Source organism: Nyctibius grandis, chromosome 2 (assembly GCF_013368605.1).
Source record: "Nyctibius grandis isolate bNycGra1 chromosome 2, bNycGra1.pri, whole genome shotgun sequence".
In the NCBI taxonomy this organism is placed as follows: domain Eukaryota; kingdom Metazoa; phylum Chordata; class Aves; order Nyctibiiformes; family Nyctibiidae; genus Nyctibius; species Nyctibius grandis.
In genome coordinates this window covers 96,494,457-96,558,451 of record NC_090659.1, presented here as the reverse complement: position 1 = coordinate 96,558,451, position 63,995 = coordinate 96,494,457, and the positions used below count along the sequence as shown (strand labels likewise).

Here is a 63,995-nt window from a genome sequence, read left to right as displayed (position 1 = left end):
TCTTAAACTGTATCTGTTCCAGGAGGCCCTGTCACCGAGTTCATTACACCTAAGGAGCAGGAGTGCTCTGGTGGCACTGCTAACCTCACAAGAGGCATTGTCTTGGCAGGAGTTGGGTCATACTTAGCAGATTATGTCCGTACCAGGAGGACTAAAATTTTCATCAAAGCAAACAGTGGAATTTGTGACAGCCAGCTGGCTTACCGCGTCGTACTCAAGGGCTTGTTCAAGCAGATGCTCAGCTCCACCCCGAGCACAGCCCTGAGTGGTTGCCCTGTGGCCACTTCCTTGCCCAGTGCAGTGAAACGACATGGCAGAGCCGTTGGGGTCATCAAGCCATTGGGTTATTCTGCTCCCCAGCTTTGTGGTGGAAGGGAGGGTGATAAAGCACAGTGGCGAGGTGGAAGTCCAGCACAGGCACTGTCAGCTGCTAATACTGAAATGCAGAGCACAGAGGGAGCGAGGGCAGGCAGGTCTCGTTGGTGGAGATGGCTGGAGCAAGGCTTGCTTTCTACCCCGCTGTGAAGCAAATGCCACTGCGTTCACCCTGTGCTCTTTGGGAATGCTTGCTGCAAAGCGCCCGGCGGACCCTGGGGATGAGGGCATGTCTCAGGACGTGCCAGGCACCACTGCAGGGTGTGGAGGGCACCGTGCCAGGGCCTGCAGGGTCCCCCACTGGGTGCCTTGCGAGTGCCACCCGCCTGGGCTGGCAGCTGCTTGCGCTGACACGTGTGTGCATGGAAACCACGAGATGGCACTAGCAACTTTTGCAGGATGGTGGCTTCCCAGTGAGGTACACGAGAAAAATAGTGTACTGCATTGCTGTGATCCCGTCACAAAATACAGGTACCCTGCAGTCATGGAGATGTGAACGGAGTATTTCTCTTACTGACTGGTCAGCTTTGGCTAAATCCATCTCCATTGCCATTTCATTACATACTAATTAATGGTCAGCAGTTTTTATTTACGATGGGCAGATTGGATTAATGGCCTCCACCTACCGAGCTATTTTGCATTTTATGCCTCATATATTCAGGAGAAAAGTGATTAAAAAGGACAAACAATTCTGAAGTGAACCACGCTTAATGCAAAAGGCTGAGTCAAAGCCCAGACAGGGTGTACCTGTTCAGTTGTGGAGCTCTCTAAGACTCACAGAATCACACAGAATCACAAATCGGTTAGGGCTGGAAAGGACCTCTGGAGATCATCTAGTCCAACCCCCTGCCAAAGGAGGTTCCCCTAGAGCACGTTGCACAGGGTCACGTCCAGGCAGGTTTTGAATATCTCCAGAGAAGGAGACTCCACAACCTCCCTGGGCAGCCTGTTCCAGTGCTCTGTCACCCTCAAAGTAAAGAAGTTTTTCCTCATATTCAGATGGAACTTCCCATGTTTCAGTTTGTGCCCATTGCCCCTTGTCCTGGTGCTGGGCACCACTGAGAAGAGTCTGGCCCCATCATCTTGACACCCACCCCTAAGGTATTTGTAAGTTTTGATAAGATCCCCCCTCAGTCTTCTCTTCTCCAGACTAAGCAGACCCAGCTCCCTCAGCCTCTCCTCATGAGAGATGCTCCATTCCTCTGATCATCTTTGTAGCCCTCTGCTGACTCTCTCCAGTAGTTCCTTACCTTTCTTGAACTGGGGGGGGCCCAGACTCCAGGTGCCCTTTCTGAAGCCAGACTGAAGCAACACTCTCTATCTGTAAATTGCTAAATAAAAGCAAGCTGCATACTGATCTCCAGCTCCACAGCCAGCCCAGCACTGTTTGACTCGTGTCCACACCCTTCAGAGCTGTCCCACTGGTCACAGGCACACCGCAGAGCAGCTAGCTTGGCTTCCCTCCTGGACTGCTGTGGGATCCTTATGACTCTAGGGCACGATTATCCCGTTTTGCAGGGGAGGTTGTTATCCAAAATAAAGTGAGGACTGTGTTGCAGCCGAGTTGAGAGGTGTTTTAACAGCATGACCCTGAGGAGCTGTGTTTCATATCTGGTGGGCTACCCAAGGTCATGTGGGAGCACAGGAGGATGCAAAGTCTGATGGGACGATGTTGGAGACAGAGGAGTCCAGGCTTGATGTAGCCTTTTCCATAGTGGTAACAGTCCTTAGGGTGAAAGGCACCAGGTAATGTCTTGGAGAAAGCTGCTTGAGGAGGTTCAAAACAGAGTCAACAAGCAAACAAATGATCCAGTGTCTGAACCTTCTCCCTGTCCCTCTTCCATTTACTATTGTGGACATTTCCCATCACAGGATTTACAAAGTCTTGCAAGGCTTTCCACATCAAGCAGTTGGATTCCTCCCCCACACGGACATGTGCAGGATGTTTCCTCCCAGTTATCTCGCATCCCATTTGTTCCTGGGCTCCGGGTGACAGGATCCTTCCCAGGTACTGAAGTAACATTGCCCAGCACTCTGCATTGACTTCTCCTGGAACAGGAAGTGCTCAGTGAAATTATCTGGGTGAAGGCTGCAAACAAACGTGACTATCTTCTCACATAGGGCATGAATTCAGTGCCATTCATTGCCATGAACTGCTGTGGAAATGCAAGGAATGAAAAAAGATTCAACAGGAAATCTGACAAATTGATGGAGGATGAATCCATTGGTAGCACAACGTAGCAGTTGGTCACACAGTGATATGAACACAGTTTTTGGCTCAGGAAGTCTGAATTCTGTGTAAATTTAGCAACTTACACTATGCTGAGTCCTGGAAGCTATGAAAGAATGCCACAGGGAGGATTGCTCTGTACTCAAATGACATCTAGGCTCAGATGAGAGAGAATTCATTATCCGAACAGAAATAATTTTAAGTTAGTTTGGGGAAGAGTCAACATGGTTTTATAAAGGGAAATCACACCTCATAAATCTATTAGAGGTTTCAGAAGGCATCAACAAAAAGGTGTACAGCTAAGAACGGTTTTCCAAAGTCCTTCATCAAAGCCTCTTAAAGAAACCATGCTGTGATGGTTTAAGAGGTAAGGTGATGTGAATAAAGGACTGATTAAAAGGCAGGAGACAGAAGGTAGAAATAAACAGACAGTTCTGACAGCGGAAGGAGGTTGGCAGTGGAGTCATGCAGGGATTTGTACGCAAACTTACATTGTTCAGCATGACTTAAACCTGGAAAAGAGGGGCTTCGTGAGATGGGATTTTGCTGAGGTTATTAAGCACCCAAGATAACAAAGATCATGGACAACTAGGGAAGGTGCATAAGAGTCTCACAATACAAGGCAACTGGGCAATAAAAAGAGAGATGAAATTCAATGTAGCTAATTCTAAAATTAATTACATAAAAAAAAAAAATCTAATTTTCCATACATGATAGTAGGCTCTGAACTGACTTTTACTGCTTGGGAATTGGACCTTGGAGCTATATAAAGATCTATGAAAAGGGTAGCTCAATACTTAGCCGCAGTCAAAGCAGCAAGTCACATTACCAGGAAAGGAACAGAGAATGAAATGGCAAACACCTTCAAGCCATTCTGTAAATCCTCAGTGCATCTACAGCTCCAAAACTATGTGTGATTATGGACCCCCTAGCTCAAAAAGCTCATAGCAGAATAGAAAAAAATACAGAAGGGTAACAAGGATGAACAAAAGCATGGAATGGTTTTCCTGTGAAGAATAATCAACTAGATCAGGACTTCTCAGCTTGGAAGTAGATAACAGAACAGAGGGATGTTTTATAGACATCTATAAAACCATGAGTGGTCTGAAAATGGTGAATAAGAAATGGTTTTTGACTCTGTCTCCTTAGAGCAAACCTAGGGGGTATCAAATGGAGTTAGCAGGTGACGGGTTTGGGAGATAACCCTTCCCGTACAGCATTTAGTAGTTCCTCACATAGTAGTTCCACATGTAGCAGTGGAACTTCCTGCCACAGGATGCTGCAGATGATAAATGGGCTCAGAAAGCAACTGGACAAATTCAAGAGAGGAAAATCATTTACAAAACTGCCATCTATGGCATTTCACTTTACTCAATTAGGTCATGAGTAAGAAAGGGTTTGCTTCAGCTCACTTAACCTCAGAAAATCATTAGCATGGCACTTGGTGGTTCCAGATGGTGTCTTTCCAGACACTAGGAAAATAATCAGAGAATGGTTGAGGTTGGAAGGGACCTCTGGAGGCCGTCTTGTCCAACTCTCCTGCTCAAGCAGGATCATCTAGAGCAGGTTGTGCAGGACCGCATAAAGTGGGAAAACACAGCCGACTAGAACAGTGGTATTAAGAGTCTCAACTATCTCATCCAGATCTGACAGCACAGAGAGTGTCTTCTTGGAGTGAAAACAGTAACAATACTTTTTATCTATTTACTTGGAAAGGATTTTTCATGGAGGGACCAATGCTATGGAACACATTTTTAAGCTGCCCCTGTGACTGTAGATATATTTAACTGCCAAAGTAGTGCACTTTGCAGTGATAAGGCCAGCAGCATATTGGGTGGTATAAGCAAGGGAGTTGCCATCAGGTTGATGGAAATAATTCTTCCTGCCTACTCATCACTCTTCAAACCACATCCAGTGCTGCATACAGTTTGGGGCTCCCCAGTACAAGAGAGATATTGACAAACTGGAGAGAGTTCAGAGGGGCTGGAGCCATTGAGATGGTCAGGGAGCTAGAGTATATGGTGTGTAAGGAGAGGCTGCAGGAGCAACAGCAGTCTTCCACCACCTAAAGGGGGATTATAGAGAAGACAGAGTTTCTCAGAGGCACACAGCAAAAAAACAAGAGGGGAAGATCACAAGTTTGAACATGGGAAATTCTGACTGCAGCTTAGGAAGTAATTCGTCACCATGCTAGTGGTTAAGCACTGGCACAGGTTGCCCAGAGACACTGTGAAATTGCCACCTTTGGATATATTCAAACCTGACCGGACAAGGTCCTGAACAACCTGATTTAGCTTCAAAGCTCTGAGGTCTGAGCAGCTTTGTGCCAGCTTTCAGCAGACACTTTGGATTAGACAACCTCTAGAGGTCTCTTTCAACTCCTGATGTTTCTACGATCCTATAACTGCCATATAAATCTATATAAAACCCACTTTGTTAAACCACAAAACCATAAAAACTAAACAAAGCCAAACCTACACAGCTTTGCATATACAATATAATGCTAACATGCAGACACATCCCATGAGGGGAATAAAAAAATGTATAATAGATAACACCACACACTGATGGAAACAATAGGGAAGCACTATTATGAAGATCAACGTAGATGAAACAAACCAAGATGGGATTTAAGCATGCAGGATTACCAAAATGTATCACAGCTCCTATTTTATCATTCAGCTTTACTGGAGCAAACGATTTACAACAACACAGTGAGAATCAAAAGATCTGGTCTGCAGAGGCAAAGCTGAGTCCAACATAAAAATATTTTTGCTATGTTTATTTTGTAATTATCCCACCGACATGCACTGCCAAGAGCTGGAAAGCTTGTGTCACTGCATTCATTTTGAAGCCTAGTTAAAATAGTCAGCGAGTCTGCAATACTTCATAAATGAACACACAGAAGGTTAAGCACAACTGACTTTCCATCTCTATTTTATTTCACAGAAGCAACGGATTTCAAGGGTTGAGAAGGAGGGAAAGTTCAGGGAAAACTTGCAGTTGCCAAGTGACATTGTTCATAATTTAACCAAAACAATACGATACATAAGTAAATGCCATGGAACTTGTGCATATCCAACTCTCTGAAGAGATCAGTCCCTTCTCAAATAATGGGAAGAAAATTAATGAAGCCTACCTTCAGAGAAACATTCTTTAAAATCTGGCTTTCTTTTTTATAGACAAAAAGTTTTCTGTACACTATCATCTCTGTTTTTCCTGACAGTAAGACACTCAGTTATTCCAAAATTTGGTTACAAGCACCATGAATGTAAACAATTAAAACTTTCATTTCTAGTGAAGTATCAGTAAACAGAACAGAACTACTTGGAGACAGAACCAGTGGAGACAGCATAAATTCAGAGTTCGTGGAAGCTCATTTGGCTTTCTTCCCATGAGGATTAACGTGGTAAAATCTGGAGCTGTTTGCGGAGCTACCGGTTAATGCCACACATGAGCCTCATGATTGACGCTTGAGCTATCTTGTGCTTGTGTGTAGACCTCCAGCACCAGTGCTTCCTCCTGCATCAGGAGACGGCCCCCACATGTGGTGAACTCCTTCTTGCAGAGGCACACCCCAGGCAGAAAGATGTTTCAAAGCCTCCTCTTCGTTAAAAGCCTCAGTCAGCTTTTGTCAGGAGTCTGGATGTTGGCGTGATTCCAGGATCAGACACATCAGCTCAAACCAGTTTTTGATTTAATGTTCAGATCAAACGTTATCTATGTTATTAAAATATTGTGAAAAGCCTTTTTTCTTCTCCTGTTCCAAACAGTGAATACTGAATTTTTTAACAGATTTGAACCAAATTTATCCTGTTTGTTGTCATATCTGGATGTGGCTAGTGCTGATAACATGGCTGTCCCATAAATATACAATGTGATTTCATAATTTATTTTTGGACTACTACAAATATGACAGAAAATAATGAATCCTAAGTTTAAACCTGTGGAGTCTGACTGTCCTAGGCATTGCTGCTTGTACGGTGAATTGCCAGCTGATGGAAAAATACTGCTGGTCTGACCTCACCGTGTTTTACAAGTATTTTGACAGGGTACAAACAATAACATGGAGAACAACTTTCAATAAATTGTGTCCGTTGTGTTCAAAGGGGGTTTGATCTAAAGGCCGTGAAAATCAGAGGAAAGACTGTGTGGTCTCCGAAGGAGTATAGAGCAGGTAAACACATGCACACCATGACAAATCCTTCATTGGTGCTATTTCAGGTCCCAGACATTTCTTAAGAGAACAGTTTACCCAAAACCGCAGAAAGCCTAAACAGTTTGGAGGGCAGGAGGAGGCTGATAATGTCCTGTGATCTTAGAACTTCAATAGCTTTTCCTATTTATACATTGTGTTTAGCACAAAAGACAAGGTCTACCTCTGGTACATGCTATGACAGCATCTCACAAAGAGGAGACTTGGACTTCAGCCTGATGCCTCTTTCCTTGTGTGGAGAAAATGACAGCAAAAGGAAAAAGCCTTGAGGAGTAGCATCCCGACTCTTGACTATCCTTCTGGCCTCTTCTGGATTGGGGGTGCAGGTTTAATGGTATCCCCCCCTCCTCCCCTATAAACCTGTACTCAATTTTCCTCAGGCTTTCTTCCAGAATTGTTTGTACAAACTGTGCATTTACTTAAATGGGCCAGGGGAGCTGTTTCACTTTTTGTAAATATTTTTTAGAGGATGTGTGTGCTTTTTTTTTTTGTTTTTTGTTTTTTCAAAGCAGCAATTTTTCTGAGTAAACTATCTGGTAATATAACAAACATTGTTCTCCACAAATGTGTTTTTATTCTATCCACCACAATGCCATCATGGTAGGTCTCCAGTGTCTGTACCTGCATATAGGTTACATACAGCATTACACATACACCTTTTAACATGGTCATTTTCTCACTGGCTAGACCAGAGCTGCAATCAGCACCACTTCTCTCTCAAAATCGTAACTTTTCAGAAAATTCATGATGCAATCTGTATATACCACTTAAATCCTGGTGAAGGAACTTAGCTGTCATATTAACAGCTTTTTACTTACATTTTTTTAAAATACCAAATGAATTAGAGCAAAACAGGTTATCGAGAATGCATATTTTAAAAACATCACTTGGAAAGCCAGTAAAATTTGACTTGTTCTCCCTTTGGATAAAGGTATTTGAGAAGAAATGTGTTTTACTCAGAAAGAAGTATGCTTGCACTGGAAATACGAAGAATAAGTTTCTGCATTAATTATCTTTAACAGAAAAATAACAACCCCTTAAAAATAGGCAGCTGCCATACATGAGGGACTAGTGGTGTAGCAATATATAAAAACACTGGGTTACCTTCCTTGTTTTGTATTCCAAAAAGGTAAGCAGTGTATTGCCTGAGTTAGAAGTAGCAACCATGGTTTACTTGGGTGACCGCTATCTACACAAGCAGTTCAGACAACAGCCCAGATGGCTCCCTTCCAGCTGGAAAGGATGGGCTTTTTGAGTGGATGGGTTGAAAACGTTCTGTAAGGTTTCCCTTTTGTCACTTTCCACATCCTGGACTGTCAAAGTAAGAGATACAGTGGAGCTTCCTCTTCCCCGGGGAAGGAGTGAAGCTTCTCCTCACCTCAGCACTGCCAGCTCTCAGAAGTTAGAAGGAATTGTGTGTGTTCTCAAAGGAAATATGTTGCCTAAATCTACTGGAGACATGTTACTTGGACCTGCTGTGCTTAGAGCTGCCTCTGGAACTTGTGAAAAGGAAAGAAGACCCCTTTCTCCTCCCATCTTTCCTGACTTAAGGGAATTTCTCATAAAAGTTAAAGCAGTTTGGTGTCACAAATTACTCTTCAGTTTCTGCCAAAGAAAACTGGATTATTGCCTCTTCTGGCATTTCCTTCACCACCAGTCCAAGGGTCAGTCACAGAAACCATCCACCTTGCACTGCCATGGACAAGCCTCTGATCATCCCTCCAGCACAAACATACAGGCTGCAAGCTCAGACTCCTTTACTGTACATAGCTTGGGGACACCCATCTCTGAGGGATCTAAACGCTTTCTTCAAATATTTAGCATGCTCTGCTGCATCACCTTCTCTTCAGCAAGGAACTTTCTGCAAGCTCAAGGTGGGCCTACTGCTGTTATTCACAAGTAGAATATGTTTGCCCTGGAAGGTGTAAGATAGAGAAACCTCAGATGTAAAATTCTTCTTCATTAGCTGGTGAAGCTGGGCAAACACTACCACGATCATCCAGAAAACAAGGAGCTGCTCTCGAGGACTGTTTGGGCTGCTTGGAGAGAGACGCTGATGTGAATGAGCCGGAAGACCATTCAGAGAGAGAAGGCAGTGAACCATCAACTGACTCAAAGGTATTGCACATGGCTGATACAGGCCTTCCACTGGTGGCTGCCTGTTTAGTCTTACCGCCAGTTTGCTTCTGTGGGGGAAGAGAGCCTTCCAAGTCATTGCAAAATCCATTAAGGGCAGAGTATGCAGAGACCACAGACAGATCTGAGAAGGACAGCTTCATCCCTGTGTCTACATCAGTCTCCTGGGCACCCTCCAAGTCATCAATGTTAAGCCTGGCACTGCATCTCCATGTTTTTAACCTGGTTGCAGGTGACCCAGTATTTAAAAACTGAAATGGTTCACTGAAATGAAAAGTCTCTGAGACCGAGGAGGAGTTCACTGTGGGCAAGCAGAACAGAGACTTGCTTCGTTGAAATGACCATGAAATGCTGGAGGCACTGCTGGATCTGCGTGTGAAGTCTCCTCCATCACTGTGTCTCAAGTCCTGCTGGGAGAAACCAAGATAATGACCAAGGCCATTTGCGTGATGTACCTTGTTTTGACCCATTTCTTTTGGTTGTTCAGGGACAGATTGGTGGCTCTGAGGAAGAAAGGCTGGCAGAGTAGTGAAGCGGAAATCTGTTGACACAGATGGGTATGGTTGCTTGTTCTGCTTTGCAGACTTCCTACACTGACTGTGTGCTTGCTGCAGCCGGAAGAGGGAGAAAAGAAGATCACATTAATACAGAACTGGCAGTCTTACAACTATAAGTCTCCATTGCTGAGTTGTTACTGCAAATAATTACGAAGCAGACTTCATTCAGTATGCTTGCAGCAAATGTTTCACTTCAGTAACAAAGAGAAAGCACCCTGCCAAAATCACAAATATTTACATAAGGAGCCTTGAAGACAGCAAGAATAAATGGTCGAGGAGCCCTGTCTTGCGGGCTGAATTACACACTAGCTTGAAATTCTCACTTCCTATTGACTTGTTCAGATTCATTCATATTCTGTCTTCCAACATTACTGCCTTAGTGGACAACTGAAGAACAAAAATGAAGAAATGAGAGATGTATGTTACCATCATTACCATTTCTCATTTCCTTCTTACTGTGCAAATGTTTTTATTTTTTCCTCTGAAACATCAAAAAACCTTTAGCAAGCAACCTCATTCTCTGTCTTCTCAATGGGAATTTACTACTTCTTTCAACTCTTCCACATTTTCTCTTTCACACCTGGTTAGGTGAGCAGCGCACTCTAGAACGCACTTGCTCTATTAACTAGCTCCTAATGACTTTAAGCACAGACATCTAATTTGCTTGTAGACGCCTAGACTGAAGACCTAACCTGATGGTTAGGATCTGAATCTGGACCTGAATCTCAGCCCTAGGGCAAGATTCAGTTGTCTACCTGCCAGGTACTTGAGCATTTGCACAGGGACAGCAGCAGTGACAAATGGGGAGCCAATGTCCTTCTCAAGAAATAGCTGAAGGCCAGGTGGCCTTCCTATGGGATTAGACACTGATGTGCGGGTAACTGAACTGAGGCCCTAGTGTTTGAGCAATCATAAGGTTTTTCATCATCCCACTTGTCTCAGGAAGGCTTTTAGAAGTTCACATTTTAAAAGTTTAATTTAAATTCTTCTTACTGGAATTTCTCGCATAATACAAAGTGCTAGATTTCTGTCCCCAAAAGGACAAGAACTAACGGGACTAAATGCAAAATCATACCCTTGAGAATAAACAACAATCTCAGCTATGAGACTTGTCAGTTGGAAACAACAGAGGAGAAAGAACTAGGTATTGTGGTCATTATGCACTATTAAAGTGACAAGGCTGTGACAAACATGATTCTGGGCAGTCTCAAGTGAATTTAAAAAGTATTAATGCACTGTGGACAACACTCCTAAGGCTTCATCTAGAATGCTTCACATGACTCAAACCATGCCTATGTGAAAAAGAATAAATTCAAACTGAAAGAGATGCAGCCACAAAAAAAAATAAGATGAACTATCCATTAAAAAACCTGAACCAGAAACTAATAAAAGGTTTCTAATCACAACAGAAGTAGAAGAGTCTTCTGGGGTGAGTAATGGATAAAGATGGAGCTTGATCATTTTACCAAAGAGATTATATGACATGACAGAAAGGGATGAGACCTGGCAACCAAGGAGGTCCTTTATAACCCCTGTCTCTAAAAGAACTCCATACATTGCTGCTTCTATCATCTTGCTAGTGCACATCACATTGTCTTAGTGACCTAGATCTGTCATAACCATCTTCTGTTTTTTATTGCAGTGATTTTATAGGCAAAAAAGGATTTTCACATCTGCAAAAAATATTTTGCTCATTTGTGATTGCCTAGCTAGAGGTGATTTATAGGACAGCCAAACCATAGGAGTTCACTTAGGCGTTGTAGATGAATATATATACCAATGTATCCATAATGAGGTATGTTAATTCAGAACCTATTTCTGTATAACATAATAAGCTGTTTTCCTTAATGCCATAAAGAATTAAATTAATTAATGGGGAAATTAACCACAGTAGTGTAGCAGTTTTATTAACTGATAAGAAATTGAGTACAAAAGAGTCAAATAAAATGAGTCAAATTGTTAACAAAACATTATCCAGAAGTCACTTTAGACCTCCATACACAAGATTATTTTATTTATGCAATATGTGATCCCAATTATGCATCCCAACAGGTAGGAAGTCAAGGAAGGGTACCAGAAGACCTGCATGGTTGAACAGGGAACTGCTGGGCAAACTCAAGTGGAAGAAGAGGGTGTACAGATCGTGGAAGGAGGGGCTGGCCACTTGGGAGGAATATAAGTCTGTGGTCAGAGGATGTAGGGAGGCAACTAGGAAAGCTAAGGCCTCCTTGGAATTAAACCTTGCAAGAGAGGTCAAGGACAACAGAAAGGGCTTCTTCAAATACATTGCAGGTAAAGCCAACACTAGAGGCAATGTAGGCCCACTGATGAATGAGGTGGGGGTCCTGGAGACAGAGGATAAAAAGAAGGCGGAGTTACTGAATGCCTTCTTTGCCTCTGTCTATACTGTTGGAGGCTGTCCTGAGGAGCCCCGGACCCCTGAGGCCTCAGAAGGAGTCAGGATAGAGGAGGAATCTGTCTTGGTTGATGAGGGCTGGGTCAGGGACCAATTAAGCAACCTGGACGTCCATAAATCCATGGGCCCTGATGGGATGCACCCGCGGGTGCTGAGGGAGCTGGCGGAAGTCATTGCTAGGCCACTCTCCATCATCTTTGCTAAGTCGTGGGCAACGGGAGAGGTGCCTGAGGACTGGAGGAAAGCGAATGTCACTCCAGTCTTCAAAAAGGGCAAGAAGGAGGACCCGGGGAACTATAGACCGGTCAGCCTCACCTCCATCCCCGGAAAGGTGATGGAACAACTTGTTCTTGGTGCTGTCTCTAGGCACATGAAGGATAGGGGGATCATTAGGGGCACTCAGCATGGCTTCACCAACGGGAAGTCATGCTCAACCAACTTGATAGCCTTTTATGAGGATGTTACCCAGTGGATAGATGATGGTAAAGCTGTGGATGTGGTCTATCTCGATTTCAGTAAAGCGTTTGACACGGTCTCCCACAGCATCCTCACAGCTAAACTGAGGAAGTGTGGTCTGGATGATCGGGTAGTGAGGTGGATTGTGAACTGGCTGAAGGAAAGAAGCCAGAGAGTGGTGGTCAATGGGACAGAATCCAGTTGGAGGTCTGTGTCTAGCGGAGTCCCGCAAGGGTCGGTACTGGGACCAGTACTATTCAATATATTCATTAATGACTTGGATGAGGGATTAGAGTGCACTGTCAGCAAGTTCGCTGATGACACAAAACTGGGAGGAGTGGCTGACGCGCCGGAAGGCTGCGCAGCCATTCAGAGGGACCTGGACAGGCTGGAGAGTTGGGCGGGGAGAAATTTAATGAAATATAACAAGGGCAAGTGTAGAGTCCTGCATCTGGGCAAGAACAACCCCATGTACCAGTACAAGTTGGGGGCAGAGCTGTTGGAGAGCAGCGTAGGGGAAAGGGACCTGGGGGTCCTAGTGGACAACAGGATGACCATGAGCCAGCAGTGTGCCCTTGTGGCCAAGAAGGCCCATGGCATCCTGGGGTGTATTAGAAGGGGTGTGGTTAGCAGGTCGAGAAAGGTTCTCCTCCCCCTCTACTCTGCCCTGGTGAGGCCGCATCTGGAGTATTGTGTCCAGTTCTGGGCCCCTCAGTTCAAGAAGGACAGGGAACTGCTAGAGAGAGTCCAGCGCAGAGCCACGAAGATGATTAAGGGAGTGGAACATCTCCCTTATGAGGAGAGGCTGAGGGAGCTGGGTCTCTTTAGCTTAGAGAAGAGGAGACTGAGGGGTGACCTCATTAATGTTTATAAATATGTAAAGGGCAAGTGTCAAGAGGATGGAGCCAGGCTCTTCTCAGTGACATCACTTGACAGGACAAGGGGCAATGGGTGCAAGCTGGAACACAGGAGGTTCCACTTAAATTTGAGGAAAAACTTCTTTACGGTGAGGGTGACTGAACACTGGAACAGGCTGCCCAGAGAGGTTGTGGAGTCTCCTTCTCTGGAGACATTCAAAACCCGCCTGGACGCATTCCTGTGTCATATGGTCTAGGCAATCCTGCCCTGGCAGGGGGATTGGACTAGATGATCTTTCGAGGTCCCTTCCAATCCCTAACATTCTGTGATTCTGTGTGATTTGTTTAAAAAATTACTCAGCAAGATAAAAGGCTTGTGTCCATGAAGAATATAGCAGCTGTTTCTCAACTGAAGACATTTTTGGATAACCCAGCAATAACAATAGACATGCTGAAAGTACACAACCAAATCACTGCACTCTTTTGATGGCTTTGTCCAAGAAAACACACCTCATTATATTTTGTTTGCATTAAACAAAGGTACTATTTTTTTTTCTCTGCAGTAGCTCTGATATCAGATACATTGCACAGACTCAACCGCCATGCTTGGTGAATCAACAGAAGCACCTCCAGAACACTTCTACCTCTCAGAGAGAAAATCATGGATTGCCTGACCATGGCTTGTTTTTATGCTATATTCTTGTGTTTTTGTAGACTTAGTTGATAACTCGGCAGATCAAGCATCCAAAGAAAGCAAGGATCCAAGAAAGTGCAGTCTTCTTGTTTGTGAGAAGGTAAGGAGGCCTCTGGGACCACAAGCACTAGTCACTTGGACAAAACTGCACCTGAAAACACAAGGCTTTTGGGAATAGATCTGACATTTGCACTGGGGAGAGGTCTGTGGGCACTACGAAAGCCTTGCCTTTACCTTGCGCAGACCATACCATCTGTTTATATGTATATAAGACAGACTATAGACATCATATGTAGGATTTAGTTGTCTAGTTAATACAGCCAACGGAGTCTGGAGAGCAATTCAGTTTTCCCTAAAGAAAAATTCCTGTGTCTGGTTAGCTGAATTGCTGTCTAGGTCCTTGGGCTGTACTGAGTACATACCCATCGACTACAGGGAGAACACAGAGTGTAGCTCACACAAAAGTACCTGCACTTAGACACCAGTTTTAGGTGTCTATAATCTGGAGCCAAACCAAATCCTGCAGGGATAATTCCCACGTGGTCATTTGGCTCTGGTGTATAGAGGAGATATTTTGCACACTAGTAAGACTCATGCATTTAGATGACGGTAATAATTTGTTATTCTTATCTATTAATATAACTTTTTACACGTGTTCCAAAGAAAAAGTAATTTAATTTGGTCTCTCAGGTCACCAGTGGTGAGAGATACTGGGTCTGGTTCAGTTGTCTAATTGCAACCTGCTGTGTTCTCCCTGGCCTGAAAGCACATGCACAAGCCACTCCGTACCAGGGATTTCAGTGCCTGAGAATATTCCTGGGCATGTTTAATTTATTAATACAGGCAAAGACTTAAGCATTTTGGGAATAAAGCACAGACACAAGAATAGCCATTTTGAGCTCTTTCTAATATTTACGAACCCTCCAGTTTGTGTTAGTTTTGAATTGTAGATATGCAACACAATGACTACAGGTGCAACCAAATTACCAGCACACAAAAGGATGCTTACCCGAGGCACCGCCTACGAGGGTGTGGAGCAGAGGACACCACCAGGATAAATGGATGGAGTGAGATGAAACACCCCTGCTAGAAACACCAGGGGCTCTCATGTAGGAACTTTCTAACCAAAACACAGATAAAAAGTAGAGACACAAGGGAAAGGGGAAATGCATTTCTAAGTGGGAGCACTTGGAAAGGGCAACCTGCCCCAGGCAGCTGAATAGCTTTAAGTACCTGGCCTAACTGGATCATACTTACCCTAACAAGAAAAATCTACTTTAGGTAAGATTTTATTTTTAAGGTTTTGTTATTTTTAACCTTTTCCTAGCTCTTTTAACATTCCTGTGGACAGATAAGAGCATTTAGTTGTATACAAGGTATGTGCTGTTATTCCTGCTACTGGATCACAGCTCCTGGTCAAGTCCAGCTGGCCTAGCAGGAGGTAATGGTGGATCAGCAAGAACGGGACAAGTACCGCCTGCCCTTAGGATGGCTGCTTGCAGGGCAGGCCAAGAGACCTCACTAATGCAGCTTATTTCTGAACAGCTCTGTTTATAGGAAGAATTGTTTACCTCAATTCTTTTTTGTTTAGATGTGTTATGATTTAGAAGACCTATTTTCCAATGCTGCTTTTCATGATATGGGCAGAAAGGGGAAATAATAGGGGGAGATTTTTTTAATAGTTTCATCTTAAAGCAACATAACTGAAAACTTTCCTGACTGTGAGAAGACCGGACTGCACAGCTGTACTACAGGTAGAGTGTCAGCAGCTCCATCTCAGGAAATACTAGTGAATAAAGATTACAAGCTAATCCTACATTGTAGAGAACTGGATTATGTGGACTAATAAGACTTTTCTACATCTACATTCTGTAGCTTTTCAGAGATCACAGAGAAGGTTCGATGATTTAGCCAGGATTAAAACTTAGGCAACACCAGCTCCTAGCCCTGTGCCAAGGCCATTGGCTGTGCTCCCTCGTACCACCCTGGCACGGCATAGGGAGAGCTGCACGCAGCCTCTGTGTTCATGTGATCGCTCCTCTTCGATTTAACCTTACAGTGCCTGACAGTCTCACAAAGTTCAAACTGGATTTCCATGTGTGACTGCTCTCGGGAGAAACCACCACAAGCAAGCAGGAGACACTGATCTTCCACTGCCCTTTGGGCCGTGGAGTGCTGAAAACAACAAGATCTATTTTTGTACCTTGACAACAGCGTGATGCACGTGCAGCTACTCTTTTCAGCAGAACAGCCTCCTCCCTCCTCCCCAGTTCTTCCCTTGGCTTCGGAAGCCATTGCATCTGCTTTAATTTTTCTGAATTCTTTTCTTTTTTAAGTCCTTATCTTAAGCCTTCTCACAGCTTGTGCATTGCCTGTTACCTGGCTGCAGCCTGTCAGAGCCCTGCCTGGTCCAGCCACGCTGCCTGCGTCAGGCACAAGCATGGCAGAGATGCTGGAGAGGGGGTCAGCCATCTGAGAGGACAAATACTTGATCCAAACCGACGTGTTGATTCTGACTGAAATTGCAAATACAGGGAGACAGATCTGTCAGACCTCGCCACAAAGATGCACAACAAACCCAGCCATTGACTGAACAGATTAGCTCTCTAGCAGAACAGATTTTTTCATCTGGTGCTAATCTGCTGCTCATTTATAATCTCTACACAAACCTTTGTGAAGCCTGGAGGGATTTAGAGTCTTTGTGTATTACAATGGGCTGCAGAAGAATTTCATGACAAATATCCGGGAACGCCACTAACAACTTGGGGCAAACCTTGCAGAAATGCACTTTTGACTTCACTCGGGCTGCCTATACCTGACACAAAAAATCCACGAGTGCTCCTGCAGTCTATTTCAAGTTATCTGCTTTTTAAGAAAGCAGATAGTGATCTCATTATGCACTATCTGTATCAAGCACTGTGAGCAGGGCTCTGTTGTGGTCAGAACCCGGCCAAACAGCCAGCACGGCAATGACATCACCATCTCGAGCCCAGATTTTGCTGGCCTTGCTCAACAGGAGTGTGATGGTTTAATTGTATTAAACCCAGTGGGACTGATCCAGAAATAATAATAAAAAAGAATCATCTTGAGAAAGAAGTGGCAGAGATTAGTCCTCAGTATCACCATAAGTCTTACTTGAAAGGCAAAATGTATTTAGAAGGGCAGAATATTAAAAGGCAAAATACAGAAATTAAATTTAAAATTGAGTTGAATATATTTGAAAAGTGGCATGTACTGTGTTTGTAAAACTAGAACAGGTGGGTGCCTTGTAATGCTAAATATATTCACTCTCAAGAGGTTTTACTGGATGTACGAGTCATCAGAGATCCTACTATTCCACGAAAGAGAACTGCACTAACAGACAAGACAAAATACCTTGGGATGAAGAAAAACAACTGAAAAATCACCTGCTATGAGTTAGTGACTGATTCAGCTGTGTCCCCCTCAAAACCAATCATTAGCACTAAGAAGAATTAAACACCTTAGGCACTGAAAGGAAAGGAAAAACAGTGTGGAAGACTTTTAAAAACAGGAGGCTAGTATTAGACTTACAGATTAATTAAATAGCTTAAGGCACCTCCCTTGACTGAGTCAATTTTTACTCCCAAAGTCTGTCTTTTTCATTAGTTTCAACAGAAATGAAAAGTAATTTTGTAAAGGTCCCCTTTATACACCCTTTCTTGTCCTTGATGCTTTTCTTGCCTACCTTCCTCTTTGTGTTCAGATCTGCTCTACCTGCACTATCAATTCAAGCAAACTTGAAGCTCTTTTCTCACCTCCATTTTCCTTCTTGCAGACCAGACTGTTCTCTGCAGAAGTGCCCTCTCTTTGCCTGTTTTTGTCTTTCCTTTTTCCCTTCTCTGCTTCCTGGTTTACTTGTTCCCCTTTCTCTCTTTCACTTTTACTTAACTGTAGACTGCAGTAGTGGGACTGCGCTTTCTTTCCTTTATTTCCAAGTGCTTGTAGTTGGTGATGCTTTGAGTAACAGGGATGAGATGATTTAAGTGAATTTAAGACTACAAGGTACGTTATATCATCCAGTCTGACCTTGTGTTCATCATTTTACAAATCATTAAGCCATTTCTTTACTGAGCCTGCTGACACTTAGGCAGACAAAAGCATTTCAGTTTTCAGGAGATTAAATTGCTGTATGCTTCAGGCAGGGGCATAAAATACACGTGCCACAAAGCCCAAGGCTCCTAAAATGGCAGCAGGTTGACTAGTGCTCCCATTTACATGTTTTATCAAGATCACATGAATGTTGGATGACCATCAAGGCACCCAAACTGGAAACTAATGGGAGGAGAGAGAGCACTGCTTTGTGTTGGAGTGACGAAATGCAGAGCCAGGTGGGGTCTGGCATGGTTTGGTGGGTCAGCTGAAGCAAATGCAACCATGACCACACTGTGTCCTATCCTCTCAACAGAAACAGAAGTGGACCCTGAGCCTCCCAGATTTCCCTCTCCTTAGCCAAGACAAGATTGAAAGGCAAACCATTTCTCGTGCTGCAGAGGGGAGTAAAATATTTCCCTTACTCTCAGTTGGGGCTGGGAGAGGAAAAGGAAACGCTTTGTCCTAACCTCAGATCTTGTAAATATTTTGACCTCAGCAGCTCAGTAATACCCACACCTCCAGCCCATATATCTAAGACAAGGTATTTTCCACATTTCCTGAGTCCCTTTTGTCCCAGCTCCTCGCATCAGCTATGGCCAGTCTCCAGCACTCTGTAAGAAGGCACTGTCTCTGCTCCCTCCTCTCAGCCTGAAACACATTGGGTCAGCTGGGCATCATGGAAACAATCTCTCTGATTTCTGCTTTGAGTGTGAGGTTTGACTACAACCATGCTTTTCATGTAGATACATACATGTTTTAAGTAAACTGAGGGAAATAAAGGCACTTTTGTTCTCCCTGTGGCCCCAGACAAAAGGGGATGAGGAGATGAGTTCATGAGTCTCACAGACACCTGTATATACTACACTGAATAAACAAAGAGGTTTTCAGCTATAAGCTTTTGATTCTTTTTTCTGTATAACAGATTTGCCCATGTCCGTGTAGGCATGTAACCTTCATGCTGCTTCCCATCTTCAGTCACTTTGCACTGCAAATGCCTAGCACAGAATGCCTTTATGCATGCAGCTGGCAGACATCTGCACCCCCAGATTTATTTCTGGCAACTCCAAGGACGTATTCAACAGTAACATACTGATCTTGTACATAAATGACCACAGCTGACCTCATGAAACTGTTAGGGGATGAGTACTGCCTGACCATAGATCTAGAGTACTCATTTTGTACACTAAGCGATGGAGAAATCTCCAAGGTAGCAGACACCTGAGCTTACAGGTAGCACAGCAGCAGATTAATGAGACTTAATGGTTGGGTCCACAGGCAATCTTTTCTCAGAACTGAAGCATCAGGTAATAAACCACATTTCCTAAATATGATTATACTGCTTCTGAACTCAAGATTACGGTTGTCTGATATAGGCAAGAAGAACACTGGCCTATTACCTCAGCAAATAGTCTAAAAATTCCCTCTAACTAAACACTGTGATGCAAAATGGGTTAAGAACATGGATCAATTTGGCTGGCAAGCATCCAAGTGCCTGTAAGCACACCAAGAAAAACACAGAGGTCATATCTTGTTAGTCTAATCATGGAGGTATATTCAAACTTCAAATATTAAATACTGCCTGTTATTAATGGGGATGTCAATCTCTCATTTTGAGTATAATTGGTAATTTTAGTCTGCAAAAAGGTATAGGATCAATATGAAGTAAACAAAAATATTCTAATGATTACTAAGTACCAATTGATGTTCAGGCTGAAAAATACTAGGATGTCGTTGTTTGGGTTCACATAACTGGGAAGAAGTGAAAGTTATTACCAATACTGTTGCATTGAAGATATTGTTAATAGCAGCACTCCATGAGAAATCAAAAGGTAGTCCTGTTACTTTAAAAGGTAGATACTGTAATTTGTTTTGAACTCAGAATGAGTTAAAAGAACATAAGGAGTCCATGGATCTCCAAATTCAGTGTTTCCTATAACCCATGCTCCATCATACAATCTCTTTTCCTTAACTGACCATCCTGTCTTGAATTAGGGTATTAACCTGTTTGCACCTGCTGGGTGGCTGTTATGTAGTTGGCCATCATTATAGACAATTGCCTACTTAAACCTATTTATCGACAGTTTTTTGTTCCTGTGCCAGAAGAGTTATTTAGTGAAACAGCCTTTTCCCGTTCCTGCCGTTCACTTTCCGGTATATTTTCCGCCCACAGTCAGAGCTCCCTTCAGACTTACTCTGGCTATGCTCAGACGATTCTACTCTTCCAGTTTCCATTTGTAAGACAATTTCTCCATTCCTCTGCACAGGCTGAGAGCTCTACCTTCTACCTACATCTCCTCAAAGTCACCTTTCTGGAGCCCAGGGCTGAACATAGGTGAGGCCCGTGGGACTTGGTGCAATGGCACAAGCATTTCCCACGCTCCTTAGGGGATACTACTCTCGTACACACCAGAGACCGCATTTTTCCTTTCACGGCCATGTTGCACTGGTGGCTTGTAGTCACCTGAGTACAAACAACATTTTCCCTTTGGTTTAGTTATAGAGCTCCACTTCTGATTGTACAGACTTGTTTAAAACCTGTATACCAGGACCTTGTCTTCATGACTCTACAATCATGTAAGCTAGATCCAAAGTCTCTGTTTTCCCCTCATTTTGCATACATGAAACTTCTTTTGCTTCACCACACTTCCAACGTGATAATTTCCATTTCTGTAACTTCATTCCCATTTGCCATTTTGCCCTCCTGTTCAGCATCATCATCCTCACTGAAAACAGAAATAAAAATTAATTGCACTTGGAGGCCATGCTTAGCTTTTGCTCTTCTCTTTAGGTGCATATAGCTAAAACCGTATTCTGATTTTCTTTGCAGGGTTTACCTCATCCTGCTGTTCAGCAAGTCTTGCTTTACCTCTGTACTGCCTGGCACCTGTTATTTCTGAAAATTTGCTGTTTTGAAATCGAAAGCCTTATTTAGAAGCCCTATTGGTGTTTTTTTTTTTGTTTTTTTTTTTTTTTTTTACCCTTCCCTTTAGTTTACTTGAAACCAGTGTAAGATCCCATAAACCAAAGTTATACCACATAGCAGAAACCTCCTGAAAAAGAACAGGGAAAAGGGGATGTAGATGAGTGTGGTTGCTGTGTAAAAGTTTCGTGATAGCTCTTGTGAGCTTAAGTTTACAAGTTATCTCAGGCTAACACAGATATGCCTACAGTGCAAGCAGTAACCCTGACAAATTGGTGACTGTCTTGGCAGACAGGCAGGGAAACTGAATTGCTTCCTGAGCCTTACATGTGTGCTGTTGCGGACAGCATCTGCAAAGTGGCATTGAAAGGTTTCACCACCACCTGGATGTGACTCACCAGAGCACAGATGCCTCAATGCGTACAAATACCTTAAGGGCAGGTGTCAGGAACATGGGGCCAGACTCCTCTCAGTGGTACCCAGCAACAGGACAAGGGGCAATGGGCACAAACTGAAACATGGGAAGTTCCATCTGAATATGAGGAAAAACCTCCTTACTTTGAGGGTGACAGAGCACTGGAACAGGCTGCCCAGGGAGGCTGTGGAGTCTCCTTCTCTGGAGATATTCAAAACCTGCCTGGACGTGACCCTGTGCAACATGCTCTGGGTGAACCTCCTTTGGCAGGGGTTGGTCTAGATGATCTCCAGAGGTCTCTTCCAACCTCAATCATTCTGTAATTCTGTGATTCTGTGTACCTGGATTTTCAGTCCCAGGAGCTACAAACCCAGAGGCACGGTGCTGCAGCGGGGTGTACACACCTCTCTGTACACTGAGAGGTCCGTGCAGTGGAAGGATCACACCCACAATGCCTCTTCCACAGAAACGAGACCAGACAATTTGACAAGCTTCATGAATGCAATTCACTCTGAAAAAATATCCTACTTCAAAATCTGAACAACAGTCTTCCAAAGGTGAGGGTCTGTGCTCCTTGATCCAAAAGCGAAGCAGCAATAAACACCTCTGCAGTGCAGGAATGCACGTTAACCTGGCTCTGGATTGCCACAGATACCCCCTCTGCAGGGCAGGCAGCTATTAAAAGCTTGCTGCTTGCTATCCCCTTTATCTCCCTTGGATGTGGTGTAGCGAAGCAGAGCATGCTGATACGTTGCCCAGATATGGTGCCTACAGATGTCTTAATAAATAAATTCTCTTTCAGGACTTGGTTACAAGCACTTGAGATTAGTTTAAAAAGAGCCTGTGGGAATGTATCTCTTAGGCTGCTCTTCAGGGTGCATTTCTTTTCCTTCACCACCTCTCCCATCTTGATAACCACCGTGCAAAAGAGAGATGTAATTTGTCACCCTGTGATGCTAGAAAATAATGAGCATCATCAGGAATTCTGCTTGTCTTCCATGAAAATCTCATAACCGAGAGCTATTTTATAAACCCCTGTCAGTTCTGTGCCCATATGTCTTATGAAACTACAGCCATCAGCCATCATTTCTCCACTTGGGCTCATAATTTCTTCTCTCCTCATTCTTCTAAACAGCTACCTCATCTCACATCGCTCTCTGCATAAACTGAGGTTGACTGATATCCGGATAGTATCATCCACTGCTTTCCTGATTAGTTACACATACAGCAAGTGGTTTCAAGTTATTTCTTCAGCAGTACTGTTCTGGCTCTTTCACCAAGGACAGAGAAAAAGAAACCCTCCTTTTCTGGCTGACGTTGCAGGTTAAGCTTTCCTGCACAAAACCAATAAATGTGCTTTTGTTTCCCTGTGTACAGAACTTACCTGCAAAAGGATCCTGTTTCCATCGTGGTCTTGAGTCTGCCACCTGCCTTCACTGATGGGGCTGCAAGGGTTGGGCAAGAGAGGTACGAGCTGCCCCACATCTTTTACTCTGAACTCCAGCACCGCTGACTCTGTTGGCATTGGCACCTGTCCCTTTAGAAGTTTTTTTAAAGAAAACTGAATGTCTATTTCCATGTTAGAATAGATAGCAAAAACACAAAAGTCTGTTTTTTTCTGACATGCTGGTCTTTTCAGTATTAACTCGTACAATTTCAAAATGTCAACAAAGTTTTCACTCCTGCAGTATATAGTGAAGCGGATAATTTCTTTCCCATAGTGCACTGGGCGAATGGCCCACAGAGGAGTCTCTGGAGCCAAAGTGTAAAAGTCCTGGCTGCATGGCATGTAAGGGAGGAACTTCCCATGCACTCGCTCTGTGTGGTGGTAACACCAAGGTGGCCGCTGAAAGGTTTCATGGAGCTGCAAGATTGGTTCTTCTCCATATTCCTCCTGCAGAAACAGAATGATAGCAAGGGCTGGCTGAGAGACACCAGCCTTACCCGGCTTCCTGCACTTCTTGGGCACTCGTCTTTCTGAAACTCGAAACAGCTGGAGGTCTGGGTGGATCCAGGCTAGTAGTTTATCAATGGCTTGCTGAAGAGTCTTGGATTCACCTGGGTCTGTGATAATATGTACACTAACAAGGAATGGGTCTTGTATGTCTTCCACAGAAAGTTCACCTGAGAGTATAAAAAGAAAAATATCCTTTAAGATTTGTAACCAATTTCTTCGACTGTTGTCAATATTTAGGCAATCCTTACAGGAGAAACAGTCTACTCAGTCACACTGGGCTTTCTTTTCATCTCTCTCAAGGTCACCTGCAGTAAACTAAAAATAATGTACAGGGATACAGCAACCAAGAAAATAATCAGAAGACAGTGAATTTTCTTCAAATATACCACAACAGTTGCTGTTGCTACTGAGGTAGTATCCAAAAGACATTACTGAATGTGCATTTCTGTGTTAGAAAAGAGCTGCCCCATATAGCTGAGAGTAGGAAAGACAAAAATACTCATGCAGAGTGGAGGTGAAAGGGACACTAATGATGTGCAGAATGATCAGGGTGGACAGTGTTCATCCTACCTTGTTTTAATTTGTGCCAGTTGGCTCCGGGCATGGAAATCACACCACTGAACTCCACTCTATCACCTTGATGTTGGAGTTTTCCACCCAGTTAAGAGTGCTCTGTGTCCTGGAGGCAACTGTTTTAATAAGTAAGGCAAAGTTTGTAGGGAGAGGTAATATCTTTTATTAGACCAACTGATACAGTTGGGAAAAAAACAGACAAGCCTTCAGGCACACAAACCCTTCTTCAGGAAAAGATATTACTTGTCCCTACAAATCCGGCACTGGTTATATCTTCAGACCATCAAGACTACAATACTACTACTTCAAGGTTTTTGTAAGATTAGAGAAGACTGGTAAAAGTAGGAAGCACAAAAAATTACACTTACTCAAGGGAAAAAAGAAACCTCTAGTTAGCCTTGGGAATGTTTGCAGGGGCTTTATCTGCTGTTGTCCCTGAAACCTCTTTTATAGCTCAGAAGCAGAGCAATGGCTGGTTGGAAGGCAGGGGAGAAATTCTCACTTCTGTTCTGAAGGAGTTGCATGCCAAGAAAGATGCATGTGAACAGAGACCCAAGACAGTTTAATAAATCATCCAGGTAATCTGGATATTTCTGCTGAAATGGTTCCCCCTGTGTGGTGTTCTGAAACCACCTCCATGTCTGAGACTCCGAGCCTGGGCATAAAGCCTAAATGTGTGAAGCCTTAGAAAGGCTTCCCAAGCTTTTCATTGTGCAGACCACATTTAATAGGGGGATTGTCTCACAAGCTTTTTCCCCTCTTATTTGCAATCAGTATGAACCTCTCCCTCCTCCCTCCTGGCATCAGAATAACATTCCTGTGATACTTCAGCAATTGCTTTAATGGAAAAGCAGTGTTATAAAAGTAGTGTATTTTAGTTTTCTTTCAATACAGAATAGCTGCAAGACCCAGAGAAAAGCTAGATGCAACTGCATAGCTTACCAGAGATGACTGGTAAACATACCATCAGCCTCAGTTTAGAAGCTGCAGAAAGATATGGTATGCAGAGCAAAGAGCAAGCATGCGTTTTGCCTAGGGGAGATATAGAAAAATTAAGTAAATAATAAAAAATACAATTACAGCTCTCGTATCTCTGCATGAAAGGGGTGATGTGGAGTGACTTTGTCAGAAGGTTAATGGAAGAAAAAAATTGAAGGAAGAAAAAAATCTGTGTGGCTTTGCTGTGGCAATTGTTACTGGTAGGTAATTCTTTGGGATATCCCGTGGATATCCCAGTTAAGAGTGCTCTGTGTCCTGAAGGCAACTGTTTTAATAAGTAAGGCAAAGTTTATGGGAGAGGTAATATCTTTTATTAGACCAACTTTTTTCCACAGTGTGGAAAAAAGACAAAGGGGATGTGGGGGGAGGTCCTCTCGTGGTCCTTTACATGGGACAGAAGGACAGGAAGGGAAACAAATTGCAGAGGACAGTGATCTAATAAAACCAGAAAGTAATCACCATAGCTACGCAGTCATTCATTTTCTAAGACTGGAATAGAAGATGTTCAGCTCTTTTCTCCCTCTGTTTCCTTTGTTACACAAATGCTATCAAAGCCTGCAACAAGTGACAGGCTTGATATTTATGCATATAAATGACTGCAGCTCTGAAAGAAGCCTGGGCACAGCAATGCGAAGCAAAGAGCCATCGTTCCTGTCGGCTTCTTGCTCTGCATTGAAAAAAAAAATCCCTGAGCACGGCTTTTCTGCCCTCCTGTTGCTCAGCATGGTGCAGAGACACTGAATGGCTGAAGCATTTTTCAAAAGTGGAGCCTTGTGGGAGCCAGCCCCAGCATTAGTATTCTGCAGCCATCGCTGCCTGTGCCCATCAGCACCAGATGCTCGCAGAGCCAGCCTCAGAAGACCACCAAAGCACGGCACAAAGCCATCCTTAGGAGCTAGGGTTATATGTGCGGTAGAGCAAATCATCTTTTTTTTTGAGCTAGAAGCAACTATGCTGAAGAGGGAAAAGTGTAACAAATCAGTACAAAAGAGCTTCAGTATCTATTTTATGTTAGCAAAGATGCTTTTACGGCAACACTTTTACACATTTCATTGCATGGCTTCTGTGCTTATAAAATGGCAGAGCTTTCTGTTTTGATAAGGAAAAGAGAAACATAAGAAAAGCAGAAATATGAGGCAAAGAGCTAAGAGAAACTTCCCCTGAACTGAAGATAAGTTGCAAATTGTTTCTATGTCACTAACAAGTCTTTTTGCTTCAACTGACAAGGAAGGGGGGGAAACGACACCATTTCTCATGACACAGTTCAGTTTGCCCGCGGCAAATTGTCACAGAAGCAAGTGAAAGCTCTGCATACGTATTAGCCTTCCTGTGTTACTAGTTAATCCCACAGAAAATATCAAAATGCTGAGGCATCTATTTGAAAATAAGCTCCACAGTTCTCACAGCTATTACATTTTTTTCTTTGCTATGACAGAAGGGGATTAGTTCTCTGAGCTGGGAAAGCACTAACATTGCTAAGAGGTAATTACTACCAGGATTGAAAGAGCATTTTACAATTCTGAACTTTTAACTCTGTTAGGTAGTATTAACCACCCATGAGAGGTTAAAGCAAACAGTCAGCCCAAATGCTGAGGGGCTGTCATACTTGATGTCCTAAAGCTGGGAGCCGAAGGTGGCCTTATATTTTATGACTGAGCTTTGGATAGGTCCTTCTCTACGTATTATTTTTATTTTTTTGCTAATGCAATTTTGCTGAGCAGAGAAAAAAGGAAGTCCTGCAAAGCAGAACAGCAGTTTTGCCCTGTGGTTCTTCCTCCTCTCCTTTCGCTGCCCAGAAACCAGAATCTTTTTATCAGAAAGACAATCTGACAGAAAGCAGTGGCTGCTGTCAAGTCTGTCTGTGCCAGCTGCCTCATTTGGGTACGACTTCACTGAAATTCAAGCTGCCTTGTCTTGGGGACAGACAGGACAGGTACCTGTCTGTCTAGCTCAGTTGCCTACATCCTCTGCTGAGTGCATGGAGAGAGGCTGCTGCCTCTGAAAAAACCTGCGGAGGATGATCTTGCCTTCCTAATTTCTTTCCTCCCCCCTCACTCTGACGGGAATAGAGGTGCCTTGGCATCCAGAGCCACCCAGCCCTGCCCTGGACAGAGGTGCCTAGTGGGATGGCTGTGACAACAGTGGCGATCTAGTGACACAAACACCCATGGGTGAAGCGGGAAGCAATGGGTTAAGTGCTCTGCTCCCTTGGGGTGAAGGAGGGGTGCAACCACCACTCCTGAGAGGTGCCATAAAGACTTTGGTATCTGGTAACACCATCCTTGCTGCAGCTGGCCAGGAAGGCAGGGCTCCTGGCCCAAAGCAGGCACAAGCGGGTATAACTTCAGGTCAGCAACCCTAGCAGCTGGGAAGCAGCCAGGCTCAGTTGGAGGTGCGGGGAACTGGAGCTACAACTCCTTCTCCCTGGAGTATGTATGCTGGGGTTATGTTACTGGGTTATCTGGCCATGACCTGGCAGTCTGGTCCCTCTTGTACGCTGTGAGAGGCCCAGGGTGTATTCCCCCTGGAGCTGCCCTGCACGAAGACCTGTCCCTTCTCAGGGCAGTGCTCCAAACGCTTTTTTATTTCAGGAGAAGTCACCACCTTCAGCAGTCTTTATGACACCTGATTTTCCAAGCTTCTCCAGTGGACTTGGCTTGAAATCCACTGACTGCCTAAAACCAGCCCACAGCAGAGCTTCGGAAGGAGATAAGTACCTGCCTCCCTGAAATGTCTCTCCTAACCCTGTTGGTGAATCAAGATATGGACCTAAAGACCTCTCAGACTCACCAGGAGATATTGAATGAAGAGTTACATACAGGGTTAGGCAAACCTGGTAAGTATGTAAGCTAGGATGGATCTATGGCAAAGAGAGATTTTAGGCAGACTGGATCCTGGCCCCAGTTTGTGCATGGGAAAGTGCATTTCCAAACTGTGGCAGATATTTTCAGTTTTCTAGCCACCTACATTTTCAATCTTCTATCCAGGAAACTCAGAGGAAGTATTCAACCTATAAATACTTGACATAAATATTTTTTTTAGCTGACCTGCAATATTGCATCAAGAATCTGAACACCAAAACACGAACTTCAATTTTCCCGCTGTTTCATGGGAACCAATGCCTGAACCTCTCTTACACCGTACAGACTAGATTCCTTTATCACTACATCAGGCAGTAAGATTTCACATTTCATTATGATCAAATTGCATGATGCACTAGAGGAGATGTAAATCAGGCAATGGGAGAGAGTCACAGTGAATGTGCCAAGCTTCTGAACTGCAGCTCCCATCGAGCAGTACTTCACTATCAGGAAACAATTGCTATCAGGAAGTAATGAAATAATTCAAAACTGAACATTTACAGATCAGCATATTTTGTTCATTGTTAATAAATAAATATATTTCAACTGTGGGAATGTAAAAAAAAAATATTCGCTGTATAAATAATGTCAGAAATAAAGAACTATAATATTTCCTGACTGAAACTTCCCAGAATTTCTGTTGCACAGAAAATCACAGAATCACACAGAATCACAGAATGTTAGGGATTGGAAGGGACCTCGAAAGATCATCTAGTCCAATCCCCCTGCCGGGGCAGGATTGCCTAGACCATATCACACAGGAACGCGTCCAGGCGGGTTTTGAATGTCTCCAGAGAAGGAGACTCCACAACCTCTCTGGGCAGCCTGTTCCAGTGTTCAGTCACCCTTACAGTAAAGAAGTTTTTCCTCAAATTTAAGTGGAACCTCCTGTGCTCCAGCTTGCACCCATTGCCCCTTGTCCTGTCAAGGGATGTCACTGAGAAGAGCCTGGCTCCATCCTCTTGACACTTGCCCTTTACATATTTATAAACATTAATGAGGTCACCCCTCAGTCTCCTCTTCTCTAAGCTAAAGAGACCCAGCTCCCTCAGCCTCTCCTCATAAGGGAGATGTTCCACCCCCTTAATCATCTTCATGGCTCTGCGCTGGACTCTCTCTAGCAGTTCCCTGTCCTTCTTGAACTGAGGGGCCCAGAACTGGACACAATACTCCAGATGCGGCCTCACCAGGGCAGAGTAGAGGGGGAGGAGAACCTCTCTCGACCTGCTAACCACACCCCTTCTAATACAGCCCAGGATGCCATTGGCCTTCTTGGCCACAAGGGCACACTGCTGGCTCATGGTCATCCTGTTGTCCACTAGGACCCCCAGGTCCCTTTCCCCTACACTGCTCTCCAACAGCTCTGTCCCCAACTTGTACTGGTACATGGGGTTGTTCTTGCCCAGATGCAGGACTCTACACTTGCCCTTGTTATATTTCATTAAATTTCTCCCCGCCCAACTCTCCAGCCTGTCCAGGTCTCTCTGAATGGCTGCGCAGCCTTCCGGCATCTCAGCCACTCCTCCCAGTTTTGTGTCATCAGCGAACTTGCTGACAGCGCACTCTAATCCCTCATCCAAGTCATTAATGAATATATTGAATAGAACTGGTCCCAGAACCGACCCTTGCGGAACTCCGCTAGACACAGACCTCCAACTGGACTCTGTCCCGCTGACCACTACTCTCTGGCTTCTTTCCTTCAGCCAGTTCACAATCCACCTCACTACCCGATCATCCAGACCACACTTCCTCAGTTTAGCTGCGAGGATGCTGTGGGAGACCGTGTCAAACGCTTTACTGAAATCGAGATAGACCACATCCACAGCTTTACCATCATCTATCCACCGGGTAACATCCTCATAAAAGGCTATCAAGTTGGTTGAGCAAGACTTCCCGTTGGTGAAGCCATGTTGACTGCCCCTAATGATCCCCCTATCCTTGATGTGCCTAGAGACAGCACCAAGAACAAGTTGCTCCATCACCTTTCCGGGGATGGAGGTGAGGCTGACCGGTCTATAGTTCCCCGGGTCCTCCTTCCTGCCCTTTTTGAAGACTGGAGTGACATTCGCTTTCCTCCAGTCCTCAGGCACCTCTCCTGTTGCCCATGACTTAGCAAAGATGATGGAGAGTGGCCTAGCAATGACTTCCGCCAGCTCCCTCAGCACCCGCGGGTGCATCCCATCAGGGCCCATGGATTTATGGACATCCAGGTTGCTTAATTGGTCCCTGACCCAGCCCTCATCAACCAAGACAGATTCCTCCTCTATCCTGACTTCTTCTGAGGCCGCAGGGGTCCAGGGATCCTCAGGACAGCCTCCAACAGTATAGACAGAGGCAAAGAAGGCATTCAGTAACTCCGCCTTCTTTTTATCCTCTGTCTCCAGGACCCCCACCTCATTCATCAGTGGGCCTACATTGCCTCTAGTGTTGGCTTTACCTGCAATGTATTTGAAGAAGCCCTTTCTGTTGTCCTTGACCTCTCTTGCAAGGTTTAATTCCAAGGAGGCCTTAGCTTTCCTAGTTGCCTCCCTACATCCTCTGACAACAGACTTATATTCCTCCCAAGTGGCCAGCCCCTCCTTCCACGATCTGTACACCTTCTTCTTCCACTTGAGTTTGCCCAGCAGTTCCCTGTTCAACCATGCAGGTCTCCTGGTACCCTTCCTTGCCTTCCTACCTGCTGGGATGCTCTGATCTTGAGCTCGGAAGAAGCAGTCCTTGAACGCTAACCAACTATCTTGGGCCCCCTTACCTTCTAGTACCCTGTCCCATGGGATTTCCCCTAGCAATTGCCTGAAAAGGCCAAAGTTGGCCCTCCTGAAGTTCAGGGTTGCGATTCTGCTAGCTATTCTGTTCCTGCCACATGAGATCCTGAACTCTACCATCTCATGGTCGCTACAACCAAGGCTGCCCTCAACCTTCACCTCTTCCACCAGACCCTCCTTGTTAGTGAGGATCAGATCCAGCAGCGCTCCTCTCCTAGTTGGCTCATCCACCATTTGCATCAGAAAGTTATCATCAATGCACTGGAGGAACCTCCTGGACTGAGGATGGCTGGCTGAGTAGGCCTCCCAGCAAATATCAGGGTAGTTGAAATCCCCCACAACCACCAGGCCCTGTAATTGCGAGACTGCTCTCAGCTGCCTGTAGAAGGCCTCATCACCGTCCTCATCCTGATCCGGTGGCCTGTAATAGACACCCACAACAGTATCACCCCTGCCAGCCTGCCCCTTAATTCGCACCCACAAACTCTCAACTCGCTCCTGATCTGCCTCTGGATAGAACTCAATACATTCTAGCTGCTCACTCACATAAAGAGCAACTCCACCACCTCTCCTTAGTGGCCTGTCTTTCCTGAACAGGACATAGCCATCCATGACCACATTCCAGTCATGCGAGGCGTCCCACCAAGTCTCTGTAATTGCCACTAGATCATAGCCCCCCGACCGAACACGGATTTCTAACTCCTCCTGCTTATTCCCCATGCTGCGTGCATTGGTGTACAGGCATTTCAGGGAGCAAGCTGGGCACACCGATTTCATCCCAGATTCACCCCCTGATTTCACCCCAGGGGGATGGGGGGCCTCCTGGTCTACCTCAACACTAGAGCATTGCCCCAGTGGTGCAAGCCCAGCTACCACCCCATCCCCCTTCGAATCTAGTTTAAAGCTCTCCGAATGAGCCCTGCTAATTCCTGTCCCAGAACCCTTTTGCCCCTACGACATAAACCTTTCCCATGTATCACTGTCACGCCTGTTGTCTTATAAAACCAGCCATTATCAAAGAACCCAAAGCCCTGCCTGTAGCACCAGTCTCGTAGCCAGGCATTAATAGAGAGGATCCTACTATTCCATCCCACGTCATCACCTGAAAATGGAAGGAGGGAGGAGAAAACAACTTGTGCCCCAGACTCTTTCACCAACCGTCCTAGGGCCTTGTAGTCTTTCTTCATCCCCCTCAGACTACGGGATGCAGCTTCTTCCCCACCTGTCTGGAAGATCAGCAGGGGGTAGTAGTCTGTGGCCTTCACCAGGTTGGGGAGTTGCCTGGTGATATCCCTGATTCGGGCTCCAGGCAGGCTGCAGACCTCCCTGTGATGGGGGTCAGCTCTGCATATTGGGCCCTCAGATCCCTTTAGGAAGGAGTCTCCAACCACTAAAACTCTTCTCTTCTTCCTTGTGGAGGAGGTAGCTATACGCCTGTCAGGTTTTTCTGACTGTGGTGGGACCTCTGATATAGGTTGCCTCTCCACCACATCCCCATTGGACCGGCTGCATTCCACTAGGGCTTCATATCTATTGCTCAGAGGCACCTGTGGAGGCAAGGTAGGCAAGGAGGGCACTCGCCTTTTGCCACGGCCATAGACTTGTCTCCACTCACTCCTCCCCTCTAGGTTACTGTTTTCCACCTGAGAGGGGCAGAGTACAGTGGTCCCTCGATCCTGGGAGCTCTCTGGCAGGTACTCCCATTTTTGTTGCAGGGAGGGCAGAGCCTGGCTCCACCAGTCTATCTCCATTTCAGCCTCCCGAATGCTCCTAAGCCTTTCTACTTCAGCTTGAAGCCTTTCAACCTGGTTTTGCAGCTGTGCCGCTCGGCCAAGCAGATCATCTACTTGCTCACAGCGCACACAGCCCCCTGACACCACAGTGTCATGTTCATTGACAGTGAAAATGTCAATATTTCCCTGTTTCAGTCCCATTCCAAAACACAAAGAAGGGTCAAAATGGTAGCATTTCTCACTGAACAGGACCTTCACATTTTATCTGAGTCCAAGGCAAGACTGATTGTTTTAGGTATATTAATTGAAAGGTTCATGGACAGAGCCTTTCTCACACAAAGACAGAGGCTATTTTCATAAACAAGGAGCATCACTTTATGGGCAACTGCAACAGAAGTGGATACTGGACACCTCTGGCAGCAGAACCCACTGCTAGGTCATGCTTTGATGAATTATGCAGCATCAATAATCTTTCGAACAAGCAGGATGTGACAGATTCACCAGCTCCTCCATTCTCTTTCCCTGCTATTTAATAGCATCTGACAAATGCAGGGCTGCAGGATAATGTGCTTCTCAGCATGCCCTGCTTTGCACACCACCTCAGACTCATGAAGGTTGTTCAGAAGCAATAACGGGACATTCTGCATGGCACAGCGACAAGAGGAGAAACCTCTTTCATGCTGCCATCAGAGCAGTGTCTTCCTGTAGAGCTGCAGCTGAATGTTCTCTAACGGAGATAATGGTGCCAGAACGCTCTCTCCTCCATCCATACTAACGTAGTATAGACAATGCATAGCAGACCAGCATACTGACAAGCATGGCAAACTGGTCAATCTGCTTCTCCAGATGGGCACATGATATAGGCTCTCTGTGCTGTTATCTAGTTGCTGTAGGACCAAAAAAAAAGTATTGAGCAAAAATAAAGCTGCAAAATTAAGCCCATTATCTGCCTGATGGAGATAAAAAGCTTTCTCTGGTACATTAATATGAGCAGTTTTACGAGGTGTCATTGCCCTTAGTGTACAGCATGCAGCCAACCCTGCGGGAATGAATCTTCTCAAAAAGTGATACGTAACGTCCACAGAGGCCCTGCATGATCAAGCAAAGGCAATGGCAGATCTCATCATGTGATACCTTTGCTGTTATATGGTGCAGCAATTGCTGAAACTCCCCACTGTGCTACAGCCCCCAGTGAATTCTCATCCCTCTCCCACCAGCTACATTCCCCTCACCTGCCTAAGGGTAACCTTTCATGATCAACTTAAACTGCTGCTGAAAGGGGCCATCTCACTCTATCTCATGTCCTTCACCTCTCCCTGCACTCCTGCCCACTCCCTTATGTTGGCCTGGGTACTTGTGTAGCTACACATCTTAAGCTGATCATGCAACTGCACTCTGACACTCACTCTCCTGTTTGCAGTCATATGGTCTATGGTGCCAAGATCACCATCTCAGCTTGCCTTCAGAACCATATGACCCTTATTTTCTTCATAGGAAACACAACCATTGTGGCCCAAAGTCACCTCATGGAAGGTTAGGTACTCGACAGTTGTCCCTCCAGCAGGAGGCTGGCTGTCCTGGCCTCCTTTTGTAGAATTTCAATTTAAAAAAAAATCCTTATCATCTACTTATCCTCTGGAGAGAACTGAAGTCTTACTTCAATGCTCTCCTCAATCACAGATTTAGCTATTAACTTGCTGAAAAGCAAGATCCTCAAAATGCTGGCCTACTCGTACATCTTCAGGAATATTCTCCCGGATGTCAACTGTCGTCATTTCCCCTCTTCCCTCCCACACAGCCCACCACAATTCGAGAGCTGTCTTGGTGTCTCAGTCTGCACATGTGTCCATGCCACAAAACAGATTCACGTGATTTGGCATCTTCAAACTCTCTTCACTGTCTCACCTGTCTTCACTCAAAAGTCACAATCTACCTCTATTTACCCATCCAGGGGCTCAGATGGCTTCATCACAGAGAGCGTAATTCTCACAGGAGACCTAATACCCATTAGAGAAACAGTAAGGAATTTTTTTTTGGGGCACCCTGAAAAGTATTCCTGATCTGTGGAAAACAGCTGGCAACTCTCATTCTCTGTCTTTCAGAAACACACAAGAAGAAACTATGTGGGGAAGTCAATCACAACGCTGAGCTGCAGCTTGCAGGATTTGCCCCAGTGAGTTTGGTGATGATACTGGCACGAATGAGTCTGTTCCATCAGGGTAAGACATGGGACTTTATGTAGCAGCCTATATTGCTGCTGAATTCAGTCCAGTGGAGAAATACAGGAAAGGTGCATTAATTATTAATGCTCAACTATTACATTCATTTGTTTTATTGCTATTTTATATTGTATGTAGAATTAAAAAAAAAAAGTTGCTTCACTTTTTAGGGCAGGTGAGGAAGGGAAGAGGGCCTGAAACTGAAACACAGAGATAGCAGTATCCCAAATGGCTGCAGATTTCCACTTTAGAAGAGTTCAGCTTTGCAAAGATGCACTTACTTCCTTCCCAATGATAAAATTTTCCTAAATAAGGATATGGATCATTGTACTTGGCAAGAACCCAGACACCAATCTTTGGTATTAATATCAGAGTCCGTACAGTGTGGCAATGTGTAGTAATTCAGTAAAACTCCCTTCAGTAATCACCAGTAAATCAAAAGCTGTACAATGCACGTCAGTATTCAAACTGCCTCCAACTACATAGTGCTCAGAGTCCTTTGATTGCAAGCACTGTATTTTCTTAAAATCCAGCTCCTATGTAAAGCTGAGATTCTCAAAAATATGGTTTTTATAAAAGGGCAGAAATAACATTGCCTTAAAAAAACCCAAGATACTCTGTACACTTGAGCAGCTGACAAATTTGGTCCAACAATGAGCTCCATACCTCACACAATGTACTCTAGTTAACTGAGAGTGTGATTTTATGATGGGCTTAAGACAATTTAAGACTCCACTGCCGGCACTGTTCCCCCTACTATTCTCAGCTAAGTGTTTCCAGTGCTTCCCATGTGTCGGGACTAGGTGCAAGTTGAAAAAGCTTGCCGAACAGACTGAAAAGAAGCCCTCAGACAAGGAGTAATCAGGATTGTGCCTTCTGGTAGCAGTCAGAGAACTGATCTGGCTAAAAATGTTAATTTTCAGGCAGATCTCTTCTTTTAATGTTTGTGCTTTTGCACAAACCTTCCTGGTATGACAAAGAGGTGGCAAGGAAACCCAGCCAGAGAGAAGGCAGGAGCCACAACAAAGCATCTACACTCAAGACACATCTAAAGAAAATATGGGATCAAACCCTGAGGCATGGTCAAGCATTGCCATGTTTGTGTCTCTGTGAACAAAATATATTAGCATCACAGCAAAGGAGCCATTTGGACTTGACAGTAGTGGAAAACTATTTTGAATCTCATAATCTCTTCAGCTGACAGCAGTCCGTCCTTCAAAACACCTACCCCATACCTGCTGATGGAAAAGGGAAGCAGTAACAGAAAGCATGCTTTCTATTTCTAATAGAAAATCGTCAGTGCTTCATTCTGATCCCATATGGTGGCAGCCAGGAGTCACCTGGTAAACATTTAATGAACCTTTTAGAAATTACAGATAAAAGATTTTTTTCCAAAACTATTAACCAACAAATATGGTACCAACAAAAATGAGGTAGGCGGTGGACATCTGCTGCTCTAGAATGTGGCACGTACCAATCACCAAATGTCCCCCCGAGCTTGCATAAGAATTTTATTTATCTATTTAAAAGAGCTCCAATAAAAGAAAATATACCACAATAATGTGAACAACCGGGCAATCAGGCCCAGTCAACATGGGTTTATGAAAGGCAGGTCTTGCTTGACTAACCTGATCTCCTTCTATGACAAGGTGACCCGCTTACTGAATGAGGGAAAGGCTGTGGATGTTGTTTACCTGGACTTTAGTAAAGCCTTTGACACAGCATTCTCCTGGAGAAACTGACTGCTCATGGCTTGGAAGGGCGTACGCTTTGCTGGGTAAAAAACTGGCTGGGTGGCTGGGCCCAAAGAGTTGTGGTGGATGGAGTTAAATCCAGTTGGCGGCTGGTCACAAGTGGTGTTCCCCAGGGCTCAGTATTGGGGACAGCTCTCTTTAATATCTTTATCAATGATCTGGATGAGGGGATCGAGTGCAACCTCAGTAAGTTCACAGATGACACCAAGTTGGGCGGGAGTGTTGATCTGCTTGAAGGTAGGAAGGTTCTGCAGAGGGATCTTAACAGGTCGGATCGATGGGCCAAGGCCAACTGTATGAGGTTCAACAAGGCCAAGTGCCGAGTCCTGCACTTGGGGCACAACAACCCCATGCAACACTACAGGCTTTAAGAAGAGCGGCTGGAAAGCTGCCCAGTGGAAAAGGACCTGGGGGTGTTGATCGATGGCCGGCTGAATATGAGCCAGCAGTGTGCCCAGGTGGCCAAGAAGGCCAACAGCATCCTGGCTTGTATCAGAAATAGTGTGGCCAGCAGGATTAGGGAAGTGATTGTCCCCCTGTACTTGGCACTGGTGAGCTGCATCTTGAATACTGTATTCAGTTTTGGGCCCCTCACTACAAGAAAGACATTGAGGTGCTGGAGAGAGTCCAAAGAAGGCAACGAAGCTGGTGAAGGGTCTAGAGTGCAAGTCTTCTGAGGAGTGGCTGAGGGAACTTGGGTTGTTTAGTCTGGAGAAAAGGAGGCTGAGAGGAGACCTTATCGTTCCCTACAAGTACCTGAAAGGAAGTTGTAGCAAGGTGGGTGTTGATCTCTTCTCCCAAGTAACAAGCGATGGGATGAGAGCAAACGGCCTCAAGTTGTGCCAGGGGAGGTTTAGATTGGATATCAGGAAAAATTTCTTCACCAAAAGGGTTATCGAGCATTGGAATAGACTTCCCAGGAAAGTGGTGGAGTCACCAACCCTGGAGATATTTAAAAGACGAGTAGATGTGGTGCTTAGAGACATGGTTTAGTGGTGGACTTGGTAGTGTTAGGTTAATGGTTGGACTTGATGATCTTAAAGGTCTTTTCCAACCAAAACGATTCTATGATTCTATGTACTGTGGCCACAAAATGAGGAAACTAATTGCTGACATTGTCACAACAGCATGGAACAAGAAAAATGGAGTTTGATAGCTCTGGTCCAGTAACTGTTTAGGGTACACTCACACCCTCTCAATACAGAAATCCCAAGCTAGCATTAAGCCAATTTAACAATGGGACACACAGTTTGGTGTGTGCTAAACAATCCCAAAGAGTGAAACTCTGATTTTAACAAAGAACAGAGATACATGGGTTACTCCAGGCTAAATACATTTAAACAGGAACTTAGTCTTTACAAGGGGAACGACATGGTTGTGTTTAACGTCACATACTTGACATGTAAAAATCAAATCTAGATTTGATTGCAAGCACAGTTACACGTTTGTTTGTGCATGTCCTTACACATGTCTGAACCTCAGGGTTTTTTTATCTTCTCTTTCTTGCCACTGGCCATCTTTAGTCATGTCTTTAAGGGCATGTTTCCTCTCTAATCATTACGTTTCTAAACAACCACATGCAGTAAGACCAACCTCAACGTGCTATCTGCCTATCAGTACAGCATCCTAACCTGAACTTCTCAAAAGGTAAAAGTCCAAATAACAATGTTAACTCAATACCAACATCTCCAGCACGGTTTCCAGGCAATGAGGTTTGGCAGCAGTGATAACTCCGTGCCATTCCTAACATAGGCAAGGGTCCATTTTCAGCTCCTGAAAATCAGGATGCATCATCTGTGGATGCTTCTGGATGAGATTGGGATGCTGGTGGGGCTGGGAGGGGCGATGGTACTGTATGATCCAATACTGTAGCAAACCAGGAAGAAGTTGATTAAAAATTATGCAACTGAGAGGGAAAATTAGGGATTGGAGAGCAACAGGGCCCTCTGATGTTGCTCTGGGATGATGATCCAAACTGAAATACAGGAAACTGTTTAAACATAAGAAAAAACTTATTTGCTGTGAAAGTGGTCACTCACTGGAAGAGGCTGCCCAGACAGGCTGTGGGGATATTCAAAACACAATGGGACATGGCCCTGAGCAACCTGTTCTCACTGCCCCTGCTTTCAGCAGAGGGCTTAGACTAGATGATCTCCAGAGGTGCCTTCCAACCTCGGCTTTCTGTGGTTCAGTGCTACACTTTTCTATTCTGTACGCAAGCATTTGCTCCTTCATCGCGGTGGAATTTGATGACAAGCAGCTACATAAATACGTTTTGCACAGCCAAAGACTGCTAGGTGGCATGTAGCAATGACATTTTCCTTCTTCACACAGCCGCAGTGGGAAACAGCATTGCTTTTTACCTCTAGCAGCATAACACAGGCCAGACAAGATACACAGGAGATGCTCACTATATTTTCCACAGGAGCTGATGCTTCAGATTTCACCACTATATAAAACACCCGAATTTGCAACACTGACAGATGCTTCAGGCTAAGAGCTCTACATGACTTGGGTCCGATTTCCTCTTACATTTTTCCTCATACTTTAATTAGTCTTTGTTTTACAATAACACCTTCTGGAAATGCAGCATGATGCTGGCAAGCCCACTGTAAACTGTCTTACAATTGTATTTAATATAGCTCATTGCCAGCCATTGTAAAAGCATCTCAGTTTTCTGTGGAAACAAGAAACAATAAAATAGAGTATATCTTTGTATTGCAGTAAAAGAATAATGTCCTTACACTTATTAAATGACATTGTTTGGAGAAATACACATAGAAGATACCCAGTCCAGCAGTGCCTGGGTCAGAACTGGTTTGAACTCACCTAACTTAAAGTAGACAACTACATTATGAAATTAGAGCTTTGTGAGAGATTTTTAAAAGCCCAAATCAAAACCAGCCCCCTTCTTGCTCTTGGTTAGTTTTCATCACCTTTAACAGTTAAGTGAAGGCAGACATATTTTGAAATGATACACAAGTAACAGGAGGCCACTTCTCCATATGCTATTGTTACAAGGCACCTATACATCTGCATAATACCATAGATCCTTATGCTCCTGTAGCTCCTGTTATCTCTGCAACCATGAAGGCTACAACCATTGTCTTTCATCAAAAGCTCCATTAGTGCCATTCTGACTAATGCGATCCCTCAGTCTATGGAGTGTTTGGTAACAAAAAGTCTTAAGAATTAGAAATGGGAGAACTTCTGGAGACACTGACTTTGCTCTGCTCTATAAAGGACCTAGTGCTCAGGCTGGATCTGACTCTCTCTTATTCAGCGATACATTTTCCTCTTCACATTTCCTTCCAACAATGCTTACAATCTAACAATTTGAATAGAGAGGGAAGAGGAAGACTCTTGCCAGGTAACATCAAGAAGCAGATGCCATGGTGGGAGGGGAAAAAGAGAAAAAGAGACAAAACAGAAAGAGCAAGAGAGCAAGGCATATTGTTACAGACACGTGGTATGGAAGTGGTGTGAAAACTGTCAGGTAATGGTGCCTTGGCAAGTTTCAACCACGGATGGGACAGGTGGCCTAACACTGACCCCTCACAACCTACCTGATGGGCTACATCTGCACCTGAGTAGCTTTTAATGGGTCCTCAGAATGACAGTGCATACAAATATGTAATTTCTAATGTTGGCATTAGGTGCAGCAACCTCCCCTCACAGTTGGCTTCAAAGTGAACAGAATTACTCGATATGAGAGCAGATAAATACAGCACTGAATCAGCAAAGAAAGGTAATGCAGGTTCAGGAAAACAACAGTTTACCTCAAGTTCAGGACATAACTATCTTTTGGGCAACCATTTTTTTCATATTTGAATATTGTCACTTGACTACATGCCATTAACTTACCCTACTTGTCTTTAATGAGAATTGCTAGGTGTCTAAAAAAGACTGGGAATAAGTCTGAAAGAAAAAGGACATTGATTAGGGTATGTCGTCTTGGTCTAGTTCAGGGTGCCTACACAAACACAAGGTTTCAAGGGGTTTTTCATAAACAGCAAGTACTGTAGTGCTGGAGATTTCCCACTCCCCATGGCCAGATCCAGCACAAAGAGCTGGAAATATCACTCAGGAAACAAAACCTACCATCCAAAGTGCCATTAGGGCAGCCTATTTCAACACACAGTTGGTGTATGGAGGTAAGATAGGGCCTTAGCACTCACCGTGCCTCTGGAATCAAGAATAAGAGAAACTTTGCCCTTACTAGCCTTCTATAAAGAGGAGACCCTTGCCACTTGTAGAGAAAATAGAGTCCAAAATCAGCCCAGGGAGCTGACGCAGATGACACTGACAAAACATTGACCAAATCCCAAAACAAAGATCCGAATTTACACCAGCATAGGAACAGGATACCAAACAGAAAGTAACTTAAAGGTAAATTTTATTACAAAAGAAACATGCCCAGTAAATCTGCCAAAAGAAACTGTCTTGTGCTTAATTTTTAGAACCAGAAAGTGGGTGAAATTCCAGGGATCAGGAAGCATGCACAACACAGAAATAAAATTTTAATATCCCAGATCTCAGGTTTACCATGGAAGAATACAAACAATCTAAAAACACCCCAGAAGGACCCAATCATTTCCCAGCTGCTAAATGAAAGGCAGGGGGGCAGGGGAAAGCGAATTACCAGCTTTCCAATTGCAAAGCAGGCGAGTGACAAGCCCTTTACCTCATTGAGAAACACAACATGAACCACTGCGTGCTGCAGGATTTTACTATCTCAAATGCTCTAAAATCTGCCACAAACTTGCATCTTATCCCATAGGGCCAGTTTTATGTTTCATTTACCAGCTTAGCTGGAATGGTACAAACGTGTATCCAGGCAGCTCCCTACTGATTGCTTAGCTGAAAAATGTCAGGGGGGAGAAAAAAAAAATCACTCACTTCTACAATTATTTCTAAGACAACTTGGTTAAATTGACTCCAGAGATGACTAGGTAGGGAATATTTCAAATGTTACAAATCAAAAAAGTCTTGCTCCAAAATGTCTACTTCTGGTTTGAGTTTTCTGAAGAGCTATTAACATAAATGCAAAGATTATGAACAGGAGAAAGTAAGCAGCCCCCATCAAAACTCCTCCTCCCTGGTTGAAAATCACCCCTGAAACACATAGCTCAAAGCAATTTGAAGATAATTAAAATGTTGATGTGCAGAGACTGTTGCTCTTGGTGCTGACCAACACTAATTACTTCTTTGTGATTCCAACTGTCTGTATCCATATGTCTTTATATTTTGGTATTATGTACTTTGGGTAAAGGTCTCTTCCGTGTGCGTAAAGCACCTAGCACAATTCCCTCTCTTACATGATTAGGGATCCCTAATGGTAACTGAAAACTGTAATTGAAAAGGTAATTGAAAATATGAGCAAAAAGAAGCTTAATGCCTTTTCTAGATTAATGAAGAGCACACCAATGGGCAAAACATCCTAATAAGACAAAGCGTACCTCCTGCTAAAGAACAAAGGAAAAAGTGGCTATACACATGAGAATTCAGGAAAAAAAATGTCAAAACCAATTTAGCACTTCTCTTCCTTGAAATCACACTGCTGAACCTTTCACAGCTGTAATACCTCAAAACCCAGCATCCTGCAGATAGGTTTGCGTGGCCAATTTACTCTGCTCAATAAGAAAAGGCAAAGAGGCAGACAGTCACCCTGACAACAGCCAGAGCCACGCGGCAGATGTGTAAACCTGCATTTGCTTGCAGAAATAAACACACTCTGCAAACTTCAGTACTCTTTCCTAAAGTACTTTCTGTACAAAACCACAAATGTTAGATGAATGCTGCCAGTAAAAAGCATTTTTGGGTTACCCAAAGCTGAGACACAAGGGCAAAGAAGAAAAGAACTGAGATGCTGCATAAGACCCAAGGTCCAACCAACCCACCAGGAAGGGCTTTGAACTGCTGTAGTAGTACGTCACCCACGGTAACTGCTGCCATATGCTTAGGGGAAAAAAGTACTAGAAATAACGCATGTACAGAACGATTCTTCCATTGCCATATAGCAGCTGATGAGATTTTACTTCTGACTTGGGGGGTCAAGGGTTCTTGTACACATTTGCACTGGAGCAAAGTCCTGCAGTTTGTTCATCTGCTGTCATCACAGCAAGTGATACAGGCAGCTGTAGTTAATTCACCTGCTAAATCTTTCTTATCCTTTTCTTGGCATGTGTGTGGAAAACTGTTGTCCAGTGGAGCTGATTCAGAAATTTAGGAGATTATTCATTTATTAAACACTGAAATTGAAGCCTCATTGGCATCACCAAATAAAACCCCTGTAAAACCAAATTAGCCTGTAATCTTCCTAGTTCAGATAAACTTCACTTCATTAGAACAGGATCTTCAGATGAAGCAGCTGTAGGTAATGGAGATTCTTTGCTTTTTAATTTACAACAGCTTACTTTGTATTATGTTAGGCCCTAACAGCGTTATTGATTAGACTGCTTTCTGTACTATGAATGATACCACTTGCTGAATCTTTTCCCCAAAGAAATTAAAATGGCCAGATCACCTGTTTTCCTAATATCTCTTCCTCAATAATCTTCTCTTCAAATGCATTATGCACTGCTTGACTGCCAGCCTCTGACATGAAAGCATTTCTTTTTTACTGAAATTCTTTTATGTAGCTGTTTCTGTTACTCTTGCACTGTCTGACCAAACTGACCACACAAACCCCAGAAAATGCAAAGTTAAATACTGCTACTTGTGAAGCTGTATCAATATAATTTGCCTTGGAAGCAGAAAAAAGAAAGAAGGGACTGTCCTGTCTCCTGAACTTCTGTCTTTGCTGGAAAGATAATACCCCCTTGTATTGACAAATTACTGGTGTTAAAATACAACTGTAATCCCCACATATTCTCGACAGCCATGGCCATCAAGACACTGAGGTGACCACAGTTAACACGACACACTGTAGCTGCCACACAACCAAAAATTACCCTTACAAACAGCTCATTTAATAAAAACCCTTACAAATGTAATTCGTTACTTTCATTTGTAAAACATGCAGCAGTCATGCAAAGTTGGTAAGGGATCAAAACCGAATTTTTTAGACGAGAAATACTTTACTTACACCTTGTCTTCTTAACTTATCTGCCAAATAAGCACTTCTACTAGGCAAATAATTGCTAGTCACCACCCAAAAAGCGGAGGAAGCTGGCAGCCATCACCCAAAATTGTGAGCTGAGGGGGTGGTGGGGCACACATCTGGTGTAACCAGCCAAATCCAATATGCTTTTACTATCACAGAAAAGTTGATTGCCTGGATTTTGCCTCCCAATTATTTCAAGAATCACATCCGACAGCGGGAAACCAGAAACCTATTTAAACAACAGAATTTACAGAAAAGTTGCACTGAATTCTCTCTTTCTCAGATACACACACACACACACTGAGCAGATGGAGGAAAGACAGCGAGCTCCCTGCTAGTCACATCAGCTCAGGAGCCAGACATTACGAACACTGTCTGATCCAGCTCTTGTTGAAATCAATAAAAGCCCTCTGGCTGAAGACCATAGGAGATGGAAAACAACCCTCTCCATGCTTCAGGCAGAATGTGTGAATGAGAAAAAAATGACAGCTTTCTTCCCCTCTGATTTTCATGGCGCTTAAAGATCCAGATTATAAAACAAAATTTGTCATCTGTGAGTTTTTCATCTGCTTGCTCGGCATAAATAAAACTCACATCTACGTGTGAATCATGGAGACAGGAATCACCTTGCACTTTGACAAGAGAGAGATACTAGTAGCTATGCATGAATAGGCATTATTGCATTTCAAAGTGCTGTGTATACACTATGTCCTACAACTAAGAAAATGGCTGGAGTGGGTAGACAGAGGACTCAAAAAGCGTTCCTTGTTCCTTAAAAAATTGCCATTTTGCACTGGTGAAAAAGAAAGAAAAAATAATCCAGACACCAGGATTCATCTTTTATCAGTTGGATAAAAGATACTAGATGATCTTTAAGGTCCCTTCCAACCGAAACCATTCTATGATTCTATGATAGCTTGAAATTCAACTGGCTATTGTAAACATCTAGAAAGACTGACACTAGAGCATCCATCATCTTTGAAATCAAAGAAATGCTTCACAGAATTCACTCTCAAGTGCTTCCTTGGCATCAGCTTACAATAAGCATTCAATTATTCCTGCATCCCCCAGCTCTAATGACATTCATCACTGCAAACTCATTTGGCTGGAGGACCCATTCACACTGGCCACACAGTGTCTACAGATTTTGTTCTCATTTTGCCTTGCATTCTTGTGAGCTCCAATATTTATGACTTTACACATGGCTCATATTTTGGTCATAAACATCCGATCAGTTTAATTTTCTATACTGTTTCTAGACATAGATCCAAGAAGAGAAGGAACAGGGGCTTTACTGCATCAAAGTGAACTCCATCATAACCTTACATTGATGGTAATAAATAATAGCAACTGGAAAAAAGAAAATATGAGAATCCACTTCAAAAAAAATCTCAAAGTTATACTCACTGCTGGTAGAGGACATACGGCTGTACTCAGACCTGCAAAACAAAGATTTTAGTTAGACCATATTAAATCTAAAAGAGATAATGAAAAATGTACCAAATCTAGCTCACATTGCATATTAAAATAGTTTACTGCCCATTTAGCATTATTTTTGTGCTAAGATAATAACTGGAACAGGTTTTGAACATGGCCTCGGAAAAACTGGCATCTCACATGAATTTTGAAAATACCTACGTAGAGTGAGTAAAGCAACTAGAGTTTTATCTAGGGGCTATTCATGCTACCTAACTTTAGGCATAAAAATTAAAGCTCAGAAGGCTCTCTGTAAGGAAAAAATAGGCTGCTTCAGACACAGGTTAGGAGCAGAAGTCTGCTAGATTTTGACTCTGCTCCTCATCTTCCTCACCTTACATCCCCTAAATGCTGCTTTGCAGATTGTTTTTCTTTTTTCTTTTTTAAGAGAACTCTATTGAAAGAACAGAATTTTTATTGTTGTTTGGTCACAGCTGGCAGGGAAGACACAAAATTAGGACCAAAATATAAACATTTAGATGACAAAGCTTTTTGCTTTAGGAAACACTTTTCCTCTTTCAGACATCCCTCAGTAAAACCATACACCCATTGGTTCTACTCCAGTGCATACTGGATTACTCATGAGAAAGTCAGAGCAGTTAAGTATTTTGAGCAACAGTGCAATTAATTTTGCAGCTGCATATAACACCAAACTCCTGAAAACCCCATTCTGGGCTGATTAAAACATGGCTTATTTACGTCCTAAAGATGCAGAAATACTAAGGTAAAACAAATATGCCATCACCGAATATTAAAAAAAAAATTCATTTCCACTTCTGAGGCCCTACCTATGACTTCTGAGTGTTTCATTCTGGAGTTCACAGTCACACAGCCTCTACACCCCTACTTGCTGGGTCCCCAAAACAGACCCCACCCACCAGAGCTCTCTGCCACAATTAACATATTGCACATATGCCCTACAGTGCCCTGAACATAATAGGCAAACTGTTTGGGGAGCCGTAACACAGTTCTTGGATCCACACCTAAATGCTTGTTTTATGTAAATAATTGCAAGAAGTTTGCAATATTGTTTTAAATTAAAAAAACACATGAGCCTTGACTCCTAAGATATTTGTCTGGAAATAGATACCATCTAAGCATATTCTCAGGATACTTTCATACTCTAGGCTCTCGGGCATCCAAGGGAATAAAGGTCATCAACCCCACATAACTATAGTGTCCGTTTTCAATTTTAATATGGACATTTCTCTGCAGAAGAAACAATGCAATTACAGTCATGCCCATATTTCATAGCCTCGTGCTTAGCACTCAGTATTCTGCAGATCAGATACTAAGACAGCTGGTTTAGGTGAGAAAGACCATGAGGAACTACCTCCAACTCTTCTTGCCAATCCCGCTGGACCAGTGAAAGATGACACAATCTGAATTTTTCACAATACTCATGAAAAAAAAGTCCACCAATACTATCAAGTACCATGAGGTTATTGTAGCTTTTGAAAAAGGTCTGTGCAATGCTGGGGAGAGAGCTGCTGATGGGGGCTTGCAGCTCTCTCTCACTGTCTCTCCTTTACTAAATCCTGCACCTCTAGACACTTTGATAACGCTAGGAAGCAAGGAAACATCTTTGTCACACATGGCAGAGACCACAGGATTAGGTCATTAGTAGCCTCTCTCAGTCGCCCCATATATACCTGCTACATAGCACCTCCTCCATTAATAAAATGCTGTCCCTCAACCAACCTCCCTCAGGACCCTTGTGTACCTGGGAATAGAATAATATAATCATAGAATCATTTTGGTTGGAAAAGACCTTTAAGATCATTGAGTCCAAACATTAACCTAGCACCGCCAAGTCCACCACTAAACCATGTCTCTAAGCACCACGTCTACTCGTCTTTTAAATACCTCCAGGGATGGTGACTCCACCACTTCCCTGGGCAGCCTGTAAAAGCAGAGGTAGTAACGACATGAGCGGAGAAGGAGACCTCCTCCTTCCTACTGCTGAGCCATGTACACACCACTGGTCTGGCTCCGGGCAGGGACCAAGGGGAAGCGATCCCAGGGGCTGGGCTGGCTAAGTAGTGCTGTGCAGGCCATAAAGCTGAGTGGTATTTTCAGCAGCAAGTCACGTCAGTATCATTTGGCACCATGTATATTTAGAAGGGTGTGAAAACTGTGTAACATGTCACTCTTCAGAAGCCCAAGGGCAAGCAATATACATCCAGCTGCCTCCAAGCATCCCAAGCAAGGATTCATTTAGTCTGCACTTCTGTTTGAAAACAGTCCGGGGCTGTCCTTCAATGTATCTGTGTTCAGCAGTTGGCAGCTAATTCACTATGAATCTGCACTGCTTGTGTTTCAGATAGAAGCAAGACAACATTTTGCCTTTTGCTTACTGCAAGTAGAAGCAGCTTTCTATTACTTCACACTGTTGTTTTATTATCCCAAAGTGCTGCAGGCACATTATAGGACATGGAGAATTAATGAGTCCTGAACTGAGGAAGTGGCAGTCTACGTACAGGCAGGACATGAAAAATGAGACAGCAGGAAAAATAAAAGGATGGGGGGTGAGAAAGGAGGAGACAACAGTGTGCTTGGAGACTAATTGCACAGACACATTTTAATAGGCTTTAGAATTGTATTGGGGGTTTTTTGTAATTCTAATATGGTTCAAGCTAATATTTAATTCATGTTTGTTGCATAACTGACATATACGGAATTAAAAAAAAAAAAAGGATAATAAAGCTCAAAGGCTTATGTCAACATCAGATGCTGAAATGAGGACTGTACCCTCCCCTAAGCTCCCTCTGTAGTCAATAAAAGGAGAGGTCTGAAGTGCATCTCTCCCTAGCTGTTTTCTAGAGATGAAACCTACAGAAACCACATTCCTAATGTATGACCCTCAGCCACATGCCTAAAACCAAATGGGATGAATATGAGTCTCTCTGTGTTCTCAGGGCCAGCCTGAATCACCTTTTGTCCTCCCTCTGACTCCTTTCTTTCTTAGAATCTCTTTTTCTTGAATCTAGTCCTTAAGAACAAAAATAACAGTGTTAGTAAAATCCGTAACATTTTCAAAACTTCAGCACAAACTGTTCAGATTCATGACATGCACTGTTAAGTGGCTTTAAAAAATACATTTTTTTTCCTTATAGTAAGCTATTTAGGATACTAAATTCTGAAGTTTCTACAAGTCTTTTAAGCTTTTTAGACTAGTATACACAACAAATATTCTCTATGACAAGATCATCCATTAGAAAAATTAAGGACCAAAATAAACATCTCCTGGGTCATGTAGTCTCTCTGGACATCAAGTAACTTTGTTCCTTCCCATTCTTTCCATCCCATGTTTTAAACAGCCTGAGTATCAGCTTCTATCAGTTTCCTTGGAAGAGGATTTTCCCATTAGGATAACTCAAGAGTAAAGCACTCATGGGCTTTAATGGTGACAGAGTGGGGCCGTATTGGGGCTCAACTGGCCTGGGGTTCCAGGCCAATTACATGGTCTTGCAGCAAGGTGTTTTCTCTGATAGATATTACATTATAGATAAAGGAAAAGAGACATTCAGGACAGAAACTGAACAAATGGAGGACTGTTCCCTTTATAGGCACATAATGAGGAAAAAAATGATCAAAAAGGGTATTGAAGCAGTGGGAGGTACTGAAAAGGAGGGCTCATTGCTCAATCAAGACACATCAGTCTGCAAAGAATTGGTGCCCAACGGTCAGCCCACCAGCAAAGAGGAGCTGTGAACATGTCAAGAAACATTAAAATAGGAATGTAGAAGCTTGAGATAAATGTGGGACCTCAATTCCCATTAGCGCCATTGAAGGATCGGGACCGTGCATTATCGGAGGGCATAAGACCATCGTGAGCACAAACGATCCTGAGCAATCCTCTGAGATCAGCCTGAGCTACTCATTGCTGATTAGTAATACGGAGCCTCAAAATACCCAAGAAAGGGAAATAGCCCACTGAGTACCAGTAAGTAGCTGCTAGCACAGCTTGCAGTTACTGAGTATGGTATATAAAAACACTCTAAACCTGTTTCTTTGGGTAAGAAGTACGACTACGTTACATCTCTGAATCACTCAAGCAGTGTAGCTACACCAGCATCGCACTGTGCTTGGGTTACTTCAGCATGCTGATCAGCCATGGCACAGCATCACGTTAACACAGCTATAGCGGTGACATCTACGCTAATAAACGCGCTCAAGAGAACTGTCTGGGACTGAGGCCAGCTGCCATGAAACAGTCTGCACCTGTACCATTAAAACCTCTTGCCTTCCAAAACAGACTGGCAAGTGGTCTGTCGGGAATGGTCCCTGGGCCATGGTAACGTGGTAAAACAAATCCCCGGTCCACAGTAAAACACACCCAAGAATCATATGGGAGAGAGCTAGATGGCCCCATCCAAACTGATACCATCAACCATTTTAAGTATTTAACAATATGGACAACTCCATCCCGGTGCTCAGGGACATCCCCACATGCTGTTTAATGCACTGGAATGGCTCTAACTAGGGTTTCCGAGCCAGGCAGCACCGCCACAAGGCAGTCTGCTGTGTAAAACAAACACACGTGTCTCAAGTTATTCTAACACAATGCTATACCACGATATGCCCAAGGTCTCCATTGCCAGGACTCCTTAATCCCCCAAAAAAATGAAATTGTGGAAAGTTTACTAGCTCTTCTGCTGTCTGCATCCTTCACTTGCCCAGGACCGATGGAACGGCACCTGTTGGAGTCACATTTCCCCTGCCTTCTCTTACCAGAGTTGTTTCAGATTCCACTGTTTCATATTAAGAGCTGTATTTAACAGTGGCTTTGCCTTCCCTCCCCCAGAAAGCGCTCCATGGGGCACATGGGAGGATTTTATAGCAGTTAAAGCACAACGTGCAAGTCAGAAGATTTAGCTTTGTAGCTCTGTCTTGGGTTTCTTCTCACCAAATTCCTGAGGGTCAGATTACAACCTGTTTCACTAATATCAGTCCAACATAAATCTGTTACCTTCATTGTACTTCTACTTGTGTAATTGTCACGGTTTAAAGCTATATATATATACAAATATATACAAAGCCAAGACTGAGAGCTTGGAAATCCTCCTCAGGCAGAGTTGCTCCCCCCAGTACACGCAGAGGGGAAAAAGCAGTACCTCCCCCCAGCAGAGGCAGAGGGGAAAATGCAGTAGCTCCACCCAGCACGGGCAGAGGGCAAAATGCAATAGCTCTCTGCCATCACACCTGCAGGCTTTTAACTGGAAAATTGGCAAAGCTGGTACCAATCAGTGGAAGACAGGAGGGCCCCTCCCTCCTGGGCCCCACCTCCAGGAGGCAGTGGGTTAGTGATAAATAGGAAAGTGAGAATGACGTGTATGGGATGGAATACCTCGTTGGTCAATCTTGGGTCACCTGCCCTGTCTGCTCCTCCCTGCAGGTGCGAGCCCCCTTCGGCTCTTCACTCATAAGCAGTGAGGAATTTAGCAGTGACCTTGGTTTCTCTAAGACTAATTGGCCTGGTTTGGGCCAAACCAGGACAGTAATCAAGACAACTGCAACAAAATAACTCAGAGCAAGTTGTCTCAAAACACCTTGCTTTGGGTTTCTAGTTGAGTGATGATGTCAGATGATGGATTCCCATCCCTCAGCTGTGACTACCACACTCAGAAGCTTATTACCAACAGTAGTGTGTCAGGCCCCATGTGAGAGACATCATCATCACCATCATCAGCATTTTATAAGGTTGAAGGGTTGTTTGTAATCTTCCAAAAAGCATCTGATGGGGTAGGACCACACTGTGCTTTAGGGAGCACACCTGCCTCAGCCAGAGCACTCCCCAGAGGGATGGATCAGGACTCAGGTGGCATGTACTTGCCCATCCAAAGCCAGGGGTGAGTCACCCTCCTGGGGTCCTGTTGCTCTTAACTAACAACAGAAGCAGCCTAACATACCAAATGCCTAACCTTCACACAGCTACAGTTAGCCAAGGTGAACTTCACTGCCTGCTGGGACCTAGCCATCATGGGTGTCAGCAGAGACCTCCTGGCCACCAGAATGTGATTTAAAGTCTGTTTCCACCTCGCTTTCGGCACCTAGCCCCAGTGCCACATGCTAGCAGGTCTGCCTGCCCTGAGGTTCAAGAAAAAAACTTGGCTCCACCGATTAAATCTGATTAGAAATGGTGCCTCAACTCCAATTTGTGACAAATAGCTCAACTTTTTATTATTAGAATGTCAAATCAGAGACAAGTTGTCTACCTTGACACATCTGGAATGATGGATATATAGGAAGTGAAAGTCTCAGCAAAAAAAAAAAAAGAAACCCCAAGGTAAAAACAGGCCTTAAAACAGGTTTCAGCACCAGTGATTTCTATTCCTGAGAGTTTCTCATAGATGGATGAAATATGTGACAAGAGACTGACATGTCATATTGAAGGACTACCATACAGATGACAAAGTCATAAATGTTGAATCCCTTTCAGCTAGAAAAATGTGACATGAAAACAACCTCTCACCCCAAGAAACCATTCAACTATTCATTTGATAATTTAACCAACCCATTCTGACTGAGGACAGACATGAATTACAATTTTCTTAATACTTTTTCCTTTAAGTGGGGTACACCCTCTTCTTTGTAGGATGCCTTCTCTCCTATTAGCAATTTTATTTTCTGCTTTAGAGTCTCACACATTTTACAGAACTGCAACAAAGAAAGAAAGAATTTTTTAATCTGGTTAACAGATAAGCTAACAGATGCTTAAATAATTTGTGATTTGGCCAGGGTCAAACATGCAGGTAGTGAGAACCACAAGGAAAACCAACAAACAAGTATAGTGCAATCAAAAAATTAACATAATATCTTCAAAATTAATTTGAGGGACAGAACCACAGGAGAAGATGAAAAGGAGGCAACAACCCCCCTGAATATAACTGTAACCAAACAGTAGTGGATTTTGCTAAACAAATGTTAAAAATAGCTGCTGCATGGTACAGTGCCTAAGCTTCAAGCATCTTCTGTTTATCTGTTTTGCCATAGGCTTCTCTATTGGCTTCTATCATTGAAGTGTTCCTTGGCAGTTGTCTGCTACCAAAGAAACAGTATAATTTTCCTTCTTCCTAAAATTCGTCAAATACTCAGCAATTAACTACTAATTAATTCAGTTTGCATCATCAATATTTAGGTTTTAAACTTACTACACAGAAAAAAACAACCTTGTACTTCAATGTCTCCCCACTTTCTCTAAAAAGATTAATAAAGTTTGAAATATAAGTGGAAAAGTTGCAAATTCAAATAATTTAAGTTAAAATTATAGCTTCTCAAAACTTTACATGACTTCTAAGTGAGGGAGGAGAAAACTAAGGGTTTAGGCAAACGTTGATACTATTAGTAAGCTAATGATTGAAGTGTGAACCCTTTGAGACATTGGCTCTCACAGCTGTCTAAGGGAACAAGTGAAGTTCTGCTGGGAATTGTCACATACTTTTAAATCTTCATTAATGCCAGCTGTTTCATTGAAGTGTTATGCTCAGTTAAGACATATACACTTGATAAATAGGAGGGAGCATTTCTACAGAAGTAGTCCTTGAACACAGCTAACAGGACCAAATAAAAGTTTAGGAATAAAAAATTTAAGAGTTTAGGTCTGAGAAACTACCTGTTTTCCACATTCACTACGTGTCACTTGGGATATCAGTCCTGAATACAATGAATTCAGCTGATGCTTTGCCCTTGACATCAGTGGTGGCAAGAAGCCGTCTCATTGCTTTGAAATTACATGCCTCACAACTTCTAAAATTGTTTTACTTTGTCACCTTGGGTGTTTTAGCCCCAAAAAACTTTGCTCTGCTATTCAGAGTAAGGACAGTAAAATAACAGCATTTGCATGGCTTGTAAAAGCAAAAAAATTTGAAAATTAACATTTCTACAACTAATTTTAAGTAACTTAGTATTATTTTTTCCAGCTTTTTTTTCTTTACAATTTATCTACAGTTCTTTAAACATACCTATTTCTCCTGCCTTCAATTTCTTTCTTCCACTGTTTTTTCCTTCTGTTTGCTTTCTAATCAAAGACCAAAGAAAGACCATTTTCTTATTCCTAAACCGCCAGGTTTTACAGTACAAATCCACTACTAAAATTATTACCAGAGAAAGCTCTCAGTCTCCCATACTTCTGGGCTAAAAGATTTCAGCAGCAGATGAAATAAGATTTTTATACTAAAAAGCCAAAAAATACATTTCCTGAGAAGATGCAATTTGTATGGGCAAAGTCTCTCAGACCGAGGATGGTCAAACTCTTTAAAATCTCATGAATAAATAGCCAATATAAACTAATTGGCTTATATGCTCTGCTCCCTTTATTTAAGTACTTGACAACACCAGCTGAATCCATTCTTACTGGATTCAGGAACTCAAAACACACTACTTTTGTTGAAAAGCCTCTTTGCCAACCCTGTTTACCCAGGAAAATGCAGTAAGAGGAAGGTATTTTCCAATGGATTAGGAAAATGAAGGCTTCAAACTGTAACTGATCTTGCCTGTAGCACAGAATTTTCCCTGCTCTTGTAGCTGGAAGCTGCAGCAAAACCTTAAGGAACATATACCCCGTAGAGTACTTCATGTATTCGATTGGTTAGCTGCTCTAAACAGCTTCAGGAGTAAAGGCTTCGTATAAGAGCTCACACATCATTACATATGATCATCAAGATGACAAGGGCTTGCAGCGCCTGGATTTACTACAGTCACTATCTGCTATTGTTCCCTGAGTGACAGAAAGGGATCACTTGATATAGAACTGTTACTGAATTATGTTGACAGTTGTGTTTCCTTGTACTTTCAGAGGATGATGGCTGAACTTCAAAATAGTTAATTAATTCCTTTTTTTTTTTTGCCATTGAATAATTGGAGAAAAAGGAAAACAGCTCAATTTAGCAATAGCTATGATGAGACTGAGACAAAGCAAAAAGCAGATCTTCTGGTAAGAGGGAAAAGCAAATGCTGTGAACAGTTGGTTTGGTGAGAAAGCTGAAATATAAACATTGTGAAAGAGACATACGCAACATGTTTATCAGACTAAAATAGCCGCTAAACAGAACTAAAAATAATAATTGAAATGCGGAGACCCATTGCTTTTCAAAATAAACTTCACTGCAAGGCACTGCAGTTATTAATTGCCATATGTCATTATTCAAATTCCTCAGACAGACTCTTCTGCTAACCTGCACCTTCCAGTGTCAAGCCTGGGACAGGGATGCTTCATAAAATCATCAGCTTTAGCACCTCATCAACACCAGACACAAGCAGCTGTCATGATGGTCACTAAGGTCCAAAGGCCAATGTCACCAGCTGGGTCAAATCCTTCCAAGTGCCCCTCCCAAGGAAACCCAGGTTTTTCTGTTCCAGATAAACACAGCAAATTAAGAGTGACTTGATCCATCAAGGACTGTTTGAGCTTTGAACCAGCTATGAATTCACCGGTTATTTTGTCTTCCTTTTACCCATGTTCTCCAAAGATGAATTAAAATCCTGTTATCCCACTATCTAGAAAGAGGCCTGGATTTTTCCTTTAAGCTCATGTCACATAAAACATTTTAAAACTCTCCCCATTAAGTGTGTATACAATACTACAACTATTTAAGGTGGTGGAAAAAGTCCTTAACTTCCCAGACCACAGAAGAGATTAAAAAAATTATTTGAATTAATAGCTGGATGTATGAAAAAAGATTGCCATCTTCCATTTCCACCTTTTTTTTTTTAATTTGTAATATTGCTACTTCACTTTTGGTGCCGTGCACCTGACACCACTTCGCAAAAAAGAATTGTCTTTACAGTTTTGCTATGCTCCCAGTCTCCTACCTCAGCGTGGTGCCTGGATGCAATAGTAGGTGCTATTATCACCAGTATCAGTCTGAGATTAGGGTACCGTCTTTTTACCTGAACCTCCGCACATGCTGTTACAGTAGGAAGAAGGAAAAGAGTCAAAAAAACCCCCAGGAACGCTGTCTGACCTTGTTGCAAAGGGAAGTATCTGTCTATGCATACACCCTCGCGCCCATGCAACAGTCAGAACAGAAACCAAAGGAGATACACCAGACAAAGAGCTGGGAGAAATACAGTAGGGAAAGCAGCAAGGGAGGAGAATGAAGACCTAAGAGACAACAGTGTTAACAGAAGTGGGCAACCTCTTTTTGTCCTTCTGGAGACAGAGAAGGAGCAAAGGCTCACTGTCATTTCCAACAAGATGACACGGCAGCAGCACATAGGACAGGCTGGAAAGCACTTCCCCTTCTCTTCCACCTGGATGGGCTGAAGGTGGGAGCTGAATGGGGGATCCCATGGATCACTCTTGCAGCTCCATGATCGTAGGAGAAGTCATCCAACTAACAAACATAGCACACCTCTGGCAGCAGAGTCACAAAGTCAGAAAAAAAAGTCATTCTCCTTGACTCTTATATGACACAGATCGGACAGCTATCAGCAAAGTTTACAGCACTTCACAGGTCAGTACGGTGAGTATCAAGACAACAACAAATCAACTTCAGGGTGCCTATAACCTGCTTTTGTGGCTCTCTGATGGTCCTTTTAAGGAATCAGCTCTGTCTGCTTGATGTTGTCCAGGTGTCACTGCCACAAGGACAGCATCAGTACCTGGGTACGCTTCCAGACTGCCCTCAGCACAAGTTATCCTGGGGTACAGGGATGGTGCAGCACCAAGCCCTGACCCGTGTGTCTGCAGTCCATGAAGTACAGCGCTGGGCCCCACCGCTGAGGCAGCACAAGGAGCTGTGGAGCTCAAACTTAAACCCCACAATCTCTTAGTATCTTTCTCCCCATGAGTAGAAGGAGGATGATGGAGAGCTTTCCCCTACTCAACCGAAGAAGGTGGCAAATTCCCCAAGGCTTTCCAAGCACGGTGATGCCCGCGGCGGGAGCGCTCCCCGTGGGGATCACACAGGGATTCGGGGTGGGGGGAGGAAAGGAAACACGGCGCTGAGCGGGGTGCTGCCGGGTGCCGTCCCGGCTGTCGCGGGGATGCTCAGCCCAGGACACACAGCCGCACCCGCGACCCCAGCCCCAGCCCCGCCGCTGCCGGGACGCGCTCGACGGCGGCCGCCGGCAGCAAGTGCAGCCCCCCCCGGCCCGGGAGGGAGCTCCCAGCGCTCCGCCGCCACGGCCCGGCCCGGGGAAGGGGAAGGTAAGAGCCGCCGCCCGGCCCCCGCCACTCACCCGCCCGTCTCGGCTCCCGAGTCCACGCAGTCGTCGTCGCCGCCGGGCTGCTTCTCCATGGCGGCGGCGGGGCTCCGCGCCCGCCCTCCCGCCGGGGAGCGGCGGCTGCCGCGACCTGCCTCTGCCTCCGCCGCCGCTCCGCCGTGTGCGGGAGGCAGCGGCTGCCGCCGCCCGGCCCGCCCCGGCCCGCCTGCCCAGGGCTCCGAGCCGCTCCTCCGGCCCGGCCACCCGCTCCCCGCCCGTGGCGGGCGCCGAGCCCCCCTTCCCCTCTCCCGCCGCCCTCCTGCCGCGGGGGAGCCCGGTCGGAGGGGACGGGGACCGCCTGCTCGCCCCGCTCCCTCAAAATACCCCCATCCCGCTGACAAAACCTTCCATCCGCGCGTTTCACAAGCCACCGCGGTTAGGTGGCCGTATTTTAGAAACTACTTCAGCACCTTAATTGTATCGCTTTTGTTTTTCCAGTTGGAAGAAGGGCGGAGAGGTGCGGTGCCCCAAACCCAGTGAGGGTTAAGAGAGCTTGTTGGATGGACGTCCTCGCTACCCATATGTTTTCAGAGTGTCCGCTGTTACAGCCCTTTATTTAAAGTCTTTTGCTGTGCTGAGCTTTCTCCAGTCTCCCTTGGTGCTGCCTGGCACTTGCTTCTTACATGGAATATAATCGTTTTGAAATTACACACAGAAGCGGGCAGGGAATGGTTTTCCAACCCCATGAGAGTTTCTGTAATGATGACAAAAAATTATGGTGATTCAAAAGGAGCATTTTGAATGCTGCCTGTGAAGAAATGCTGATGTAGGAAAGCCTACTGGTAGCGGGGCAGTCATATTCAATAACCTGAGCGTGCAGTGAAAAGTTGTGGGTGAGCTCCTGTATTCTGTGCATGTCACGTGTGCCCATCTGTTTTGTATTTGGAGGTGAACACCTCTCTGTTTCTCCATCACTTACATAAATACAAATATTCACCCACATAAGTGTGAACCAGTCTCTCACACAGACAAAAAATTAGTCTTTCTTTAATCCGCTTGATCATTCAGGCTGTGGCAGATGACAAGAGAAAGGGACAGAACTGATTTGTTAACTTGTGTCTTCAAGCTGGGAGATCAGCACTTGCATCTCTTCTTGATCAAGTTCAAGCACAGAACTGGGAGGTGATGTTCTGTGTTCTCCACAATCTAGGTATTGTGGGACAGTTAAAAAAATAAATCTACCCCAGAACTGGGAAACCTCTTCCATTAATGTTTTGGGGAAAATATCAGGTCTGATGAAATGAAATTTTCTCTTCAAAATTCTCCATCTACGAAATTACTAATAGCTGCAGGAGATGGCCAATTGCAGAAAGTGATCAGAAGTAAAAAAAAAGGTTTTTTAAAAATAATTATTTTCTTCTACCTTCTATTATTTTTGCCTTACAAGAAAGAAGAAAAATAGTGAAAATCTCAATATTTGAGACATAAAATGGAACAGAATGTAAAAATACACTGCACAAGACAATCTTACATTGGCATAAGAAGCATTAAACTTGTTTAGTTTGCCACCAGTACTTTTTTAGTTATGTCTGCATTGTCTGGCATCGACATCCTTCATTTCAAGATACATTCATGCTTGCCAGTGGCACACTAAGCCATATATAGGCATACAGTAGCACAAATTAATAGTAACATCTAACATTGTTTAACAGGCTCGCGCTGGGTGTAGTTCATGCCACTGTTGTCTCTAATAGTGTATGGCCGTGGTTCTCTAAAATAATCTGGATGTGGGTAGGATGCTTGTAATCAAAGGAAAGAAGAACACCTTGGAAAGAGCTGTCAGGGTGTTGTTAGCATACTGTAGGAACGACGAGTGGGTACCAAAACCAGAAATGCTTATTATGAAACTGGTGAATTCCCACTGCTCTGTCATGGAGAGACACTGGGCTTGTGTGCAGTCCTGCAGCCTCTCAGCATCACAGGAGGTCGGTCCACCATGTGTCTCCAGTGATCTTTAGAAGAAACTTTCAGCCTCTACTATTCATCAAGAATTAGAAAGAAATCATTGTATAGGAAAGTCGGTATTTAATCTGTTTTGAATATCTGGCTAGGTTTGCATGCATGTCATTTTGAAAGCAGTATACATGGTTTTTCAGTTTATATCGAGCATTTCACATAAACATTACATAAATACCAGGCTTTAGGTACGGAATAAGCCCCTTTAATTACAAGCCCTCTTCCGTCTTTCCCCCAGCAAGTTGCGAAATGCTATAAAAAGTGCTCATACAGAACAGTCGTGTACAGGCACCCACGCAGTAGTTCAGAATATACAGAAACAAACTCTTCTATCATTTGTGACTGGTAAACTGTCTTCTAAACCAGTTTACTCACAGAATTAAATGCATACAATTTCTTTTAGGACTGGGACCAAAATGCTGTGCCTGACTATGGAGATAACCGTGGCATGAGCTGGTTCTCAGCTTGCTTATATTTGAATCATCATATTCGGGTAAGAGGCATTAACGTGTTTTCAGACATAATGAGATGTTAAGAGATTCGTCCAAGGCCAGAGAGAGGTAAAACTGAGACATCAATTCCGTATATCTTGATTCCCAGCTTGGGCCTCTGTTTTGGGAATGGGTAAATATTTATTTGCCATCGACTGCAATGACGGTGGAGGACCCTGAGCCCCCCAAAGGAGGTATCGGTAGTCTGTGTTACCAGAACTGGACAGACCTTGCTGTCTCTCTGATTCTTAGTCTACACACATGCATATATCTAGTTAGTGCAACTGTGCTTAAAAGCACAGGTCACTTCCATTTGCTTTTAAGTGTGATTTCAAAGTGAAATAAATTGACTCTAGCCACTGTTGAACTGATTTAAGATGTAATCAAACCTCCTTAAATATTTTGAAATAGGTTTAGTTAAATTGATACATTTCTGTATGTAAAATTTTAGGTGGTCAGCTAATAGATCTTTTCCATCTCTGACGTTTATTACTCTAGTTAGTTATGTTTAAGCGCTGGCATATGAGAGGATCTGGAATAGATTTTATGCTGCATTTAAGATTAATTTATTCCATCTGTCCCAGGGAGGGAAAAAAGAAACACTCGAAGGAAATATATAATTAAGACAGTAAGTAAAGCTACCACAAACTCTAGGCTCTCTTATTTATATATTTGCCTCATTTAACTCTGTTTTATTCTGGTCTTTCACATAATTATGGTGAAAAGGAGACTTCTCTGCATTAAATTCCAAGCATTTCAGAAATTTTAATGAATGAGGTGTTAAGTCCTGGCCTTTGCTTAGATTTTCTCTGTTACCTGTGCATCACATTAGCTCCTCTGTAGAGTTTGTTGAAAAGAGAAATTAAGTTTTAATGACTTTCTTATACTTACGAGGCTGTGATACTGGTTTAAAGATAAGGATATAGTGAAAATATTCCTACGTTACATTTCCCCAAATTTCAAGCCTTTCATTAAATAGCATTTGATAGCAGTGGTCACAAGGACTGTCAGACACAAAAGTATCAGGAGACATCTTCAAAGAAGTCAAACAAGTAAACCACTCCATTGTCAAAACCAGACTAACACTGAGGACATGAAATTAGTGCTAGTCCTGCAGGAAGTCCTCTTGCTTCTAGTTGCCTAGGGCCAGATCTAAAATAGGACTTAAGGTGCTTAAAAGAGGATGTAAAGTGAATTTTTGTGACTGTGTTCAAATCTGTTAGCCTGATAAGTGCTATACAGTGGCTAATTAGGAGGTGTCTACCTTCCAAAGGAAATTTTAGATGCCCTTAGTGCTGTATGTCCACATTGTACGAGGTTAACAGTCTTAGCTCCTATCAGCAAGGTTAAGCATCATCTAACTGCAGCCTCCAGCTGCTATAACCTCTGTCCTCACAGAAGGAAATGCAGGCAGCAGACTCTCCTCCTCATCCCTCACATACTGGTCTTAGTAACCGAGATCATGGTGCAGGAGAGCGACAGCTGCAGCCTCGAGCTGAAGAAAGGCGGAGTGAAAAGCTGAAAGCTGAACTGCATCAGATCATACATGTGTTAAAACAGAAGACAAAGCAAAAGCATCGATTTCCCTAATGAATCCACACCTGGATTCAAATTTCAATCTCTTTTCTGCTCCCTGAGTTCTGCCTGCTGGGCTATCATCTTTCCTGTACCAGCCGTGAGGATGGAGTATAAGCAGAAGAGTGTGAGTCTGGCTCTCCAGCTCAAAAAGGAGTGAACAAAAAGAAGTGGCTGTTTTGAGCATTGCCCCATGTGAATGTCCTACTGATTCTGGTATCACTTACAGGATATAGCTCTTGGGCCCCCAACATAAGAAGCTGTTGGAGCGAGTCCAGAGGAGGGCCATGAAGATGACTGGAGGGCTGGAGCACCTCTCCTATGAAGACAGGCTGAGAGAGTTGGGGCTGTTTAGCCTGGAGAAGAGAAGGTTCTGGGGAGAATTTAGAGCAGCCTTCCAGTACCTGAAGGGAGCCTACAGGAAAGCTGGAGAGGAACTTTTTACAAGGGAATGTAGTGATAGGATGAGGGGTAATGGTTTTAAACTGAAAGAAGGTAGATTTAGATTAGATATTAGGAAGAAATTCTTTACTGTGAGGGTGGTGAGACACTGGCACAGGTTGCCCAGAGAAGTTGTGGATGCCCCCTCCCTGGAAGCGTTCAAGCCCAGATTGGATGAGGCTTTGAGAAACCTGGTCTAGTGGAAGGTGTCCCTGCCCATGGCAGGTGAGTTGGAACTAGATGATCTTCCACTAGGTCCCTTCCAACTGAAACCATTCTATGATCCTCTCATATTTCTAGCCTCTCCCCTATATTTCTTTCTATAGAGTGGCAGAGCTTCACTGTAGGGTAGGAAGAGAGGAGAAAAATGTGTCCTTTTTCACGTAACTGAAATTCTGGTGGTAAGGTTGTGCTGCTGGGGAAAAAAAAGTACTCAGTTCAGTTCTTTTCATGCAGCATTTTGGATCTCTCCCTTTTTCTGTGCAATCCCAAAAGAAAAGGGGACAGATGCCACTGCAGTTCCTTCTGGCATTATACTATAAATTAAAGAGTCCTAGATTTTGAGAGACAGAACACGGGCCTAGCTTAGCAGAGGATTCAGGACTGCAGACGAAGAAAAGACAAAGACCTTAAAGGGTGAGATTTTTCTTTCCCAACTAAAACTTTTCAAAATGGACTATAATCACGCTGTCTCCATCCTCTGCTACCTGACTCTGGAGGCAGAATCTCAACCCTAATAAGGTGTTCTGGATTCCATTCCTGGCACTTTCCATCCCACTCTAGGTGTTGCAGTGATGAACTTCTCAGTTTACAGGATCTGGCGTTTGTAGAAAAAGTTTTTCTCCTTTAGTGGTCCCAGAGGAAATTAGCACTCTGCAGGTCAAGACTTTGTTAACATTCACTACTGGACTTAATACACTGAGTTGTGGATTAAAAAAAATTGAGACAATTGCAGCTTTGGAAGGAGGAGGGGAGTTACGGCTTGGCATGTGGTTCAGTCTTCATGCTAGGTCAGCCCTAAAAGGCTGACTTTCAGACTAGTAAATGTTGCCAAAATATTTGTGGCAGTTTCTCACACAGGCTGTTGGGTTGTTGGGTTTTTTTAAGGGTTATGATGAGGTCAGTTTCATTTGTGGTAGGTCTCAAGCCAGACACCCAACCTCCTAATATTCTACAATTTTGAGGTAAAATACAACGATGCAACAAAAAGCTATTTCTTCAAAGCACTGAGGCAAGGGTTTTCAGTGGAGTTTCAGGGAGTTTGGTTCCCAGGTCTCATTCTTTTAAGTTTCATTTGAAAACCCTAGCATGCACAGTCCTACCAAAGTTCATGGTACGGTGCAGCAAATATGTATTTTATAAGTAAATTGCTCTTTTTTACTTGAATTCTAGTATATAAAGTTTTTTATTGAAAACTTCTAACACTCAGTAACAACTGCTATAAAAACTTGAGTATTTGGAGTCCCTTTCTGCATCATCCTGAAGCCCAGAACTCAATGGGAGTACAAGGGGGAGCAGAGCTGCACCCCATCTCAGCGCAACCATCTAGTTGGAGACTTGACTAAGCTGGGTGATGGAAAGCCCTTCTCAGGGGACATAAAGTCAAGGTGACTCTGTATCATGGACTTGAAGGAATTCCTATTGTCCTCACATTGCAAATGATCCCATTCAACCAGACCTTTTCAGTGGGCTTGCTGTGTGTAGGTGCCAGAATTAGCACCTAGGCTTGGACTTCAGGGCAGTGGCTCTGTGCCAAGCTGTAATGAATCAGTCCCAAGGCTCTGTGAGTGGACTGATTGGTAATGACATCCCAGATAAAGTAGCAGACATGAGCCATTGCTTGAAATCCTGACCTAGCCATCACTGGTGTGAGGGAACTTAGCACCAGTTTAGAGAGCCCTGAATGTGGAAAACCTGGTGTACAAGGGCTACACGCCACAGTTATGTGAAGGGATGTGGAGGTCACGCAGGTGAATTCCCCTTTTTCTGGTCACCAGATGCTGCTGTTACACTGCACCTCTCCTTTGATGCCCTGCAAGAGAGAGTGTACCAGCACAGTCCAAACAAGGCCATCTGAGACTCCATTGGGACTGTAGAGGTGCTTTCAAGACCTCAGTGGCTTGATGTAGACCTACAAATTTGTACCTATTTCCAGGTACTTTTAACCCACTTGGCTAGAGGCTACTCTGATCTATGCTGGCTGATGAATGGAGAATGCACTTGTGTTCTATGGTCTTGTTGAGTTGGAGAGGCAATGCTTGAGCCAGAGTGGGTGTTAGGTGATGCTCAAGTGTTTGCTGTGTTTCTCCCTTGATGGAAGTGTTAAAAGTGTATTGGCACACATCCATGAAATCACAGTGGGAATGTTTCAGTTGTCACTTTAGGAGTGCTAGCAAGTGTCATGTGGTGCCACGTGTGTGAAAAGTTTAGCAGGAAAGCAGACAACGGACTTGGTGTCACTTTTATGAGGTCAGTGAGACAGTTCTGGCTGCTGGTGAGCATCCTGAGCTCTTCACATATACCCAGTGAATGACCATCATATTCACAAAGGGACTCTTATGATGGTAACCATGGCAACTCCTGTTAAATGAAGTTTTTTATGAAATAGCATGCTACAAGGCAGAGGAAACATTTATTTTCAAGGACCAATCCTGTACCCACTGGTGTTCAAAGAGGAAGGATTACACCCCTATGGCAGCAGCAGTAAACATTAGAGCAGCTTTTACATGTAGACTCCTCTGAAGGGGAAAATGGTCTTCAGTTTTTTTCCTTTGCAGCTGGTTGTGACAGTAAAACATTTTATTCTGGAAAGCAGATACGTTTAAAACACTGTTGGATCTCCAAGGGAGATTTTATTTCTTAATTGTTCTACCACATTTTTAAAAATCCGGTTTTGGATTACCTGTGATATAAATTTTGAATCATAAGATTGACAATCAGACGGTCCTATTAGGTTTAAATGTTTTTACTAAAACTCTTCATCTTCATACGTTGTGAGTTCGAGAAACTGATTTATCAAGCGAACAGCAGGAATGCCTGTTTTATGCATAATCTAAGCTATGGTAAACATAGTGAAGCAGATCACAGAAACGAAACCTAAATAATTTTTGCTAGAAGATACTTGATTTTGTTTCTACTTCTGATATCTGTAAACAAGAGTAGATTTACTGATGTAGAGGGAGATGTTAAGTTCCCATTTGCTCTCGCTGGTGTAGAAGCTTCTGAGTCCAGTGGCTTTGTACAGCCTTACTTTCCCCTCCCTCATTAGACTGAGGCTATAACTATATCCTTTTACTGATATGGTGACAGAAGAAATGTTAAAATATCCATTCCCTCATGTTGGGAGCAACCTTGTATACCTGATATCTCTGCCTGTGCTGAGAATATTAGGAGACAATGATTGCCAGTGGATTGTGAGTCAAGAGTGTTTTGCTTCAGAGGCATCATTGCTGATGATCAGTATGGGGAGAGGCAGATGCAAGAGAGAAATCGTACTT

General features: G+C 43.7%; 1 protein-coding gene across 1 annotated transcript; it reads right to left on the bottom strand.

Annotated features, from left to right (window-relative positions):
• Positions 1–8,761: 8,761 nt before the first annotated feature.
• On the bottom strand, positions 8,762–56,070 carry FAM124A (family with sequence similarity 124 member A). The gene is made up of 4 exons (XM_068395504.1): positions 56,012–56,070; positions 44,759–44,790; positions 22,770–23,509; positions 8,762–9,565 (listed from the first exon to the last, which is right to left on the bottom strand). Exons 1-4 carry the CDS (start codon positions 56,068–56,070, stop codon positions 8,762–8,764), a joined length of 1,635 nt encoding a protein of 544 aa, XP_068251605.1.
• Positions 56,071–63,995: the final 7,925 nt, after the last annotated feature.

Coding starts and splice junctions, on each gene's coding strand:
- FAM124A (XM_068395504.1), bottom strand. CDS start 56,070: ATGGAGAAGCAGCCCGGCGGCGACGACGACTGCGTGGACTCGGGAGCC. Junction 44,791..56,011: donor TCGGGAGCCGAGACGGGCGG/GTGAGTGGCGGG, acceptor TTTGTTTTGCAG/GTCTGAGTACAGCCGTATGT. Junction 23,510..44,758: donor CCGTATGTCCTCTACCAGCA/GTGAGTATAACT, acceptor TTATACTCTCAG/GTGAACTTTCTGTGGAAGAC.